The 71,659-nt window shown below is 46.7% G+C and overlaps 2 protein-coding genes and 1 pseudogene across 5 annotated transcripts; 2 read left to right on the plus strand and 1 right to left on the minus strand.

Annotated features, from left to right (window-relative positions):
* Window positions 1-17,638: 17,638 nt before the first annotated feature.
* LOC136511604 (uncharacterized) lies at window positions 17,639-29,769 on the plus strand. Of its 4 annotated transcripts, none has more exons than XM_066505646.1 (14): window positions 17,641-17,922; window positions 25,485-25,529; window positions 25,634-25,725; window positions 25,820-26,588; window positions 26,701-26,768; window positions 26,891-26,973; window positions 27,131-27,230; window positions 27,377-27,462; window positions 27,566-27,648; window positions 27,788-27,924; window positions 28,013-28,114; window positions 28,217-28,510; window positions 28,652-28,774; window positions 29,171-29,763. In XM_066505646.1, exons 1-14 carry the CDS (start codon window positions 17,859-17,861, stop codon window positions 29,558-29,560), a joined length of 2,436 nt encoding a protein of 811 aa, XP_066361743.1. In that variant the 5' UTR covers window positions 17,641-17,858; the 3' UTR covers window positions 29,561-29,763. The 4 variants fall into 4 exon arrangements, with proteins under 4 accessions (XP_066361746.1, XP_066361743.1, XP_066361744.1 ...); XM_066505647.1 differs by lacking the exon at window positions 17,641-17,922 and adding an exon at window positions 17,949-18,815 and having other exon boundaries at window positions 29,171-29,762; XM_066505648.1 differs by lacking the exon at window positions 17,641-17,922 and adding an exon at window positions 24,249-24,540 and having other exon boundaries at window positions 29,171-29,769.
* Window positions 22,364-23,822, minus strand: LOC136511605 (protein FAR1-RELATED SEQUENCE 5-like; annotated as a pseudogene).
* Window positions 29,770-30,183: 414 nt separating the features above from the next.
* LOC136511642 (protease Do-like 2, chloroplastic) lies at window positions 30,184-41,689 on the plus strand. The gene is made up of 21 exons (XM_066505688.1): window positions 30,184-30,476; window positions 30,622-30,738; window positions 31,358-31,411; window positions 32,035-32,108; window positions 32,572-32,635; window positions 32,872-32,916; window positions 35,430-35,537; window positions 35,871-35,948; window positions 36,572-36,638; window positions 36,782-36,840; window positions 37,885-37,984; window positions 38,323-38,402; window positions 39,128-39,184; window positions 39,332-39,435; window positions 40,132-40,219; window positions 40,310-40,395; window positions 40,483-40,507; window positions 40,609-40,680; window positions 40,766-40,816; window positions 40,900-40,960; window positions 41,052-41,689. Exons 1-21 carry the CDS (start codon window positions 30,303-30,305, stop codon window positions 41,294-41,296), a joined length of 1,809 nt encoding a protein of 602 aa, XP_066361785.1. The 5' UTR covers window positions 30,184-30,302; the 3' UTR covers window positions 41,297-41,689.
* Window positions 41,690-71,659: the final 29,970 nt, after the last annotated feature.

Genomic DNA, 71,659 nt, shown 5'->3' on the forward strand with positions numbered 1-71,659 from the left:
GATGCTCGATGATGGATACAAAAATTAACAATTTGAATACAACTTTCCTTCGCGGTACAGTTGCAAGTCAAACAAACTAAATCTTTTTCGTAACACATACATCAACTGCCAAGGATCATTATCAACAAATGACCCAAGGTCATCACTCAATCCAAAATTACAAACAAAACTTAAATCATTAAAGGTTACTATTTGCTTTTATGAATTAATTATTTAATTCAAAATTATGAAATAAATCAACTTATTCTAATTGAGCTCAAAATTTTAGTAAATGTTCATTACATGATAACTAAGTGGCAAAACAAATTTCATAATTTTTGGACAATTAAATAAGCCTAGAAAAATCATGGAAACCCATTTATTAATAAATTGAGCAATTTTTATCACATTCAAAAAGTACTGAAAAACATTATTTCATATTTTTATTAAATACTATACATCACAGAGAAGTCACCCAAAAATTTTCATAATTTTTGGAGCTATAAATAAATCTACACAAAAATAACAAAAACAGACACTATTCATTCAAATCTGAAAATAGAAAAATCCATTTTTGAACTACGCAGTCACTGACATGGTGACCCCACCTGTCATCTTCTACCTCGCGCTTTGACTACGGCGATGATGGCGCTGACTGGCGATATCTCGCCGCCGGTGAGTCCAACGGCGACGGCCGAGACTAGGCGCATCCATTTTGAGCACAAGCCTGACTAACTATGGACTGGACCGAGCACTACGTCGGCCATGGCTGCCACGACGGCGCGGCTACGCTATGCCAGCGAAATGAAGCCGAAAACGGTGAAACAGAGGGCATGGGAAGGTCCAGTAGCTCACCACGAACATGTTGGAACAAAGAACGGGATCGGATAAGCTTCGGTGACACGGGTCGACGTTGACAGCGGTCACGGCGGAGCGATCTTCGACGACGACGATGCTCCGGTAGCTGTGGTGGTCAAAATGAGAATTCAAAGGTTCATAGAGCACTACATCATTGAGGCAAAGCCGAAGCAAGACTCGGTAAGGGCAGAGGCTCACCGTAGCGCGCTAGCCACGGCGACGCGCACTCCACGGTGGTGCTGCCGGTCGTGAGGAAGAAAAGCACCGAACGGCGTTTCCCGATGATGGCAAGCGACCAGGGACTAGTTATTTAGGTGCGCAAGGATGAGACAGAGCTGGGACAAGCTTATCAGCGACGGTGAAGCACTACGGCATCGACACGAGCTCGCCGGAGTTATGGCCGTGGCGTCGGAAAAATAGAGCAAGAGAGCGGAGGCAAACGGCGACGACCAAGGCTAAGTAGAGCGGCTCAGAAGCGCAAGGAAGCTGCGCTGTGGCCTTCACCACGCCAGCGCGACGTCAAAGACGGCCACGACCGCGCCTGGAAGCAAACCGAAGATCGCCGGCCATGTAGCTAGGGCGGTGAGTACTGTTCACCGAATTTACAGATTTGCCATTCGGTTTCAAATTCAAATTACTCTCAAATTTGTATAGCAACTCAAAAATCTCCAAAAACAAAAGTTGTTCAAAATCAAAAGTTCTACAACTTTGCTTCTATAACCATCTCCTAATTCGGTCTAGATTTTGAAATGAACTTTTGAATTTGAATAGGGGATATTTAACGAATTACGCCTTTTTGAATTACTCAAAATTTTTCTAAACAACTTGAAAAACTCCAAAAACAAACTTTGCTTAACTAGTCAAGCTCTACACTTTTGCTTTAAGTCTCAACCCCAAAATATGCTTAGATTTTGAAATGGATTTTCAGGGTAGGGTCTAAATGTCGAAAAGCGGGGTTTTCTCGAAAACTTCAAAACCCAGACAAACTTTGAACTTGAGTCAAACAATACAATTCAACACTCATTACACAAATGTAAACTTGTTTTAGTAAATGCACATCAAAGTTTTCACCAAATGCCAAATGCTTTGCAATGCATATGATGACATGTCAAATTTTAATATTTAAACACCCGAGGTGTTACAGCAACACCCCGTCATCAAGCTCTGCCCCGCCACCTCCTGAGGAGTCAACTCCGATGGAGCAGAGCCCAGCAATGGCACCATCCCCATACCCCTTCAGGGTTGAGCAATGCCGCCGCCGCCTTCGCTTCCGCCTATGCTTCTGCTCACAGCGGAGCCCTCAGGATGCCACCAACGTTTCGCCCTCGACCTCTTCGCCACAACCTCGACCCCACACCCACGTTGACTCCTTAGAGAAGGACGAAGCGTGGGCCAGAGCAGACTTCTCCGAGCTTCGCGACCTTGAAGCCATGCGCCGCTTCATGGCCGCAAGCGACTACTGCTTCGGCTACTCTGACTCCGATGATGAAGGCACTTACGACCCCACTCGTGAGTGCTTCTATGTCGAGCTTGGGATGCCAAGAGCGGGCGATAAGGACGAAGGGGCAGGCAGTCGCTCCTCGCCCCACGAAGGGGTGGGTGATGCCACACCTCCACTCGTCGAGCCCCGGGCAGCGCGGAACGAGAACCCCGCCCCCGAGGAACTTCGACGCCTAGACCTGGAGCAGCTCCGCGAGCTTCAGGCCAAGGTCAAACAAGACCGACTCCTTCTGCAGCAGCTCCGAGACACTCTCGAGCAGGAGCAGCAAGGTCACGGTGATGGTGGAGGAGCCCGGCGAAGGGCTCGCGATGTCCACCACCACATCAACGACAACGAAGGGGGTGAGCAACCCCCAATCTTCAATCGCGCTAGCCAGAACATCGCGGCGGCGGCGATGCTAGTCCAAACGATGCTCGAGCCCTCTACCATGGAGGGGCGATAGGTCCACAGTGAGCTTCGGGATCTCCTCGAGACCGCCGTGGTACAGCAGGCCAAAAGTTCCACCTCTCGATGACGTGGGGGCGCTTCGGAACCACCCGTAGCATCGCCTCGGCAGAATAGAGAGGCCTCAGTTCGTCTCGAGCCCACTCGGGCGCCGATAGCCAACAGGGCCCCCTCGGTGCACGACCAACTCGGTGGCCGGTGCGAGGCGCAAGGCGACCACGATGTGGTCAGCAGGCGACGGCGCCACTGACAATGATGGGCTAGCCCAAGGCTACCACCCGCACCAAGGCGGTCGCTACGATAGTGGGGAGGACCGTAGTCCTTCTCCTGGGCCACCCGGCCCTCGAGTCTTTAGTAGGGCCATCTGCGGTGCGCACTTCCCTAGCCCGGTTTCGGCAACCGGCCAACCTCGTGAAGTACAGCGGCGAGACTAACCCAGAGCTGTGGTTGGCCGATTACTGCCTGGCTTGTCAGCTAGGCGGTGTGAACGATGACCTGCTCATCATCCGCAACCTCCCCTTGTTCCTGTCAGACTCGGCGCGAGCCTGGCTCGAACACCTCCCTCCCTCGCAGATTCACAATTGGCGTGACTTGGTCAAGGTCTTTGTCGAGAATTTCCAGGGCACATACGTGCACCCCGGGAACTCCTGGGACCTCAAGAGTTGTCGCCAGAAGCTGGACGAGTCTCTCCGAGACTTCATCCGATGCTTCTCCAAGCAATGCACCGAGTTGCCCCGCGTCGGTGACTCGAAAATTGTCCAAGCATTCCTCTCCGGCACCTCCTGCCGAGACCTGGTCTGTGAGTTAGGCTGGAACATACCGACCATGGCGGCCGCACTCCTCGACATCACCACCAACTTTGCCTCGGGCGAAGAGGCTGTCGAGGCCATCTTCCCTGACAACGACGCTAAGGGGAAGCAGGGGGATGAGGCCCTCGGGGCCTCAGCCCCCCACCTCCCCAAGAAAAAGAGAAAGGGTCGCCAGGGGAAGCAGGAGGTCCTCGAGGCCGGTCTGGTCATAGCCGCAGATCGCAAGAATCCCCGAGGCCCTGCCAGAGGCCCTGGGCTCTTCGACGACATGCTCAAGAAGCCCTGCCCTTACCACCAAGGCCCCATGAAACACACCCTCGAAGAGTGCACCATGCTCTGGCATTACTACGCCAAGCTCGGGCTCCCCAGCAATGATGCCAAGAAGAGGGACGCCGGTGATAGGGACAACGACAAGGATGACGGGTTCCCCGAGGTGTACAATGCCTTCATGATCTTTGGCGGACCTTCAGCGTGCCTCACGGCATGCCAGCGAAAGAGGGAGCACCAGGAGGTCTTCTCGATGAAGGTGGCCACTCCCCGGTACCTCGACTGGTCTCGAGAGGCGATCACCTTTGATCGGGATGACCACCCCGATTATGTCCCAAACCCAGGGCAATACCCACTCGTCATCGACCCGATCATTGGCAACACCCAGCTCACCAAGGTGTTGATGGACGGAGGAAGTGGTCTCAACATCCTCTACGCCAACACCCTGGAACTCCTAGGGGCTCGACCGGTCATAGCTCCGAGGCGATGCCGTGCCCTTCCATGGCATCGTGCCGAGGAAGCACACGCGACCCCTCGGGTGCATTGACTTGCCCGTCTGCTTCAGCACCCCCCTCCAACTACCGCAAGGAGGTCCTCACCTTCGAGGTGGTTGGGTTCAAGGGGACCTACCACACCATCCTAGGGCGCCCGTGCTACACCAAATTCATGGCAATCCCCAACTACACCTACCTCAAGCTCAAGATGCCTGGCCCCAACGGCGTCATCACTGTCGAGTCCACGTACGAGCATGCATACGACTGCGACGTCGAATGCATCGAGTACGCCGAGGCTCTCATAGAGGCCGAGACCCTCATCGTCAACCTTGACCAACTTGGCAGCGAGGTGCCCGACTCCAAGCGTCGTGCTAGGACTTTCGAGCCCGCAGAAGCCGTCGAGCTGGTCCCGGTCGACCCCATCGGCTCCGATAACCGGGCGCTGAGGATCAGCGCCACCCTCGACAGCAAATAGGAAGCCGTGCTCGTCGACTTTCTCTGCGCGAATGCTGATGTATTCACGTGGAGTCCCTTAGACATGCCAGGCATACCAAGGGAGGTCGTCGAGCACGCCTTGGACATTTAGGCCGGCTCCAGACCGGTGAGGCAGCGCCTGCGCCGATTCAATGAGGAGAAGCGCAGGGCCATCAGCGAGGAGGTGCAGAAGCTTTTGGCGGCCGAATTCATCAAGGAAGTGTCCCATCCATAGTGGTTAGCTAATCCTGTATTAGTTAAGAAGAAAAATGGAATCTCCTCGTCGGAGGGGGCGACGACGGACATCCGAATGCCTTCGATCGGCTCGTCCGGTGTCATCTCGAACAGGCGCTGCCGCCGAGCCATCAGCGATAGTACCCTCCAGCGGTGGAAGGCCGCCATGACCACAGCCGTCGTGAGGCCATGGCCGCGCAGCCTCTCCAGCGCCTCCAGAAGCGGCCGCAGCTTGGGCTGATCAGCTATCGGGACGCCGTACCTCCACTTCTCTAGCTGGCTCTCCACGATCCACTCGGTGTAGGGGGAAGTCTGCCATCATCGTTGCGGAGGTAGAACCAACTATTGTACCAGCGATGATTGGTCGACGTGAGCTGGGCTGGGATGTAGAGGAGCTACCGGTCTTGGTGCACTTGGAGAGTGCAGCCGCCGGCCCTCATCGCCTTCTGCGTGCTCGTCGTAACCATCAGCTTGGTGGTGAGCCCCGCCTGAAAGAGGTGGAGCCACAGCTCCCAGTGGGGGGCAATGCCTAGGTACCCCTCGCAGACGGCGATGAAGATGGCCACCTGTGCAATGGAGTTGGGGTTGAAGTTGTAGAGCTCCACGTCGTAGTAGTGCGGGAGCGCTCGCATGAACCGGTCCACCGGCAGGCCGAGACTGCGCTCGTGGAAGGCCACGAAGCTCACAATGTAGCCATCATGTGGCCTCGGCTCTGGCTCGCTCCCCAGAGCAATCCACTCTAGCCTACTGGGGTCAGTGACCGGGCGGAGGAGACCATCATCGACAAGCAACTGTAGCTCTGCCGCGGACACGTCGGACGGACCCTAAGGGTTCGCCTGAATGACAATAGCACCGCCGGCCATGGGTGCGGTGGAGAATGCAGCTATGGTGGTAAGGCAAGCTCTCGCTATCCCTCTCTCTTTCTCGCGCCTTTCCTCTCCCTTCTCCCTTCTTCTCCCCGACGCTCTCTCCCTCTGTTCTTAGCAACCGTTCGAGGGCAGAAAAGGCAAATACAGGCAAGGTACGGAGGAGAGGGGCGAGGCTCATCATGTATTTATGCGGGAAGGGGGTGAAACGGACGGGCGACAAAACCGGGGAAGTTTCCCTCAGATCTGGCACAATTAATCCGGATCCGATTAAACTGCCCACGCGCCCACCTTTCCCTTATTAATCGCACGCACAGTAACGTCCCATCCGCTGACATCGCGTCGCATCCGACCACAGCGACAGCAGGCGCCGTTCCGTCTCCCCGAGAAATCGCCTCAAAAGGCGCGCCTGCAGATTGTCAGCCGATGGGAAGGGAATATTCTCCACCCGATTCCTTTCAGGCTAAGGAACTAGGCGCCAAGCCCGTTACGGTCTAGGGGTTCGAAGGCTGGGCCCCTGAGGGTCTCAACAGCCGCCCCAGGACAACAGAGTCTGGGATGACTATGGGTGAGCCCGTACATGGCTGAGGCCCAAGCAAGCGACTGCTTGGGATGTCCTAAGTCGTGTCCGAGACAGGAAGGGAGGTCTCTAAATGGGATCCCATCGTAGGGAGGCATCGAGCCCCCGGGGCCAATCAAACGGCCCTAGGACCCACTAGAGAAGCCCTCTGGTACTTTTGGAGTGCGTTTCTGGACCACCAGCCGATCCCTATCGAATGGGGCACGGGCCTCCACTCGGACTTACCCGATAACAGCTCACCGGAGGTGTCACTGCTCGCACCCACCGAGGGTAGCTTGGCATACTCCACCCCTCCTTCCAAACGAAAAGGATGCGTGAGGGCCGCATAAAAAGACAGGGAAAACTCCTGATCGCCCTCTTGCTCCGCGCAGAGGCTCGGGGGCTCTTCCTGCAGTCAAGCCGAGACTAGTGACCCGAACTCGCACTCGAAGGCTCGGCAAAACCCCTCCTTCCGAATGAAAAGGATGCGCGAGGGCCGTAAAAAAAAGATAGGGAAGCTCCTGATCGCCCTCTTGCTCTGGGCAAAAGCTCGAGGGCTCTTCCTACAAACCAACCTGATTCCTTTCAGACTAGGGAACTGGGCACTGAGCCCATTACGGTCTAGGGGTTCGAAGGCTGGACCCCTGAGGGTCTCGACAGCCGCCCTAGGACAACAGAGTCAGGGATGACTATGGGTGAGCCCGTACATGGCCGAGGCCTAAGCAAGCGACTGCTTGGGATGTCCTAAGTCGTGTCTGAGACCGGCAGGGAGGTCTCTAAATGGGATTCCATCGTAGGGAGGCATCGAGCCCCCAGGGCCAATCGAACGGCCCTAGGACCCACTAGAGAAGCCCTCTGGTACTTTTGGAGTGCGTCTCTGGACCACCAGCCGACCCCTATCGAATGGGGCACGGGCCTCCACTCGGACTTACCCGATAATAGCTCACCGGAGGTGTCACTGCTCGCACCCACCGAGGGTAGCTTGGCATACTCCACCCCTCCTTCCGAACGAAAAGGATGCGTGAGGGCCGCATAAAAAGACAGGGAAACTCCTAATCGCCCTCTTGCTCCGCGTAGAGGCTCGGGGGCTCTTCCTGCAACCAAGCCAAGACCCAGCGACCCGAACTCGCACTCAGGGGCTCGGCAAACGTGATAAAACTCCTCACTCAATAGGGAAAAAGCCCCTGGAGGAGTAAATCCACTCCTCTAAGGCCTCGGGGGCTACACCCGGTGGGTGCGCTCACGCGCACCCACCGGAACCTCGAGTATAAAACACAATCCCGACGGGAGCTGCTGCGAGCCAAGTCTCGACAAAGCCTCAGGGAGAGTGCTCACACTCCCCCCGAGGCTTGGGGGCTACTGTCGGATACCATAAAAAGGGGTACCCTAAGCAAGAACCAAAAAAATTGCTTAGACCTTGCAAATATCGAAGCCAAGTGACAACCACGAGGCCTTGGCCGATTCTCCGATTCGCCCGAGGCCCCACGCCGCACAACCTCGGACGAGGTGCCGACTTTCCGCCTCGCCTGAGACCCCCTCACCCAAGGCCCCCTCGCCCGAGGCCCCGCGCCACGAGGCCTCGGACAAGGTACCGATTCTCCGACTCACCTAAGGCCGGCTCGGCAAACGACCCCACCACCATCGCCTCGACCGACTTCTCCAACAGGACGTCACGTCCAACCAACGTGTCCAACCACTCCCGCTACGTCAGCCGCACGTCGGCGCAGTACAGCGGAGTGGCCGACGGGATGGGAGTCACATCGCACCATGCAGTCCGGGACAAGACGAGGCAGGGGTTACCGACCGCTGTGCTCAGCACTGTGCTCCCTGCTGACACCCATGCTGCACTGTGCTACCTAACCCCTGCTCCGAGGACAGCGCGGCGTGGAGAGTCATGTCCGGGTCCCTGTAGCCTCGGAATCAGCATAAAAGACCAACTGCTCCCTCCGAGCCTCGGCTACCCGCCTCGACACTCCTGTAGCCTCAGGACTCGCGCCCACCGAGCCCCCCACGATGGTCCAGCCTCTGCACCGACTGGGCCTCGGCTCTCTATGTTGTCAGCACTCTGGGACCGGTACGTCGTCTGCAGTACGCACCATACCCTGCGCCAAGCTGCACCCACGTCACGCATAGGGCCAAGCTCCTGTATCCTCGGAGTCAGCACACCCGCACCACCGCGTCAGCCCGGCCTCGGCACTCCGCACCGGTCAAACATGCAGCAACCAGCACGCCTCCGGCAGGGGAAGACGCGCCTGCCACCACAGGAGCTCCCACGTTGCACAGGACCAGGCGTGACCGGCACGTCGCTCCAGTGCACCAAGGACAAGACCACTCCGTCAACCATACCGCCACAGTGACAAGCACAGGGCTCGGACATACCGCCTTCGTCCACAAAACGTCACGTAGAGAACGCATGTATCGCCCCTGTCCTCCCCTTCAACTATAAAAGGGGGTGACCGGGGCCGCTTCTAGGCATCGGAACCTCACTCACATACCCGCGCAAGCAACGCTCTATAACACACGCTCTTCCTCACTGCGAGAGATCAACATCTCAAGCAACTCACGCCGCTCCGCGCAGAGACCTGGGACTAGCTCCCTCTCTCGCCCTGCTTGTAAACCCCTACTACAAGCACCTCGGTGCAAGGAATACAAGATCGCTCTCTCAGACTGGACGTAGGGCACCTATTGCCTGAACCAGTATAAACCTTGTGTCTCTTTGCATCACCATCCGGGATTAGGGGCACACAGTTCATTTTCAGTAGTTGGTTGAGGACCCCCGGTCCAAAACACCGACACAAAGGTTCCAGATCAGTAAAGATATGTGTCATTGGGCTACTTCTATGTACATCTACCAAGCATGTATGAGCATGTGTACCTCTGGTTCACTGCAGAACTTGTAGAGCTAGGACAAAGATGACGAGCGCGATGAACGGAGCTCCTAGCTAGTGATGGCTTTGATACTATTTCGACCAGTGACAGAGCTACTAGGAAAGGAGAGTGGAGAAGAGGCAATGAGTGAGACGGGTCACACCAATGAGGCTGTGAGCGTGAGGGAAGGTTGTGTCTTGCAGACGGAGCAAAGAAGCTGTTCGCTTGCTCGTAAATGATCGTAAATTTCCAGCCAGAAATAGTGTTTTTCTTTCACACCAAACCAGCCAGCAGTAAATAATCCATGATACGATACGGCCTCCCGAACAGGCTGGGCCTGCTGCTAGCGCGCTCTATCGATCATGGCTGTCTTGCTACATTTCGTGGAAAGAATGGGAGGGAGAGAGACGTACCCGGCACTTGTTAAATTTTCAAACTAGTTTGTATACTACCGGCTTACGTACACAGGTACAGAGGTTTAGTATTATCTACTGGCCAACACGTATCAAACATTACCAAAGGTTTCAGATCAGTGAAGATATGCGCCATTGGGCTACTCCTATGTACATCTATCAAGCATGTATGAGCATGTGTACATCTGGTTCACTGAAGAACTTGTAGAGCTAGGACAAGATGACGAGTGCAACCAAGGGAGCTCCTAGCCAGCGATGGCTCCAACACTATTTCGACTAGCAATAGAGCTGTTAGGAAAGGAGAGTGGAGAAGAGGAAATGAGTGAAGATGGGTCACACCCGTGAGACTATGAGTGTGAGGGAAGGCTATCAGCCTGTTCGGCTGGGCCGGCTTGCTCGATCGTAAATTTCCAGCCGGAACAGTATTTTTCTCTCATATCAAACCAGCCAGCAGTACTTCTTTATAAACCAGCAACGATCCAGCCTAGCCAAACGAACAGGCCGATGATCGAGCACCCACTTTATTATTATTAGATTGGTTAACTTTACTTGTTGCCTTGAATGTCACGTATGAAAGGGACAAGTCATGCCGCGACCACGTCGGCCATGATGATAAAGCAGCTGCAGCAACTCATGCCGACGCAGACACAGCAGCAGCAGCAACAACAACAAATGTGGCAGTACCATATCTCGCAATACCAACCGAGGCCGGACGCTACGCCTTCCCCGATGTCGGCGTCGGTGGCGGCAGCGTGGCACGACATTTCGAAATTTTGTGAAGATTTTGTATTTTTTTGAAATTTGTGAAGAATTTGACATATATTTCTTTGATGTCTGGAATCCATAGAAATAATTTATATTTTTTTTGAAAAATTGACATATATTTGTGTTATTCCTAACTTATATCACTCTGTCCAATAAATTACACTGAAGAAATCATTGTAAATATTGTAATAAGACTGTGTAAATATAGCTAGAAGACGGTGTAAGTGTATGGGAAAAATTTAATTGACAGGAGAGACCAAAACAACTGAATGTCACCTCGACATATCCAAATAAAAGCGGAGGGAGTACTCTACAATATCCATTCCATCTTTCTTTTTTTAGCTTTGAAGATGACAACAATTTTGATAATCAATGAAACATATACTGACGTAGAAGGTCGCTTTATTCGCAATTAATGTAAATGCATATCTTTTTCTTGGAAAGACAACAATTAATGTAAATGCGCATCTCTTTTTCATAAGCTTCATCGGCAAGGCAAGCCAGGAAGAACATCTGTATTTAGTTACTTATTAAACTTTGACAAGTTTCTAGAAAGTTTTGTCAAGATTTATGACATCAAATTAGTATTATTAGATATACCATAGAATATATTTTCATAATATGCTCATTTTATGTCATAGATGTTGTTATTCTTTCTTATAAAAAGTTAATCAAATTTAAAATAGTTTGACTTGCATGGATTTTAGAAATTAATTTATTTAGAATAGGAGGGAGCAGCAATTTTATCTTAGCATCTTGTTTCCAATATACTCTTTTTATAAATGTGCTGTCAATATACTACTAACATTAATTTGGTCTGTCGCGTATGTAGAAAAGGGCAAGCAGGCACCTTTTGGTTATCTGAATATATATCCTCCTTGCCTCACCTTATTGGAACAACGACAAGACAGGCGATTGGATCTCGATATTATTAATTACTAATCTTTATATATACCTTGCGTTGCCTCAGCAATAAACTGCATTATATATATTCCATGACTAGTACTACCTCCTCCATCCCAGAAAAAACACAATGTTATAACAGTTTTCACTCAATCCTCCTTATTAAGTTGATCAAATTAATTTGCATAAAAAATATACCAATATTTAACATACTCTAGCTAGTATGCACCATTAGTACCTATCATAGAGTGTATTTTCATGGTATATCTATTTGAAGTCATAAACAATGTTGGTATTTTTTTTAAAAAAATTATTAGACAAGGTTAAGATAGTTTGATTTGAACCTGCCCTAGAATTAGGTTCTTATGGAACGCAGGGAGAGTATTTGGTAAGACACTCCTATATATACACACAAAATAAAGAACAAATAAAGGTCACTGAAGAAATAAAACTGATCCCTGGTTGCAATCTGTGAGCCGTCGAAATCAGGGACGAATATTTCCTTATTTTTTGCTTAAGTAAGGGTGTGTTTAGTTGGGGTGGTGAAAATTTTTGGGTGTCACATCGGATGTGTCGGAAGGATGTCGGGAGGGGTTTTTTGATACTAATAAAAAAACAAATTACAGAACCCATCAGGAAACTGCGAGACGAATCTAATGATACTAATTAATCGGTCATTAGCACATGTTGGTTACTGTAGCACTTAAGACTTTTCATGGACTAATTAGGCTTAAAAGATTCGTCTCGCGATTTTGCCGAGAACTGTGCAATTAGTTTTTTTTTCGTCTACATTTAGTACTACATGCATGCGTCCAAACATGCTCTTTGACGGTAGAAGGCAAAAATTTTTGGAAACTAAACCGGGCCTAACAGAAAAAGACCAAATAAAGACGCTGTGGTGCATGTGAATGTGATGGATTAGCGCTAGCTGCATGCATCTGATGCTGCCTCCTTGTGCCTCCCAGGTTCATAATAGGCTCATAGCCGTAGCCTAGCTGCGCGCGCATACAGGGGATTTAAATGCGTGGAATTTGACCACACGTGGCCACAGGCTAGGCTAGGCTGCCACACCTGTCACGTCCACAGCGCGGTGCGGCAAGACTAGCAATAATGGTAATGTGGCTGGCGAGAGCACTGTCGCGCTATTCTCTATGGTGCGTCACTGCCGCGCCAAGATCGGTGGTGCGACAGAGCCTACCACGTCACCGGTTAGCGTCTCGGTCGTCGTCACGTCATCCTTCTCGCCGCACCACCATGCATGGCGCAGCCAGGGAAATAGGCGAGGCAAAAAGTGTTAGTTTTAGAAAAAAAATAAAACAGTGTTAGATTTAAAATTAGTTAACGAAAAATGTTAAAAATAAAAAAAAGAGGGGGGGGCAACAGCACAAGAAAGATGGCAATGGACCCCAATCTCGATTACCGTGAGGATTGGAGAACTCTGGCCTCGATTTTTTAACTCTGCTCCTTAATTTTCTAGTAAAGTCATTCTAGTTAGGATTTGTTTAGGACTATACGTAGAGCAGTTCAAAAAATAAAAGAGTAGAGTTTGTGGAGTTGCACTTATTTAGTTGAAAAACGTGGAGCAGAATAAAAAATCGTGAAATAGAACAGTCTCAAACAAGCCCTTAATTTTAGACGGATAAGAATTGATTTAGAGTGATTTTTAGTGAGGATTAAATAGGAAGCAAGGAGAAGCAAGTTTTTTTAGTGGCGGAGAAGAATAGAGAGTAGGTAAGAATTTTCCTAGAGTGATTTTAGTAGGGATTAAATAGGAAGCAACGAGCAACAATGTCGGTGCGAAAAATGATCAACAAGTAGATATTTATAGTTTTACCGTGCGTTGTGATCGGATGTGGTCTAGCACTCAATAACACAGGATTTATACTGGTTCAGGCAACGTACTCTACATCTAGTTTCAGTCGGTCGATGACTCTATTCCTGAGCCTAGGTGCTCGAAGTTTGCTGTGGGGTTACAAACGAGTAGGAATAATAAGGGGGGTGTTAAAAACCCGGTCGGACTCTAAACCGAGGGGCCGAGAGTGACGGAGGCTCTAACGTGCGCAAAGTATTGGAGCGTATGCCCTGTGTAGCTTTAGAGTTCTAGAGCTATTGAACTATTCAAGTTCTCGGGTCCTTGAGTGCTCGAATCGTCTAACTTCTCTTTTTGAGGAGAGCCAGAGAGCCAGAGTTAGAATAGCCAGATCCTTTTTAGGAGAGAGCTCATCCCCTTTTATAGTCGAAGGGGATGGGCTCTTACAAGTCAGAGAAATAGAGAGAATGTATACGTGTACTACCTAGTCTTGTTGCCTATGCTGTCGGGTACGAGACGGTCGTCGGTGTCCACAATACTGTTTATGTCTAGATGCATGTGGCAGGCTCTACCTTGTTCGCCTGGTATGGCAAATGTCGGCGCCTACAATACTGTTTGGGTTCTGAAACGCCCAGAAGGTTGCATAGTGTCTATCTGGCATGGCCTGGTGGCACCGTCCTGTAGGTGCGCAGGGTATGGCAGGGTACGGTCATCGGTATTGCGGTTTGACTTGAGCGCCTTACCTTATCTGCTCTGCCTGATCCCCATGCCCTCACCGAGCGGGTGTCCCCGATCGATCGTTCCTAGTTGGCCCCGACCGTGTCGGTCAGGGAAGATGTAGTTTGGTTTTGGTTAATTGATGAAACCCTAAGTGCTAATCTTGTTTATCAAGATGATTATGAGATAGGTAGCACTACTCCAAGTGATGAAGCAATGGCGAAGATCATGACAATGGTGATGGCATGGTGATGGTAAAATGCTTAAACTTGGAAAAGAAGAAAGAGTAAAACAAAAGGCTCAAGGCAAAGGTATAAAATGTAGGAGCCATTTTGTTTTGGTGATCAAGACACTTAGCGAGTGTGATCACATTTAGGATTGATAGCTGTACTATTAAGAGGGGTGAAACTCGTATCGGAATGCGGTTATCAAAGTGCCACTAGATGCTCTAACTCATTGCATATGCATTTAGGATCTAGTAGAGTGCTAACACCCTTGAAAATGTTTGTGAAAATACGCTAACACATGTGCACAAGGTGATACACTTGGTGGTTGACACATTTGATCAAGGGTGGTGAAGTTTAGGTGCAAGGGTAAGAAACTCCACCGGCGGAATATCCGCCCGTAGAGTGCGGACAGTCCGACGGTGCCACTGGCGCCCTAGACAGAAAAGTTGGAGGTCACTGCAAGTGACCGGATGCTGGCCTTGGCTAGACCGGTGCGTCCGGTCAGTGGCAGCAGAGGGTGCGCGCGTCGGTCTATTGACCGGACGCTAGGTCACTCAACGACCGGACGCTGATAGGCTACGTCTGGTCAAATTGACGGGTCTACACAGTACCTAGGGTATTACACCGGACGCTGGTCTGTGTCCGGTCAAGGTGGACCGGACGCGTCCGGTCAAAAAATATGCCTCGGGGAGCTTATTGGAAACGACCGGACGCTGGGGCTTCAGCGTCCGGTCAGTTTTGCCGGAGCGTCCGGTCAGCTTCGTAGCCGTTGAAATCTGACGAACAACGTTTGAAGCTAGTGACGCGTGGCGTCCATCGGGCGACCGAACGCTGAGGGCTAGCGTCCGGTCAAGTCTGACCGGAGCGTCCGGTCAGCCCATAGTGTGCCCAGTGAAGGGGTACAACGGCTCTATTTCGTGGGGGCTTCTATTTAAGCCCCATAGCCGGCTCAAGCTCACCCTCTTGCACATTTTTATTGACATAGCAACCTTGTGAGCTTAGCCAAAGTCCTCCCACTCATCTCCATCATTGATTCATCATCTTTGTGAGATTGGGAGAGAATCCAAGTGCATTGCTTGAGTGATTGCATCTAGAGGCACTTGGTATTCGTGTTGCGCTGCGGATTTCACTTGTTACTCTTGGTGGTTGCCACCACCTAGACGGCTCGGTGTAGCGGTGGAGGATCGGCACGAGTTGGTGATTGTTCGTGGCCATCTCCGGTGATTGTGAGGGGAGTTGTACCTTCCCCGATGGAGCGCCGAAAGGTAACTCTAGTAAATTGCTCGTGTCATTGAGTTACCTCACTTGTGGGTCGGTTCTTGCGGTGTCCAATCATGTGGACGAGGTTTGTGAAACACCTCTTAGCCGTCGAACCACCAAGTGTTGGTCGACACAACGGAGACATAGCGTGTTGGCAAGCACGTGAACCTTGGGAGAAAATCGATTGTCTCTTGTCTTTACATTCTCCCAGTGATTGGCTATATATTCTTCTTGTGATTGGTTCATCCCCTACACGTCGGTATAATCACCCTACTCACTTGTTTACATTCATGCAAACTAGTTGATACAAGCTCTTTAGTGTAATTAGAATTGAGAGCTTGCTTTATTATTTACATTCATCTAGTTGAGCTCTTTAGAGTAGTAAGTTTGAGAGCTCTTAGTGAGTAATTACATTGCAAGTTGTGTGCCTAAGTAATCATTGCAACTAGAATTGTTGGATAGGTGACTTGCAACCCTTGTAGAGCTAGAGCAAGTTTGTATTACGCTATTTGTCATACTAATCAAATTGCTCTAGTTGATTTGTAGATTTTTAAATAGGCTATTCACCCCCCCTTCTAGCCATATTAGGACCTTTCAGAAGAGCTACGAGCAGAGGCCCCGTGTATCCCCGGTCGAAAAAGGAGGTCGGAGTCGGACTATGTTCCCACCTTGGCCAGGCCTTCCGGTTGAGGACCGGATCGTTCTCTCGGCCTGTCATTAGGTATCTGGGCCGGCCCGGGAGGCGCGCGTTGTCGCTATGCCATCCGCTAGGCCAAGTTTTTGTTGGGAAGCGGACCCATTGGGGACCTAGGGTTTATGAACCCGACAAGCAGGGTTTTTTTAACTCTGAGTGTAGATGAAGAATGATTCTTGTTTGCTCTCCACCAGAATATATGCGCAATTTTACCGCTGAGGAGGAGTGATTCTTAGGGAGAATCAGCTCCAACGAGGTCTGTCAAATGCCCCTTTAGGGTATGTTTGATAGAACTCTACTCTCTTTTTCTTAGCTATAGCTTATTGATTTTTTGGTGGAGGTATGGTATGGAGAGAATTTGATTTTGGTAAAATTGATGAACATGGAGCAATGAGTAGCATGTTTTTACCTCCCAGATACCAGCGTAAATAGAGAAATGATTCTTGTGTGCTTTCCATCATAATCTATATGTAGTTTTGTTGTTTGGTTGATAAGGTGTGTTTCTAAGGGAGAATCAGCTCCTAAGATCTCTACCAAATAGTTGAAAGCCTCAAGTTTTGATTTTGGTAACTAAGTGATAACTAGCGGACTAATGTTTTCTAAGTTATGATTGAACTAGTGTTCACATGATAGTGATGGAGATGAAAATCAAGCCATATAAAGCAAGTGCTTACCCATGGAGAAAAGGAGATGAAAACAAGCCCAGAGGCAAAAGTATATGCTAGGGGTTTTCATTTCATCAGTCGAGATGCAATGGAGTGCATGGTCAGGTTAGAATATATAGTCGTACTGTTAAGAGGGGAACTCTAAAGCTAACATGGTTAATTAGTGTCGCTAGATGATGATTAACTTTCATATATTATAGACCTAGCAACGTGGTGAGAAAGTGAAAATGTTTTTCAATATCCTCTAAAAATGCTAACTTAAGGCTTTTTGTTCGGAAAAACAAATTGGAGTTGGCATGCTTACATAGAGGGAGAGAGGAGCTTATGTGCAATTGATTTGCATTCATTGGAACTCTCCAAAGAGCATCAGAGTGCTCACGGTGCTCCTCTGGAGAGATGCTCTAGAGAGGTTGTCACTTGGCTGAGTTATTGGGATAGCCATCGAAAGCTGTCACCGAAGAAAAGGTGGGCATTGCATTGTACCATCTGGTGCTCACCCGAATGAAAACACTAGAGCTTTGCTCAGTGAACAAAAATGGTCTCGTCCCTCTCAACTAATCATATAATGGAACCATTTCATCCATAAAATCAAGGATGAAACAATCCCATCCAAACACATCTTTAAACCAAACACATGTTAAATCATCATTTGAGGAGTTATTTAAATATTAATTGTTATTTATATCTTTTCACTCTTTTTGATAATTTCTATTCATCTTTGGCATGGGAGAAATTCAGCATCATAGAATAACAACACTTTTTTTATTTATTATTCAAACTCAAATGAGCCGACTCCATGACAGTTCACCCAAGCGGAGGGTCCATCTTGTCAGTATTCTCAGTCCGTAACCGCAACTCCTGCGCACCCGACCCGTTTAGCGCCTTCGTCTTCAGCAGACTCCCCCGCTACTCCCCGTCGCCTCCGCATCTCGGGGACCCCGCGCCTCGCCCGCGCATCCGGCGACCTCCCAGGAGCTGTAGCGGCCGCATGGGGCACTAGTACCGGCGCGGAGCCCATCACTTTCCGCCTACGCCGCTTCGGCCGGCAGCCATGGCGAACTACCTCGCGCAGTTCCAGACCATCAAGTCCACCTGCGACCGCATCGTCATCGCCGGTACCAACCTGCCGCCTCCCCTTTAAATTGCAAAAACCTAATTCTAGTCCCAAGGATCTGAACTGCGCTGCCGCGACTCACGCGTCGTTGCTGGGGCGCGATCTGGGTAGCTTGGTCCGCCTGATCTCGCTGCTGTGTGATCTGGAAGGATCCAAACGAGCCTAGATTCGTGCAGGAATGGTGTTACTGTGCCTTGTCTTTGTATTGTTGTGTAGCTGTATGTCCCGTAGGCGGAGCAACAGATCAAAAGAAGCATTCAAGGCGTGGATGGTGATGGCGGACCTCATGCTGCAATGCAAGGCGTGTTGCCAGCGCGCTCTGTCCATCACTTATTGGTTGGAGCTATAAATTATCCTAAGTTTGCAATTAGGTACTTGGCTATCAACTAGTACTCAACTAGTAAAACACCTATTAGTCCTTTTGTTTAGATACAAGAGAGCTAATTTTTAGCTAGCTCTCAAAATCTCTATAGTATTTTTAGGCTGAACAAATAATTTCTCAATCTCAAATTCAAAAAAAAAAAGAAGTGATCGAGAGAGAAAACATGGGCTAAAGTGATTTCAGCCCACTAACAATGCATCCTTTTTCTCCCATTCCAGCCTAAAAACCCAGTGGCCCAAAAACTCAAATCGGCCCAAACGTCCGAACCGGTCTTCCTGCCCTGCCCTCACGAAATTCTTCTTCCTCTTCCTGTGCGAGTGCGAGTGCTCTCTACCAGCGCCGCCGAACAACCCCAGACGGAGCCGCCCGGCCGCCGCATTCCTCGTGCGTTTCTGTTTGTCTCCCTCGCCCCCCTCTCGCTCTCCGACGACTGGTGGGCCGCCGCCGTCGCCGCCCTACGCTAGCTGCTGAGGCCTTCGCTGGTCTCTTCGCCGGCGACGAGCACCCACCAGGTATTCCCACCCCTTCTTTTGCATTCCTGCTGTGCGAAGCCGAGCATCCAAACCCTAACCTAAAGCTGTTTGGCTATCTGATGCATCCTAATTTCGAACTTTTTTGCAATAATTATATCGGGTGTCATGTGTACATCCATATCGCTTTGTTGTGTCTAAGGATGGCAGCGGATCGGGTTCGGGATGGATATCCACGGATTTTGGGTCCACGGGTTTCGGATTCGGTGTCTGGTTTTTGTCCACGGATTTTCGGGTTCGGATACCCAAAGCACTGCAGGTTTGGTGCGGATCCATGATTTCACCTGTGGAGCTCCATCGGGCCCCCGAAAATTCAGCCCAATAGAAGCCCAACTAGCAACCTAAGTATATAAGCGTGAACTCAAACCCTCAAGCCTCGGAACAAGATCCTCTGAAGTCGAGCAAAACGACTTGTCTCTGCAGTCACTGATCTAAACCATCCGATTTCTATCCAACCGTGAGTCAAGCAAACGAACCAATCTCACAGGCCTGTAACCAAACCCATATCAGCCCAATTGCTAGCGTCCACTGATTCGACTCCGCCGTCCTCTTCCTCCCGGACTCCCAGGTCTGAAGGGTCGGCGACTCGGCGTTCCCCTTCCCGCTCCCCTCGGAGGTCCTCGCCGGCGCTCCCCTCGGAGGTCCTCGCCAGCGCCTCCAGTTCCAGCACCACCAGGCAAACCGCCCCTTCCTATCCTCTCCTCCTCCCTCCGCCGCGGCCCCTCCAGCTGGTGGTTCTCCAACGGCAACACCCATGGAAGAGACAGCACCACCGCCACCACGAGCAGCAGGGCGACGAGGAGGAGGTGGTGGTCCGACCCCGACGGCAGCCAAGAAGACTACGGTTCCTCTTCTCTAGAGGAGGAATACTATTATGATTACGAGGATGACGCTGCGTTCCCCGGATTTGGTGGTGCCGGGGAGCTGTTCGACGAGCCCTGGTTCTCCAAGGTCTGCTACATACATATTGTATAGAATTTTTGTTCCTGTATTTTTTCCCCTTTCTTTCTGGTAGGCTCTGTCATTATGCCATCAATAATTTCAATTTTCTTTTTGAAAACATAACTTCAATTTTCTTGCGTGCTCTGGACAGTGAGTGTATAATGGGATTGGGATCATAGATCCTTTGCCAATCATTCTGAGTTACATTTAAGCAACAATATATTTCTTTTGCCTAGTATATCTAAACCAAATCTCTACTTATAATTCTCTAATTTGGAACTTAACTGATCACTACAATCAATTAGCCCAGACTCATCAGCTTCTGTTCCTGCTGCTTTTCATTTCATCACTAATTTAGCATGCATATCAGATCAGTACTGTAATAAAATCAATGAATGAATAACTGTGCTTCGTTGTTGTCGTAGTGACTGATCAATGGCCTGCTGCTTTCTATACTTGTGGCCTAGGTATTTAAGATGTACGGATTCCTGCTACCGGTGATGCTTGTGTCCATGTTTGCTGCAACGGGGACAAAGGCCTTTCTAATGGCCATGGCGTTCCCGCTCGGTCAGTCGGCCATATCATTTTTGCTTGACGCTGTATGGGGAAGGAGAAAAGGCAGTGGCGTTCCCGCAACCGCTGTTGGAGCTGATGATAACACCAAGAGCAGCAGCAGTGGAGATGGCTGGGGAGCCAGCAAAAGCAGTGGCGGATATGGAGGATGGGATGAGCTTCTGGACAACAACACTGCTGCTGCCCAGGAGGCGAAGAGGAGCAGCAACTCATTCTCAGCTGGCAACACTGGTTACAGCACGAAATCGCGGCCTTCAGCGACTGGGGAGGAAGATGCGGATTATGCTGCCGCTGCTGCCGGTCGTGGAAGAGTGGATCAGTGGACTGTAAAAGACTAGTGATGGAAGGATACTGTAATTGCTATCAGTTCTGTAAAGGGAATCCCTTCTGTAAATTGTTCAAGTGCTAGCAAACAATTTGTGACTATAGAAGACGTAAATATCGCCATTGTGTTGTAAATTGATTTGGAATGCTATTGTGAATGCAATGCACAAAAGATGTCACTCGTTACTGCAATTTCATATGTCTGCACAAAAGATGTTGCTGGTTACTGCAATTTCATCAAGATGCACAAAATGATGCATATTACTGGAAGCTCCATTTGGCTGATTACACTTAAACCACAAAACCAAAACTATCTGAACACCATCTGTCATTGCAGGACAAATGCAAAGGGGACATAATCTGTACTACTAGAATTCACCAATAACACCATCTGTCATTGCTCCCTGAAAAATAGAACAAAAATAATTCAACATAATGACCATGTATGATTCAGAGGAAAAATATATTACTTTGTAATATTACCGTCAATAGTTGAGAGAAACTATTGATGACTGTGTATGATTCAGAGATCTCTTCCTGAGGTAAAGATGGATGGTTCAGGCATGTATTTTGTAGTGTTGCGCCATCATCGACTGACACTTTTGTAGTCTGTTGCTCCTGATCAGATAGAAGAGAATCAAATAGTTAAATACAACTGAAACTTTTTGTAGCAAATACAGTTAGAGAGAATCTGATATATTTTGTGTTGTTAAATACCTTTGAACATTTTTCTTTTTTCTTGTCACAAACCTTCGAACTTTTTTTTTTCTTGTCACACACCTTTGTACTGTTTTCTTTTTTGTTACCTCCCTTTTTTGTACACTTGCGCTTCTTGTCAAGCCAAGTTCTTTTGCGCTTCGAGGTTTTTGTTTCCACCTCTTTTTTCTTTAGGCTTGCTGTACTCAACAATTCATTAGGCAAAGTAACATTGGTGGGAGCGATGATGGGATCCATAGGGCTTGTAACACCATGCATTTCTTCTTCAACTTGCTTGCTGAGCATATCCAGTGTGTTGTTTACTAATAAGGTGCATTTTGGATGGCTGGCAGCTCGATATGCCAAATTGAGAAATTTGCGAGCCATATCTTTGTAGCGAAGCATATCATCTAATTTTGGATTCTCTATTATGTCTCGGCCTTTGTTGTCCTGTACTGCTCCACTGCGTGCTTCCCGTGTCCATCTCTTCAGTACATATTGTGTGGGAAGTGATTTGATATTCATCAAATCAAGGACTTTTAAAGCATGGCCACATAGTATTCCGATTCTATTGAATTGCCCACAGCTGCATGTACTGATCTGTTCTAATGGATCACCAATAACTTTGTACTCCTTCTCAAATGTAAAATTTTCATCTAGACTCCCAATTGCTACAAGATATTCATTTGTGCCTTCTAATGTTCTGGTGCATGCTACCATTGACCTCTCATACTCACCTTGAAAAGCTTCAAAAATATGTGGTGTGTACAGCTTGCTAGCTTGGATTAACATAGGTGTCCTCATTTTGATTCTAGGAAATTTTTTTCTTGATTCAAATTCAGATTGCAGTTCTTTCTTTCTTTTATATTTCACAACCCTTTCAAAATGCTTAAAAAATCGGATTATATCAAAATCAGATTTGAAATGTCGCTTCAGGTCACTATTTAGACTCTCACTGAGTTGTGTACTTCTCATCCCTAATGTGAACACATCCTTCATGTAACATTCGGCCCATTTTTCTCTTACCTTGTATATACTATCCAACCAAGTTTGCTTTTTCGCCTTTGACCTCATGATGTTAAATGCATCTTCAAATGTTGCTTCATCTTCATACTCATACATACACGCACTAAAATCAGAGAGAATACTTGGTTCTTTATTGTTGTCTTCTACTTCCTGTTTGGGAGATGCATCTGATTCCTCATCATCCGGTTCAGCTAGATGCTTGACAGCATTCTGCATAATGTGAAAAGTGCACAGACCATGCCATGCTTCTAAAAAAACTTCCTTAACTGCTTTTCCCATTGCATAATCTTGATCGGTATATATTGTTTTAGGTTGCTTACCATTATGGGCCCTCAGGAAGGTCTCAAATAGCCACTTGAAGGATTCAAATGTCTCGTCATACATGAGAACAGCACAAAAAACCACTGTTTCTCTAAAATGGTTGAACCCAACAAATACGCCAAAAGGCCTACTCTCCTTGTTTGTACCAAAGGTAGTATCAAAACTGACAACATCACCAAAATATGCATAGTCAGTGAGCATTTTAGCATCAACCCAGAATATGTTTGCAATCTGTTCTCCCCGATCCATCTGCAGTGCATATTGAAATGATGGGTTCTCGGCAATTTTTTCCTGAAAATACATAAGCATGCTTCCTGCTTGACCATATGCCATCTCCCGTTGCCGCTTGCCCCGTAAATAGTTCTTGTGGTCTTGAAGAGTGTAACTGAGATTAACTGAGCCACCAACTTGGATGCAAGCCAACTCATGAGCAGCTTTGGGCCCAATTCCTGCGTCGTCAGCCGTCTCAATTTCAAAACCTTGTAACTCTGAAATTTTCCTTTGAGACGCCATCAAGTGTGAGGTTTGTGGCAGCTGAAGGGTATGATTGTGTTCCAAAAACAGATCAGTCACTTTATAATTTCCCTTATTCTTGTCCATTATAAGTCCCATACGAACTTGACAGTTGGTCCTAGTTTCAGCTCTTGGACACTTTGTTAGATGATCTCTTTTATCTGGCTTTCTCTGACCTTCATTTGCACAAACAAATCTGCAGGAACTAACCTTCCCATCTAACTTTCTTTTGTTTGTGTACATTTTCCTCACCTCAAAGCCTTTGCGACCCCCATAGCTAATCCAAAACATCCAAGCCTCATCTATAGTACTGAACTCCATGCCAACTTGAGGTAAAAGATTAGGAAGCATGCCATCCCTACAAGAAAACAGATAAAGATGACATGATATTAGGTGGCAAACTGAACAACTACAATCTATCCCTAAATTAGTTGGACCACAAAAAAAAACAATCATGACGTTACACACCTATTTTCTTCCATGTTAAATATGCAAATTTTGTTTTCATTCAAGCAAGTTGATGTTCCCTTCAAGCTTCCATATCAGATCTCCTTCAATCTATCATTCCAGCAAAATCCAGTGAGGGAGGACAAAAAAAATCAAATTAGAACAACACATCACAGCAAGGGATGACGTGAGTGCATAAGTCCACCTGCTTACTGATCGAGAACACCACAGCAGCAGCAGTCCGATCCCGGCGCCCGCCCTTTCCTTTCTCGCGCCAAAAACGCAGTCCCGGCGGCAAAGTATCGAGTAACCACGCCGGAAGCAAAATACAGCTGCTCTGTTGTACAGTTTTTTTTTTTCTTTTTTTGAGTGGACGCGGCTCTGTTGTTTGGGCCGAAGCCCAGCTAGCTGAGGGAGGCAGCACTTATGCTCTGGCCACCGTTACCGTTAGATATGAATGAACGTCTAGATCTTCAGCAACCGTAGAGAGAAGTCACATGGCCAACTGCAGAGGATCTCATTCCCAAGCCTCAGCCGTCATCCGCATCCCCCAAGCACCCGATGGGCGATTGATTGGGCGACGGCGGCCGCGGCTCGTCCGCTTCCCCGCTCGACGCGGCGGCTCGCCCTGTGCCCCAGTCTCTCTCTCACCCTCTTTGTTTCTCACTCTCGGTCACGGTCGCGAAGTGCCCCAGTCGCCGGGTCCCTCACGACCCTCGGCCCTTAGCGGCGGGCGGCCTCCTCGGCCCTGCTCCCGTGTCCGCCAGCTGCCGGCAGCCGGTCCCGCCGGGCACACAGCGCTCGCAAGCAGGGGCGGCCCGCCGGCGCACGCAGCTTGTGGGGAGGCGTCGAGGCGAGCACGCAGGTACGGCGGCGCATCCGATCTGTGAACTGTATTGAACTTGGATTGCTTCTCTAGTTCTACCTGTGAGGTGTTGCTCGTGGACTGTTTGGACTGTACTCTGTGAACTTGGCTGTAATCTGTGAACTTAGATTGTTTGGACTGTAATGTGTGAACTTGTATTGTTTGGGCTGTAATTTGTGAACTTGGATTGTTCATGGCTACATCTTGTTTAAATAATATTTTTGGATTTTGGATAATCCGATGGGTTTCGGGTATCCGCGGGTTTCGGTTTCGGTGATAGATTTTCACCTGAATTAGTGTCCGGGGCGGGTTCGGGTTTCGGTTTTGGGTGTCCAGAGACTCCACCCGATCCGAACCCGCCCCGTTGCCATCCTTAGTTGTGTCCGCCCCTGCCCATGGACTGATGATTCAAAAGTTTATAAACATAACCCAATTGGCACAAAATTTAATCCGTTGCTCAGGTCTACACACGTATGTGATTATTATTTTTTTTAAAAAAATATATTTTTACATTTACTATCATGACCAATTTTACATGATTATATGAATTTCTTTCCTGTTGTAAGCATAACACCCCGTTTGTTGGAGCTCCGACCAGCTCTTGTTTCAGCTTCTCTGTGCACTTCACTGTAGCAAGGAACTGTTTTTATCTCTATTCTTAAAATGAACTAGTAATTGTGAAGCCAGTATTTTGGTTTTGGTGGCTCTGACTCCTCCGTGCACAGGCCCTAAGTATCCTACATGCCCATTCCTGGGCTTAGCCTTATGAAGACTCACCATAGTTATTCAGTAGTCAGCCTCCCTCTTGGTCCATTCCTATGTCCAACACTGTTCTGGCTAGCCCCTCAGCAAATGATGCCTTCTTCTCCTTTCGGTATCTGATTCTGATCAAACTGGTTAATTTGATAGAGAATATCAGTAACCTCTTGTTGCCCAATTTGCAGGTCCAATTGAGTCTTCGTCAGGACCACTTAGAGCAATCATGGCGGGTAAGGGCCTTTTTTTTCCGAGTCTCATACCTGTGCTCTGTGAAGAATGAACTCTGCTACTGCAACAATGTATGCTGATTGTTTGCTCTTGGTGCTTGTTCCAGGGAAATCAGAGCAGAAGTCTCGGAAAGAGAGGCGGAAAGAGGCGAGATCAGAGAAGCACAAGCTGCGGTTTCTCTCTTGGGTTGAGCATCAGGTGAGTTTACCAAGTCCCTGGAGAGGAAGACTGCAATAACTTATTTTGCCTTCTTGACTGTCTTAATTCTGATGCACAAAATTCATCGAGTTAGGGTGGCAAAAAGAAGAAGCCAGCAATGCCAGTAGTAGAGCCAAGTCCAGTTGAGGGTAAGAAGCCAAAGAAAGAGCCTGATGGCATGAAGAAGAAGAAGAGAAAGAGGGAAGCAGAGGGTAAGCAGAAGCCCAAGTCCAACTTCCAGGAATATCTTGAGATGGAGATGGGTGGAGCTGTGAGCATGGAGGAGGATCTAGAGATGGAGAGGAAGTTTGCGAAAAAGCTCAAGGTGAAGAAAGGAAAGTTGGGAGGTCCGGATGATGGTATGGATGAACTTTTTGCTGACCTTGGATTTGGTGGCGACTTTGGTTCAGATGATGAAACAAAAGCATATGATTGGAATGTGGCGGATGACACTAATTTAGACAAGAAAAAAGGTAAAAAGAAAAATAAGAAGGCGAAGAAGGATGACACAGAGATGGAGGAACAAGATGACATTGGTGAAGAGAATGGTCGGAAAAAGAAGAAGAAGAAGAAAATGAAGAAGGATGTTACGGAGACGGAGGAACTGGTTGATGTAGGTGAAGAGAACGGTCATAAAAGGAAAAAGAAGAAGATGAAGGATGACTTAGAGATGGACGAACCAGATGATGAAGGTGTTGACATGGATGAAGAGAATGATGGAGCAGTTCTGGAATCTGAGGATGGAGAGCCTAATGTGGTTGAACTGCCCACAGAATCAAAAGGGAAGTATGTACCTCCGAGTTTGCGTAATGCTTCCAATTCAGAATCAGAAGAAATTGCCCAGATGCGTCGCAGAGTAAGAGGTTTGAACCTAAATTCTATCTTTTATTTACTTGATTGATTTGCATCATGTATTTATCGTTTTTAGTTTGCAAGTGTATTTCCGTGTATGACCTAATGTTTGCTATGCATCAGGACTTCTGAACAGACTTTCAGAGTCAAACGTGGAGTCCATTACTCAGGAAATTGCCACGCTTTTTCGAGTACAACCCTATACTACAATATTTCTTCTGATATTTTCTACCGTTTGTCTTTCAGATTTTTTTGGGGGTCTTGATTAACCATGGGGCACTGTTTTCTGGTTTTGTTGTTTTATCTACCACAGTCTGTTCCACGAAGTGTTGGCTCTCAGATAATTGGGGATGAAGTTTTGGCTAGTTGTTCCCGAGGACCTCGTGGCAATGAGCAGTTAAGGATTTCCCATCAATCAGATAAATATTTTCTTTAGATTGATTAAGCGCTTAGCATATTTGTTCCATGGACCACATTTTTGTATGATAGCTCAGTCTTGTCAGAATTTGATATAGTTTACTACTGCAAAAATAATGCTTTGTTGTTTTTGCAGATATGCTGCTGTGTTTGCAGCCTTTGTTGCAGGCATGGCATGCTTGGTTGGTATTGACTTCAGTGCCAAGATCCTTTCCTCTATTGCTAAGTCATTTGAGGTATCACTCTTCTTATTACTAAGATAAAAATATGACTTATTATGTTCTCTATATCTGCTTACCTTGAGGATTCTTGAATTCTTTCGTGTGGTGATCCTAATGGATTTTTTTATTGAGCTGATACTATTTGTGTTCTCTTGTGGCAGGACGAGTACTCAAAAGAAGATGGTCTATCTCTGAGAAATCTTACCTTACTCTTCTGCTATTTGTGCATATTTGGTGTCATCTCAAGGTTTGTGGTTCGAGTGGAACAACATAATATGTTTTTGTAAAGCCACATCAAACATAAATTCTCATAATATTGATTAGTGCATCCTGTTGTCCGATATTAACAGCGATCTTGTGTATGATCTTCTGTCGATTCTGAGCAAGCGCTTGACAGAGCTGGATGTCTCTACGGTGTTGACCATCCTACAGTGTATGGTGTTACATCACATTTCAATAGTAACTCAACTGAAACATTTAACCACCATAATAGCTATTCATGTATAGAGCACCGTACCCTCTTTTTCTGTCTCTGAGTGAAGCTGGGAACATGCTTTCATCTAAATGGGCAGGCTGTGGAATGAAGCTGCGGGGAGATGATCCAGGTGCTATGAAAGATTTTGTCCTTAGTATTCAGAACTCTGTGAATCAGCTTAAATTGCACTCTGGTGTTCGAGAAGATGGGAAGACTGATATACGGAGCAGAAGAGTTAGTTATCTTGTTCAATGCACCTATTTAAGCATCACTTTCCACCTAGGTTTCAAATTTGTCTGAATGGTTTTAACTTACTGCTCAGATGGAATTTATGCTCGAGACCATATGTGACATTAAGAACAATAAGAAAAGGCCTAAAGAGGATCCTTCACACCATACCCGAATAAAAAAGTGGCTTCAAAAGGTTTGAACCAGTATGACTTGCCGATCATCTGTGTTATGAATTGTGATTTCATATTGCACTTAAGACTTATCTTATTTTTATTCCTTTTTTACGTACTGACAGCTTAAGGCAGAAGATGTCCTCTTGCGTGGGTTAACATGGAGTAGGCTTTTGGACCCTGATAAGAAAGGGCAATGGTGGTTGTCTGGGGATGTTCCATCCACAGTAGCTAATATCGAAGATGTTGCAGCTGTTATAAGCAAGGACGTTGCAGAGACACAAAAACTTCTTCAGCTTGCAGCTGCTCAGCGGATGAACACTGACATACGAAGAGCAATCTTTTGTATTATAATGAGTGCCGAAGACTATGTAGATGCTTTTGAGAAGCTCTTGAGGCTGGGCCTTTCTGGGAAGCAGGCATGCATCAATGTTCCCGAAGATTAGTTGTTGTTCATGTATTTGACACTATTATTGGCATCAATGTTCCTGAAGATTAGTTGTTGTTCATGTATTTGACACTATTATTGATGTATGCCTTTTCCTGTGTTTGATATGCAGGACCGAGAAATTATAAGGGTCATTGTTGACTGTTGTCTGCATGAGAAGATGTTCAATAAGTACTACACAGTCCTTGCTTCCAAGCTATGCAACCATGAGAAAAATCACAAGTTCAGCTTGCAGGTATATTGTTGTATTTATCATGTTTGCTATTTGTATTAAAGCTTGTTTGGCTCAGAAATTACTTCTTCTCAAGTGGCTTATGTAGATTTATTTTACGTGTATCCATTTTTAGGCCATCCCTTTCTTAAATGAATGAATTTGGTATGAATCGACATTCTATTATGACAGTCCTAGACTTCGGTGAATCTGAACTTGTGTTTTCATGTATTTCATATTGCTATATTGGTATGATTCTAATAACACATTAGCATTGCCAGATGGTAGCTTACATGTATTAATTCGGATTTGGAAAGAATCTCGTCTAGCTGTTACCTGTAGTGCTTGCAGCCTTGCTTTCAGCATAGGTGGTGATCGAAGTGTCTCTCTTCCTAATTATTTGTTCTCTGCTTTGTTCAGTGCTGCATCTGGGACCATTTTAAGGAGCTAGATAAAATGGAGCCAAGTCGGTCCATGAACCTTGCGAAACTAGTTGCAGAGATGCTGTCGAACTTCACGCTCTCCCTCGCAACTCTGAAGGTTGTTAACCTGGCCAACCCAGTGGAGATGACTCCAGCAAGGATCTCACATTTCCAGATGCTGTTTGAGACCTTACTACAGAAAGATGACGCACGGGTGTGGAATGTCTTTACTCGCGTCGCTGGTCTTCCAGAGCTCGAGATATTGAGGGATGGCATTGTGCTGTTCATCAAGCAGCATGTGATCGCTGAGGACACCGGGAAGGACTTGGCTAGCAAATTCAAGATTGCAAAGAAGGCGCTTGACAATACTGCTGGAGTTCTGATGTAACTCTTGTCTTTGTGCGCCATTCTGGACAGAGTTTAGTCCTCTGTTCTCGTTTTTGCTTGTTCATTCAGAGTTCAGAGAAACAAAGGATAATCCATTTCTGTAATGCATGCTAGAAACTAGAGAAAAGTTTTGGTAGAATTGATGCCTTGGTTATTAGAAGTTTAGAACGCTTCTCCAAGATCCATACGGTTTGAACAGTTTCATCACTTAAGCCGTTTAGCTCCTCTACCAAAGTTGAGTCTCTATCACATCGTATGTTTGGACACACGCATAGAGTATTAAATATAGACTAAAAAAATAACTAATTGTACAGATTGCGACTACTTTGTGAGACGGAATTTTTAAGTCTAATTAGTCTATGATTTGACAATATGATACTACAGTAAATATATGCGAATGACAGATTAATTAGGCTTAACAAATTCGTCTCGTGGATTACTGAAGACTTGTGTAATTTATTTTATTATTACTATCTAAACATTTCCATATGACATCTCAATTTTAACCCCTGAATTTAAACACCAGCTTAACCTGTTTCCTATTACAGCAACACGCCGTCTAGAGCAGAGATACGAATGTCACGTGGTGCGCACGTGAGGCCCCTCCTCCCCAACCGAAAGCCCAAAGTGTATAGAGAGAGGATAAGGAGCTCGCTGCTCAGTCCGCAGTCCGCACTCCGCAGGGGAGGGAAACACCCAAATCAAACCCCCGCGCGTTGCCAGCCGCAGCCGAAGCAGCAGCAATGGCGTGCGTCGCCGCGCTCTTGGCCTCCCCGGCGCTCCTCCCCTTCCCCTCCACCGCCTCGTCCACGGCCTCTGCCTCCTGCTCGTGCCGCCTCCGCCTCTGCCCCGCCGTCGTCGCGCGCGCGCCGCGCCAGCAGCCGCGGGGCCGGCGCGCGCTCCGGCGCTTCGACGAGGTGAGTGCGTTGCGTCTCACTACTTTGTCCATGGCTCTTGCCCGACGCGCGCGGTGCGACTGCCAGTTGGGCTTCTCACTCTGTAAGGTGCGGTGCCGACTGAAACTTTGCTGCTGTGGGGGTGGTGGGGTGCCCGTGCGCGCAGGTGGAGGGGGTGTCGAAGAAGCGGCGCGGCATCGGAGGCGGTAGCGGCGCTGGGGGGTCGCAGCCGTCGTCGTCGCGCAGGGACAGGGGGCTTGCTGTCGATTCCAAGGAGTCGCAGGTCCGAGGCGCATGCATTTTTCTCTGTTTGGTTTACACTACACAGGTTGCACAGTGCATGCTATAGAGAACTGAGTACATCTTAACAGCTGTAGTTCCAAATTGAATGAGGGTGCCAATTAGCTTTTTTTACATGATGGAGTAGAATCTATCCCAGCCTCTGCATCCAGAGTAGAATCAATGGCAATTAGAATGAGGATGAATATTTCACTTCATTGCTGCTTCCATGTCAACATGCTTACTGTTGTTTGGCTGGGTGCTTTGGGTTACCCTATACATTGTCGTATGTGTGGATTGTATGCTGTGGGTGGGGTGTCGTCTGTTTAAACTATTAATTGCACTTAGCCATTTTGGATTTCAGTCAGTTTGCACTTTCTTTTTGTAAGTTCACTGCCTCAGTTATAAACCATGCTTCAGTCTGAATGAATCTCTTATGATGGTTTCATACTGTTTCATCATCTTATGCATGTGCCCATGCACCTGTGAATGCTAATAAACACACCCATCGTCATCCATGTACATTTCTTCTTCCTTTTCACTGCAATCCCATGTATGCTTGATTAAATGTTGCCCCAAAATCTTACAAACCTTCTCTTATGCTAACTGTGCCGTTACATCAGGTTGCTGACTTTGATGATCTTGAAGAGGACAAATTCCTTAATGCTGTCGTCAAGGTAGGCTTCAAGAATACATGTCCCTGGCTATTGATGATGCTTACTTTTCCAGTAGCCTATGTTTCATCAAGATATATTTATGTGTGTGCTAAGTACTGCTTTGTCATATTCGTATTGTAACTGCCTTTTCAGTATAGTATGTCAAGCACAGTGCTCTAGTTTGCTCAAAGATCTTGTTCTGTCGAGTAAGACACTCTTGACAAAAGAACCAAGAGAGGATTCAATTCATTGGTCATGCTAGGAGCCTGGATGCTTTGGAAGGAGAGAAATGATATTGTGTTCAATGGTGCCTCGCCTAGGATTGAGCGGGTGCTTCTCCTTGCACAAGAAGAAGCCGCTCTCTGGAGGTTGGCAGGCGCTAAAGGCATTAGTGAACTGGTCGCTACTCGACCTAGGGTTTAGCAGCGCCTGTTGAGGGAGGTCGTCTTTTTTACAGTTTTAACTGGCGCGTATGTAATCTAGAGACGGTGTGTGTGTGCTGTTGTATGGCTATATAAGCCTTTTATCCCCTTTCTTAACGCAATGATACGCAGCTCTCCTGCGTATTCCAGAAAAAAAAAGACTTTGCTTTGTTTTGTGATTAGTTATGTCCTTTTCACCTGAAGTAGTTTCTCTCCTGTTAGGTCTACTGCACTCATATCGCACCTGATTATGGTCTTCCTTGGCAGAAGCAAAGGCAACATTCAAGTAGTGGGAGGTAAGTGTTGATATAACATGTGTGTATCTGTTACAATTGTTAATTTTACTTCTTCCATGTAGAATTTCATCTGATGTGCATTTCTAGGTGGGTGTGGATGTATGCTGGCGTGGAATATAAATTATCATGATGCAATTAGTGATTTCATAATTTTGTAGAGATTAAGTTGCAGCATTTCCTTTCTTGTACTGATTAGACCACTTGAGACTAAGGCTGTAAACATAATGATGTTTGTTTCGTTGTGATAGGCATCCAGCTTTAGTTGTCAACATGCTAGGGCTTTTGTGATCACATTAGTTGACTTTGGTACCTTTGTTTATCTTATGACAGATATTCTTACCTTACATGTTTTGAAATTTATGCATATCTTTTGGATGAGGCCACTCATTTTGAAGATTACGATTTTCACATGTCTTGAACTTAGAAGCTCTTTGTGCATCTTACAAGACATGTCCTTTTACAGTGCTTTTATGATTGGGGATGGAAAACTCTTGACAAATGCACATTGCGTTGAGCACGACACCCAGGTGATTATTCGACTGGACAGCTTTATCTCTTCATGTTTTTGTTTTACTTTAGTTTGTCACTTGCTTTTTTTCTGTTACTATTTTTTTGATTTAAAATTTTGAGGTACTAGCAGTTGAAGATGAACTAATTAAAATTTCTGATGAGGCGCTGATACCGATGTACCATTAGTTTTTCTATGGATAAGAGTTTTGGTATGCCAGTTAATTTGTTAAGGTAAGGCTGCTTCTCGTTGCAGGTCAAAGTAAAGAGAAGGGGAGATGATAAAAAGTATATTGCCAAGGTAAATCACCTATAGCAATGCTGCTTTCAAGATTTGTCAAAATATCTTTTTTTCTTGAGTGCGCAATCAAAATGTTTATGCAATGAACATTGCAATTCTCTTGAAGTAAAGTAACTATCAGTTTATTGTGAATCTGAATTATCCGAAACAAGATTTGTGCTTATGAGTTTTGAAATCCTGGATCCCTGAGTCAGTCTTCTATTCATTTTACAACAACAACAACAACAACAACAAAGCATTTAAGTCCCAAACTAGTTGGGGTAGGTTAGAGTTGAAACCCAGCAGAAGCAATCAAGGTTCAGGCACGTGAATAGCTGTTTTCCAAGCACTCCTATCTAAGGCTAAATCTTTAGGTATATTCCATCCTTTCAAGTCTCATTTTATTGTCTCTACCCAAGTCAACTTCGGTCTTCCTCTGCCTCTCTTCACGTTACTATCCTGGCTTAGGATTTCACTACGTACCGGTGCCTCTGGAGGTCTCCGTTGGACATGTCCAAACCATCTCAACCGGTGTTGGACAAGCTTTTCTTCAATTAGTGCTACCCCTAATCTATCATGTATATCATCGTTCTGAACTCGATCCCTTCTTGTATGACCGCAAATCCAACGCAACATACGCATTTCCGCGACACTTATCTGTTGAACATGCCATCTTTTCGTAGGCCAACATTCTGCACCATACAACATAGCAGGTCTAATCACCGTCCTATAAAACTTGCCTTTTAGCTTCTGTGGTACCCTTTTGTCACATAGGACACCAGATGCTTGGCACCACTTCATCCACCCTGCTTTGATTTTATGGCTAACATTTTCATCAATATCCCCGTCTCTCTGTAGCATTGATCCTAAATATCGAAAGGTATCCTTCCTAGGCACTACTTGACCTTCCAAACTAATATTTTCTTCCTCCCGAGTAGTAGTGCCGAAGTCACATCTCATATACTCAGTTTTAGTTCTACTGAGTCTAAAACCTTTGGACTCCAAAGTCTCCCGCCATAACTCCAGTTTCTGATTCACTCCTGTCCGGCTTTCATCAAATAGCACTACATCGTCCGCGAAAAGCATACACCAGGGATGTCCCCTTGTATATCCCTTGTGACCTCATCCATCACTAAGGCAAACAGATAATGGCTCAAAGCTTACCCTTGATGTAGTCCTATCCTAATCGGGAAGTCATCCGTGTCTCCATCACTTGTTCGAACATTAGTCACAACATTGTTGTACATGTCCTTAATGAGCCCGACGTACTTCGTTGGGACTTTATGTTTCTCCAAAGCCCACCACATAATATTCCTTGGTATTTTATCATAAGCCTTCTCCAAATCAATAAAAACCATGTGTAGGTCCTTTTTCTTCTCCCTATACCGCTCCATAACTTGTCTTATTAAGAAAATGGCTTCCATAGTTGACCTTCCGGACATAAAACCAAATTGGTTCATAAAGACCCGCGTTATTGCTCTCAAGCGATGCTCGATAACTCTCTCCCATAGCTTCATAGTATGGCTCATCAACTTAATTCCCCGGTAATTAGTACAACTTTGAATATTCCCTTTATTCTTGTAGATCGGTACCAATATACTTCTCCTCTACTCGTCAGGCATCTTGTTCGATCGAAAAATATGGTTGAACAACTTGGTTAGCCATACTATAGCTATTTCCCCGAGGCATCTCCGCACCTCGATTGGGATACTATCCGGTCTCATCGCCTTACCTCCTTTCATCCTTTTCAACGCCTCTCTGACCTCAGATTCTTAGAATCTCCGCACAAAGCGCCTATTGGTGTCATCAAAAGAGTCATCCAACTGAAAGGTTGTGTCCATATTCTCACCATTGAACAATTTGTCAAAATACTCTTGCCATCGATATCGGATCTCATCCTCCTTCACCAAAAGATGCTCCCTTTCATCCTTAATGTACTTAACTTGGTTGAAGTCCCTTGTCTTTCTCTTACGAACCCTAGCCATCATATAAATGTCCTTCTCTCCTTCCTTCGTACTCAAATGTTGGTAAAGATCCTCGTACGCTCTACCCTTTGCCACACTTACAACTCGCTTTGCAGTCTTCTTTGCCACTTTGTACTTCTCTATGTTGTCCACACTCCTGTCATGGTACAAGCGTCTATAGCATTCTTTCTTCTCCTTAATAGCCCTTTGGACTTCCTCGTTCCACCACCAAGTATCTTTAGCCTCGCCTCCACTTCCTTTGGTTACTCCACACACCTCTTTTGTTCATTTTTTTACAACTAATATCCATTGCAAGCCAACTTAGCTTTTCAACCATATTCCACTGTACTGGTGGGACTGGACTATTGGAAGCTCCACCATTGGGACTTGGGAATTATTAAAAGAACCATAATCGTAATTATTTTTCTAATTTTCAATATTACTCTTTTGAGACCAACATTAAAAGTTACCACATATGCTTAGTAATCTTTTGAGCAAGGTATTTGACTATTTTATTTAATTTTATAAAACTAGACTTTGTAAGAAGTCAACTGACAAAGTGATTTACAGGTTTTAGCTAGGGGTACCGAATGCGACCTTGCATTGCTATCTGTTGAGAATGAAGAGTTCTGGAGAGGAACAGAGGCACTTCATTTTGGTCGCTTGCCATGCCTTCAGGTAACCAATTATCGTCATGATGTGTTTACTGGGCCTTTAATTATCCGTGTAATGTGAATATTGGGTTTTTTTTCCTCTCTGGCTAGTCACCGCAAGTACAGTTGAATGCTTAAAACTATAGTTGAGGCAACTTTTTGGTAACTTGCAACTGTAACATGTAGTGCTTGTTAATAGCACATGAACACCATAAAAGTTTCTGTCAGAGCTGAAGTCATTCTTTGCTCCTGCAAATGAGATAAACATTTACCATATTGTTTCTAGTTATATATGAAAAAGTACTTCACATTTACTTCATGCTGTATAACATTGCTCTTATGTTCAAACTTATGACAGGATTCAGTAACTGTTGTGGGGTATCCTCTTGGTGGAGACACTATATCTGTAACAAAAGGCGTTGTATCACGCATTGAGGTGCTATATCTTGGATGCTTCAATTCTCTGTATCTGTCTTTTTCATTTGACTCTTGCCTCAACGAGGAGAAAAGCAATGATATTTCTTGCATGCAGTAGCTGTATCATTTCTCAAAATGTTACACCTGATTCCATGCTCCTTTTTAGTTGTCCAGTGCATGTTGGTAGGATTAAGCACAAATTATGCTATGCTTCATTGATTCCTGACTTCCTGTGATCAGTTCTGACTTCTGAGTTCATTTGTTTGGGAGACTGGTCCATCGTTTTTCATTCTCCAGTCATATACTACTGTCTTCTTCTATATCGGGTTAGGTGTAGCCATAATCATCTTGGTCTTCAATTCTCAAATAGTTACTATTTTCCAAAAACAATAAAATAAAAAAGTGACTAGTTGTCAAATGACTTATTTTTTCTGCGTTGAACTTGTATGCGGAAACATAGCCCAAATACAACATTGCTTTGGATACATTCAGAAAGCGAAGCACTGTTCTGAAAATGCTTCTGCTGGGTTTCAACTCTAGCCTACCCCAACTTGTTTGGGACTTAAAGGCTTTGTTGTTGTTGTTGTTGTATATATTCAACCGAATGATTTAACTTACACTGTTTCCTTTGGAATAGCCCAGGTCACTCCATATGCACATGGGACATCAGATCTTCTTGGCATTCAAATTGACGCAGCCATAAATCCTGGTTTGTCCTTTGCATCCGCCTTAAAAAAGGCTCACTAGTCTGCTATTTGCTATACGATGATATTTAGAGCATTGACATATCTTCGTCCTTACCAGAATTCCTGGAAATGATGAGCTGATTTGTTGTCCTGGTCTTTTGTTCAGGAAACAGTGGGGGACCAGCCTTTAATGAACAAGGGGAGTGCATTGGTGTGGCATTTCAGGTACTTTTACTCGGTCACATTACTGGTACCTGGACAGGTGACTTGTGGTTTTGGGCATAATTGATGGACAACCCAGTATATCTGAACAGATTAAAAACATATTTAGGTAGATTTATATTTTAAAATCAAATAGCTATTCAACTTTCAGAAACAGGCATAGTTCTGGATTTTGATATGCTCTGGTAATGATCACTCTATATAAAACTTGAATTGGTATTTACCTTGCTTATGGATCAGAATCACATGCGTTCATTTTTCATTGTCTTCTTTGAGGGTACTTTTATGCTTTTGATCAGGGTATGCAAAGTATTGCTTCCACCAGTTACAAATACTTGCCACTTTGACAGTTTTATTTATTCACAAATACTTTCCACTCCACATTTTAGCAATATTTCCCATTTACTACTTTTTAAGTATTTCCTCTCACTTCACCATCAAGAAGTGGGTGCATGACAAACTATTTAACGAAGTTTGCCATATGCTAACAGAAAAAAAAACTCACCTGCAAAAGTTTGCCCCCACAGTATAATTTGCTCCCCACAAATACTTTCCACTCCACATTTTAGCAATATTTCCCATTTACTACTTTTTAAGTATTTCCTCTCACTTCACCATCAAGAAGTGGGTGCATGACAAACTATTTAACGAAGTTTGCCATATGCTAACAGAAAAAAAAACTCACCTGCAAAAGTTTGCCCCCACAGTATAATTTGCTCCCCCGGGAGTTGAACCCAGGACCTGGGGACCTGGGGTGCTACTTGAGCCCTGCTAACCAGTCAGGTAGCAGGCTCTTTCGCATATGTTCACAGAAGATAGTAATTATATATGAAAGGCACTTTTTTGCGAGGGTAGTTATAAAATACACTTCAATCATGTTAGAGAAAAGTAACGATTGCAATGGTGATCAGTGTTTGATCAAAGATTCAGAGATGACAAGTATTTGTGAACGAAGGTAGTAGCACTAAGCATGATGATGCACAGATAGGTAGACTTATGAAAGAGGATGCAAGTGTTTTTTTCTTTCTCATTATGTGTTTTGTTTAGGTGTACAGGTCAGATGAAGCTGAAAATATTGGATATGTTATTCCAACTACAGTTGTATCCCATTTCTTAAATGACTATCAGAAAAATGGAAAGTACACAGGTAAAATATTCTTTGTTTTAAAGATAAGCAAGCAAAAACGGTGTCTACTTTACCTAGTTAGCTACAGATATCGACATATTCCCTTTTCTTTAATAAGTTGGTTTGTACATTGAACCAGACATTTCAAATAGATGCTACCTTTGCACTATATAAAGTCAGAATTAGCAACTTCCCTTGAAGAAAAAAATTATTCATTAAACATGTTATAGTTAGTTCCTAATTATATGAATATCGAGTGTGCATTACTTAGTAAAACCGTATTCCAGTACACTAACTTTGTGAGATGTCTAACCCTACTATGTTGAAGTTGTGCTCAATGTTTCCAAAAAAATATGTAGGATTTCCTTGTTTGGGTGTCTTACTTCAGAAATTGGAAAATCCGGCATTGCGTGAAAGCTTAAAAGTACCTTCAAGCGAGGTAGGCTACCTGTATCTTATGAACTAACTTGTAAATATTGAACTATATATTTTCAAGTGTACTCTGATGCACACACAAGCACAGTTCTAGATGGTTTAGCCGCTCTTTCCCTGTTGAGAACTGTGTAATCTATGGTTGCACTGATCATCTTGCATACTGTGTAGGTGCTCTTGTACTTCCACATTTGATAAGCATGATATTGTTGAGAGTGGTTTGAGTTATCACACACCATGAAATATCCTATATTGCAATAAAATTAAAAAGAAAAGCAGATAAAGAGATAAATTATGCTTGAATTCTTGGATATATTCAGATTTTTTGACTGAGTGTAGGTGGCTCTTTTTCTTGTGACGTGGACCTCAGTTATCCTTAGATTAGTCTAATAATATTTAAGGAAGATTTCACTTGGAAGAAAATAAAGAATATTTGTGGAAGATTTGCTATCATCTTTGAATCATTCATCCTGGTGGCAGATCCCTTGATGGACTTAATTGAGGTTGCCTTGATCAGCACTTAAATGCACCTTGTTGTTTTTGAGTTAGTTACATTAGGTGGGATTACTACTTGGTAGTTATGGTTTCTGGCTGAGAGTACCTTGCATATCCATACAGTGTTCTAAAAGTTGTTATTTTAAAATTATTTAGAAAAAAAATTGTCCTCTAAATACTAATAGTCAGTTAGTCCAGTGTGTCCCTATGACATGCCATCTTGCTTTTCTCTTGAAGGGTGTTCTTGTTCGTCGGGTTGAGCCTACTGCTCCAGCAAGCAGTGTTTTGCGAAAGGTAACATTCACTAATTTGATCCAGTTCACAGATTTGAATGCCTTCAGTTTTCCTTGTTTTTTATTGAAATGGATCTTTCTGGGTTAATGATTGTCCAAACTGTATTTGCTTCGTCTGTTTAAGCTTATCAGTTTGTTTTGTCTCCAGGGAGATGTAATTGTTAGCTTTGATGGTATCGCAGTAGGATGTGAAGCAACAGTACTGTTTCGGTCCACAGAACGGATTGCTTTCCGCTATCTCACAAGCCAAAAGTAAGTTTTGTACTCCCTCCATTCCAAATTATAAGTCGCTTTGACTTTTTTGGTACATCCATTTTGCTATGGATCTAGATATAATAATATGTCTAGATACATAGCAAAATGGATGAACCAAAAAAGTCAAAGCGACTTATAATTTGGAACGGAGGGAGTAGCTTATTCCTGATAGCTTTCATTCTTTTCATAATTTGTTGATGTTATCTTTTGCAGAAAACATTGCTTTTCCCTATGTTTCGTAAACATGTTTTATATGCGGCTGAGCCTTCCAATAATGACAATTTTATGTTGTCCAAAGTTTTGTATTTCACTTCGGTTCATCTTCCAGTAACAGTAATGATTGGATATTGTATCAACATGTGATTAGGTGTTATATGCGAATCAGGTGCTTTGGGTATGGATGGGTAAAATTTCTTGTTCAGTCACCCACTGTGTAAGCCTCAATCCACCATGTGGATTGGGGTGGACAAGCCCTTATGTGGAATCCCTTTTAACGCTATAAGCCTCCTCTGGATATGAATACATTGTTACAAACTTGATCCATCTAAATCATCCTTGCTTTATTTCCAATGCAATGTGTATGTTCTATATATTCTGATATTCTGTTGCATCTTTATTTAAAATCTATGGAGCTACATTTTTTCCTACACTAGAGCATGTGTTGCAGTAAAATTTGATGGTTTCATTATTCAGGTATGCAGGTGATATTGCTCAGCTAGGAATCATTCGTGATGGAAATTCCATGAAAGTCCAAACTATTTTGCAGCCAAGAAAACATTTGGTGAAATACTGAAAACCCTCATCTTACCAAAAACTTGAAATGCAAAGTTCACCGGTGCACTTTTAACAAGAATCTGAATTCTTAATTAAGGTGCCGTTTCATGTCGAGGGTGGCCAGCCTTCTTATCTGATAGTTGCCGGCCTTGTCTTCACACCTTTAACAGAACCATTTATAGAGTAAGTAATCAGTGGACTTCCCCTTTTAGGACTAGTGATATCATGAAGCTTTTACTTACTAAATCATAAATTTCTGTTCATGTACAGGGAGGAGTGTGAAGATACATTAGGGGTAATTTCACCATTAGCATGCTAATCTTGCTTGCAGCTTACTTTTGTCCTGAGGCATGCATTTTCTTATTGTTAGTGTTGTCATCTTATCTTCATATACAGTTGAAATTGTTAGCAAAAGCACGTTACTCTCTAGCAACCTTTGAGGGCGAGCAAATTGTTATCATCTCACAGGTATGCTTTATTTTGTGGCTAGTTCAGTCGACTAATTTTGTGGTTTGCTATGCTATTATGCTCTTGATTAACTACTGCCATCTAGGTTTTGGCGCACGAGGTCAACATCGGATACGAGCACATGGGCAATCAACAAGTAAACCTCTTCTACCTTTTGGTTGTCTTTCTTATGCTTGTGAATTGGAACTTACGGGTTACATTGACCAATAATGTTACCAGGTCATGAAACTAAACGGAACCACAATAAAGAATATCCATCACCTTGCTCATCTTGTGGACAGTAAGTACTGACTGCCTAATGTTCAATGAATTCCTGACACCTTCAGATTCTTTTCCTTCTCACCTTATCATGGTTTGACTCAAATGTGTAGCTTGTAAAGATAAGTTCCTGACGTTCGAATTCGAAGACGACTTCCTTGTTGTTTTGCATCGAGAAGAAGCGGCTGCTGCATCATCAGACATTCTCAAGGAACATGCCATACCGTCTATACGGTCATCTGATCTATCAGAACCATATGTAGAAACAAAGAATGACATACAAAAAACAAGCGAAGATTTTGGTGAAAGTCCTGTCACAAACTTTGAAATGGGAATCGATTGTCTCTTGTGGGCATGATCATTCTTTTTTAATGGATGAGCTACTGAGCATGAGGTTTCAGTTAAATCTGCAGTAAGACCAGTGAAATGCAAGTATCTGCCGGCGAACACTGGCAGCAGGAGTACTCGGCAAAGCTGAGTCATGTTGTATGTTAGCATAGACAGAATTAAGAGTTATGTTGTACACTAGGAGCCATAGGATGATTTATTTATCATCATTTTTTAGGCAGTCAGGAATTGAGGGATTGTACAATTTGTCCATCAGCAATCCTGTAAACCTCCGGACTTGCAAATATGCAATAGATCGTCCAGAAATTTTGTTGGTTTACGCCTGCTCTCTTATTGATATTGCAGAACAAAGAATATCTATAGCACTTTATGTTGTTTCCTTAAGTTTTTGTAATTCATCGAGTTATGCTTTATATAGTTTATTATTCGGAGTTGCTAGAGCCGGGTGTCCAGAAGCTGAATTGCTTGGGCTTTCTTATGTTAGATTGATCTCATCCGACTTGATCCAACGATCGAGTCGGATCCCTTACGCGTCCTGATCAGGGGCGCTCAACTGACTCTTGGTCGGTGGGCCCCTATCACACAACGTCATAAAAGAGAAAGGTGGGGAGCGAGGTTGGCTAACGCCACTAACTCACTAACAAACCCTAGAAGGCCCCATCTGATCACGGGCGCGCTGCAGCGACGGAAAGCACCGCCGGCTGCGCCGTCGTCCTTTGAATTCCACTGCTCCACATTGCGTCGCCACTGTCATGGCGACTTTTTCCTCCTCTACCTCCTCTGTCAAGCCGAATGTATGTTTCTCTCTCTCTAGGTTTCACATCGATGAACTATATGATGTTTATGCCAAATTAGTGAAGTCAACCCGCTAGATCTACTCTAGTTGATCCTAAATTCTCTAACAATGGTATAAGAGCCAGGTTGGGGTATAGATCTAGATCGGGAAAGCAATTAGAAGGAGGTGATTCGAAGTTTTTAAATCATGAAACCCTATCCCTAACCCTAGAGACTCACCCGGACATAATCCGCCTCTGAGAATACCGTCGTCGCGCGGGAAGAAACCCCGAGATGCCGGCGCTCCATCACCGTCGTCGTGCAGGAGGTGATCCCAAGCCGAGTGCCGTGCGCGTGGGCTCAGAGCACCGCCTCAAGGCCGCTCAACGGCGACGCGCTCAGCCTTAGGCGGACACGTACGCCGGCGAGGGGGCTTGCAGCGGCACCACCACTTTTCTCCACCATTTTTTCTCCAGTCGCCACGGGCGGCTGCATCTCGCTCGGTGCGGGGCTAGAATAGAGGAGGTAGAGGAGGAAGAATGACTAGGGTTTCGGGGGAGCCGGCGTCTGGACGCCGTTTTGTTCCCGCGAGGATGACAGACGGTCGTCGGATGAAACGAACAGTTGAAATCGCTCGGGCTAGAAGTGGCCCAGGCGGGAAGACAGATTTCTGGCCTAGGTCCAGGTTGCGGCCTTGGCACGGGGGGCGAGCCACTCACGCTGGTGGGCCGCTGGCCATTTCTGTCGCTGGGCTGCGCGCGCAAGGCCTCTGGGCCGAGCAAGCTTCGGGTCGAATGCACAGTAACTTTAGAATTTGTTTTATATTTTTAGGAGCTTTTGTTTGATAATTCTACGTTGAGTTTGAAGTTCAATCTTTGCTTAAATTTCGAACCAACGAGAGAATTTGTTCAGAGAGTAGTTAAGTACATAGAAATGCTTCTCATAATATTAATTTTAAGATTATTTTTCATGTTTCCGCTGCAATGATGTTGATTATCTTCTAATTAAATTCGAACCAATGGGAGAATTTAATTTTGAAGAGTAGTTATACGTTTTTCAAGTTAAGAACAATATTATAAGTTTATTCATGAGTTTTTTCCATGCATTAATTCTATTTTTGCCCAACGGTGATGTGGAATTAATGTAGAAGAATATTGTATTTATGATATTGCTATTTGTCGGTGTTTCGAGTAAACACCAATGAGTGAATTTGTGTTATTGCGCGTCTGGCCCGGATGGTATGCTAAAAAGACACAATGTTTATACTGGTTTGGGCAGAATGTCCCTACGTCCAGTTCATGGCTGCTGCTCGTGTTATTAGCACCGAAAAGTTCGTAGTAGGGGTTACAAACGGGCGAGAGAAGGATATGTCCCAAGTCTCTGATGGAAAGGTCGAATGGGCGCTGAGAGCTTGGTTGCTGCTTAGCTATGTGCTCAAGGCTCGAGACCGGTGATTTTGCTGTGATGTAGTGTGATGTGCGATGCAGTGAATCGATCCCCTTAGTGGGGGTGCCCTGCTTTCCCTTTTATAGGCCAAGGGAGAGCATGGATTACAGATGGGAGAAAATAGGAAAATGGGAGGCAAAGGAAGTTCTTCAAGGACACCGGGTCTTCCTTTTCCTCTGTGCGGGCTTCACTGATATGGCAGGTGGTGGCAGGGACAGCCCCACATCGGGCGTATGTCCACTGACCCTGACAGGGCCACACTACGCGTCTGTCCGCTTGACGATGCCATGTCCTAGCATTGTCAGTGGGTTGTCACGTCCCATCTCGCCCCGACGGGCGGCGTGGTGGACCAACGTGCTGATCAGTGGCCATACAGAGAGCAAGCAACACAGTGACCGCACGTCCGTTACTATGGGTGATGCGAGTTTCCTTCTAGACCGTAGTGGTTGTCATGAGCTTTCGTAAGGATGAAAGGTCCTAATGGCTAGAGGGGGGTGAATAGCATATTAAAAATTTCTACAACAACACTTAGCAAACCAGTTAGACAATTATGAGGCGAAGCAAGTGTTGCGCTAGCCTACTAAAAATGCAAGTCACCTACCACAATTCTAGTTTCTATAGTTTCTAACCACACAATGGCTACGTCACTATACTAAGTTAGGGTGCTCTCAAAGGCTAACTAAAGAGCCACACTAACCAAACTAACAAGCTCTCACAAGTAGCTACACTAAAGAGCTTGATAACTAGTTTGTGGTAATGTAAAGAGAGTGAGCAACAATGATAGGCATAGATAATGATTCATCAATTATATCACAAGTTAAGCCTACATCACAAGTCTCAACATGCTTGTTTTTATTTTGTTCGTTAAGCAAAGAGGAATGAGCTTTTTCAAGCTTCTTATGAGCCTTGCCAAGCTTCTCATGGGCTTCCTCTAGCCTCTCATGAGTTGCATTGAGCTCATCAAAGGCTTGCTTAAGGGCTTTTAATTCCTTACGTAAGCTTTTGCATTCCCTTCTCTTAATGCCAAAGTGTTCTTTAGCATCTTCTAGCATGTCAAATAGTTCATCCTTAGTAGGTTCATCATCATCACTATCACTTTCATTTTCATTTTCATTATCATGTTCCTCATCACTTTCATCATCACAAATTTATACCTTAGTGGCCTTAGCCATAAAGCATGATGGAGTGTCGAAGAGAGAAGACTTCTCATTGATAGCAATGCTTGCAAGTGCCTTCTTCTTGGTGGTCTTGTCATCATCACTATCATCATCATCACTTGAGGAAGCATCACTATCCCATGTGACCACATATGAGCCACCCTTCTTCTTCTTGAAGGTCATCTTGTCCTTCTTCTCTTTCTTTTCCTTCTTGTCCTTCTTCTTGTTCTTCTTGTCATCATCTTTGTCACTATTGTATGGGCATTGAGCAACAAGATGATCTTTGCTTCCACAATTGAAGCACCTTCTTGACTCTTCCTTGTTCTTGGATGAAGATTTCTTCCTTCTAGCATGATATCCTTTCTTCATCATAAACTTTCCAAATCTCTTGATAAAGAGAGTCATCTTCTCATCATCATCATCATCCCATGAGCCATCATCTTCACTTGATGTATCTTGCTTTGCCTTACCCTTGGATGATGTGGCCTTGAATGCCATGCTCTTCTTCTTCTCATCTTTCTTCTCCTTCTTTTCTTGCTTCTCATCATCATCTCTATATGTATCATCGGTCATTATATCTCCCAACACTTGGTTTGGTGTCATTGTGTCCAAACCACTCCTCACTAGAATAGTGACCAATATGCCAAATCTTGAAGGCGAACATCTCAAGAACTTGTGGGAGAAGTCCTTGTCCTTCACCTCTTCTCCAAGTGCTTTGAGATCATTGACAAGCACTTGAAGCCTATGGAACATCTCCGGCACACTCTCATCCTCCTTCATCTTGAAGCTTGCAAACTTCTCTTTGAGAATGTATGCCTTTGCACCCTTCATGGCTTGAGTGCCCTCAAATGATTCCTCCAATTTCTTCCATGCCTCATGAGCTCTCTCAATGTTCTTGATTTGCTCAAAAGTTCTCTCATCCAAAGCATCATGGATGGCACTAAGAGCAATGTCATTATTTTGGAGTAGCATTTCTTCGGCGACGGTGGTAGCCTCTTCATCTTCAATCTCAATCTTTGTCTCTACCACCTTCCTATTGATTGACTTGATATAAGTTGTCATCTTAGCTTTCTAATAGGGATAATTTGAGCCATCAAATTAGGGTGGCTTCTTGGTGTTGTTGATTTGAGCCATTTTTACACCGAAGATTGTTAAGCCTCAAATCACGGTGACCTCGGCTCCGATACCACTTGAAAGGTCCTAATGGCTAGAGGGGGGGGGGGTGAATAGCCTATAAAAAATTTCTACAACAATACTTAGCAAACCGGTTAGACAATTATGAGGCAAAGCAAGTGTTACGCTACTAAGTTAGTGTGCTCTCAAAGGCTAACTAAAGAGCCACACTAACCAAACTAACAAGTTCTCACAACTAGCTACACTAAAGAGCTTGATAACTAGTTTGCGGTAATGTAAAGAGAGTGAGCAAGATGGTTATACCGTCGAGTCGAGGAGTGAACCAATCAATCACAAGAATGAATACCAATGAAGACCAATCACCTCAGAATCAAATGATGACATAATGATTTTTTTACCGAGGTTCACTTGCTTGCTGGCAAGATAGTCCTCGTTGTGGCGATTCACTCACTTGGAGGTTCACACGCTAATTGGCATCACATGCCAAACCGTCAATAGGGTGCCGCACAACCAACACAAGATGAGGATTACACAAGCCACGAGCAATTCACTAGAGTACCTTTTGGCTCTCCATCGAGGAAAGGCCAAGAACCCCTCACAATCACCATGATCAGAGCCGGAGACAATCACCAACCTCCGCTCGACGATCCTCATTGCTCTAAGCCATCTAGGTGGCGGCAACCACCAAGAGTAACACATGAATCCCGTAGCGAAACACGAACACCAAGTGCCTCTAGATGCAAACACTCAAGCAATGCACTTGGATTCTCTCCCAATCTCACAAAGATATTGAATCTATGATGGAGATAAGTGGGAGGGCTTTGGCTAAGCTCACAAGGTTGCTATATCAATGCAAATGGCCAAAAGTGTGAGCTAGAGCCAACAGTGGGGATTAAATAGAAGCCCCCATGAAATAGAGCCGTTGTACCCCTTTACTGGGCACTACTCGGGTTCACCGAACACTCTGGTCAGATCGACCGGACGTAGGACCCCAGCGTCCGATCGCCCGATGCTTGCCACATGTCTATAGCTTCAAACGCTGATCGCCCGATCTCAATGGTCATTAGTACATTTAAGTAGTGACCGGATGCGTTGCTCAAAGTGACCGGACATAGGACCCCAGCGTTCGGTCATTTCCAGTAAGGTTCCATTCATGAAAAATCACGACCGGACGCGTCTGGTCATGCCCGACCGGACTCACCCAGCGTTCGGTCACTCAACGTCTCCTCTGTGCGCCGCCACGTTAGTGGGACCGGACGCACCCTGCCAGCGTTCGGTCACAAAGTGACCTAGTGTCCGGTCAAAGACCGACGCCAGCGTCTTCACTGCTTCCACTGACCAGACGCACCGGTCCAGTTGAGGCCAGCGTCCGGTGTACTTTGTGAAATCCTATCTTTTTGTATAGGACGCCAGTGAAGTTTCTTACCCTTACTCAAATGTGCCAACCACCAAGTGTATCACCTTGTGCACATGTGTTAGCATGTTTTCACAAATATTTTCAAGGGTGTTAGCACTCCACTAGATCATAAATGCATATGCAATGAGTTAGAGCATCTAGTGGCACTTTGATAACCACATTTTGATACGAGTTTCACCCCTCTTAATAGTACAACTATCGATCCTAAATGTGATCACACTCACTAAGTGTCTTGATCACCAAAAACAAATTGGCTCCTACCACTTATACCTTTGCCTTGAGCCTTTTGTTTTTCTCTTTCTTCTTTTCAAGTCCAAGCACTTGATCATCACCTTGGCATCACCATCATCATGTGAAAGCTCTAGTTTGGTTTTGGTTAATTGATGAAACCCTAAGTGCTAACCTAGTTTATTAAAGTGATTATGAGATAGGTAGCACTACTCCAAGTGATGAAGCAATGGAGAAGATCATGATGATGATGATGGCATGGTGATGATCAAATGCTTGAACTTGGAAAAGAAGAAAGAGAAAAACAAAAGGCTCAAGGCAAAGGTATAAATAGTAGGAGCCATTTTGTTTTGGTGATCAAGACACTTAGTGAGTGTGATCACATTTAGGTTAGATAGCCATACTATTAAGAGGGGTGAAACTCGTATTGAAATGCGGTTATCAAAGTGCCACTAGATGCTCTAACTCATTGCATATGCATTTAGGATCTAGTGGAGTGCTAACACCCTTGAAAACATTTGTGAAAATATGCTAACACATGTGCACAAGGTGATACACTTGGTGGTTGGCACATTTGAGCAAGGGTAAGATACTTCACCGGCGCCCTAGACAGAAAAGTTGGAGGTCACTTTAAGTGACCGAACGCTGGCCTCGGTTGGACTGGTGTGTCCGGTTAGTGGCAGCAGAGGTTGTGCGTTTTGGTCTTATGACTAGATGCTGGGTCACTTAGTGACCGAACGCTGGTAGGGTGCGTCCAGTCAGTGCTGACGTGGGACGCACAGAGGAGACGTTGTGTGACCGGACGCTGGGTGAGTCCGGTCGGGCATGACCGGACGCGTCCAGTTGTGAAATGTCGCGTTTGGAACCTTACTGGAAACGACCGGACGCTGAGATCCAACATCCGATCACTTTCTAACTGACGCATCCGGTCATTACTTGACCATTGAAATCGGGCGATCGGCGTTTGAAGCCGATGACACGTGGCGCACATCGCACGACCGGACGCTGAGGTCCAGCGTCCGTTCGACCCGTGTTCAGTGCAGTGAGGAGCCCAACGGCTCTATTTCGTGGGGGCTTCTATTTAAGCCCCATGGTCAGCTCAAGCTCACTCTCTTGGTCATTTGCATTGACATAGCAACCTTGTGAGCTTAGCCAAATCCCTCCCACTCATCTCCATCATTGATTCATCATCTTTCTGAGATTGGGAGAGAATCCAAGTGCATTGCTTGAGTGATTGCATCTAGAGGCACTTGGTATTCGTGTTTTGCTGCAGATTTTGCTTGTTGCTCTTGGTGGTTGCCACCACCTAGACGGCTTGGTGCAGCGGTGGAGGATTGGCACGAGTTGGTGATTGTTTGTGGCCATCTCCGATGATTGTGAGGGGATTTGTACCTTCCCTGGTGGAGCACCGAAAGGTAACTCTAGTGGATTGCTCGTGTCATTGAGTTACCTCACTGCTGGGTAGTGTCGGGGACCTAACACCGGGGCACCCCAGGAGGTGGAACCAATAACCATCGAGCATTAAAAACTTCTAGATGGACAAGGGCGCCGCTACGTTCCTTGCCTGAATGATGGGAGTTCTGTTTCACCTCGCCCGATGCCTTTGAGCCAGCTCCACCTCGCCCGAGGGCTAAGGGCTAGTCTCTGCCTCACCCAACACCTTTGGGCTAGCTCCGCCTTGCCCAAGGGCTGAGGGATAGACTCCGCCTCGCCCGACCCCCGAGGGACGGGCTCGGTCTCGCCCGAGGGATAAGGACTGGTTTCCGCCTCGCCCAACGTCCGAGGACAAACCTCGCCTCGCTCAATGTCCAAGGACTAGTTTCGTCTTGCCTAACAACCTCTCCCCATTCCCTCATGATGATAGGTACAGGGCAAGACAAGATGTTCGGGTCAACCACGACTTCAAGGACCATACCCTGCGCCCTGGTAGGAAAGGTACTGCCAGGGAATGATGGGATGGGTGCTTTAGACCCTTCTAGGCGTAGCAGAGCCTAAAAAGTATTGCAGGTGCGTGCTCTTTGCCCTGTAGAGTTGTAGGCGCCGCCTTCAGCTCTGGGACATGGAACCCGATGAAGATATACGACAACCACTACGGTCTAGGAAAGGACTTGCATCCTCCACAAATGACGGATGTGCGGTCACCACGTTATGATCACAGGGGAGCGGCGTCTGCTTCCCAGCCCCTCGGGTCCACCAGATCGGAAGAACTCGCTTCAGCCACCGCACACCCTCTCCAATTAGAAGACCTTGCCCACAGCGCTACTCTAGACCCCGACCCCGTGTCCCTCCGACAGTGACTCATAGGAACTAGAAGGCATGTGGAGCAAGGCTAGGCGAGGCTCATAAGTCAAAGCCACTGTACTACAGTCCATACCCTGCGAGGGGCAGTGCTCTGTAACCATCCTGATATTCTACAGAGGCATCGACAATATTATAGGCGCTTATCATCCTTTCGCACCCATCAGAATGGGCAACCAGGCTAGGTAGACGTGAGCCACAAGGCTAGGTAGTGTACGCACCCTAGCCCTCTCATTTGTAAAGCCGTCCCCTTCATCTATAAAAGGGGATGCGCTTCCTCCAACAAAGGGACCGACTTTTGACGGCACAACACACAACGCACACAGTCAAGCTGTGACCAAGCTCTTGGCCTCCTTTCGACCCTTCCATCAGAGACTTGGGACTAGTCCCTCTCTCGATTGTTTGTACCCCCTACTACGAACCGTTTTTTGGTGCTAATAACACGAGCAGTAGCAGACTGGACGTAGGGACATTCGGCCCAAACCAGTATAAACCTTGTGTCCTTTAGCGCACCATCCGAGCCTAACGCGCATCACTATAAATTTACTTGCCGGTGCTTGTACAAAACACCGACAGTTGGTGCGCCAGGTAGGGGCCTTTGCGCATTCCAAATCAGGCCTCGGATGGCCACCCACGCAATCAGCTAGGTCCTAGGCGCACACGTGCATTTCGACGACCTAGATTTCATCGTCACACTAGGAGGAGAGCTGGCGCTGGCCCACACGGCCATATAGTCTCTCCCTTCCATCAACCTCAGCCACCTGAGGCTTGAGGGCCAGCCGAGCGACTCCCTTGGACCCCAGTTATCCTAGGAGGCCCCGCGCAGCATCACCCTATTTCTGGATGGCCCCATACGAAGCGCCCCGACAGCGTTTCCATTCGGTCTCCGCAATGCCGCGGCGACCGCTGGCCACCTTCTGGCACTATGCATGGTTCAGCCGCCCACGGACAGCGAGTTCGTGGGGATAATTGAACCTGATACGGAGACTCTCCACAGGCTCCTCACGGAGGAGCCGGGATCGTTCTCTAGCTCATACTCCAGCAGGGGGAGCCACCACCCTTCTCGGGAATGCTTCATAGCGTAGACCCCCGAGGGGCACGTTGAAAGTGTCTCTGGGGAAGAGGCCACCCCGATAAGCAACCCTGGTGACAGGTCCAGGGAGGAGACGGCGGCCCCATCTCGCCTAAGGATGGAGCAGCTGAGGGCCCACAAGCTAGAGATTGATGAGGCCAGGCAAGGGCTCGTCCAGGAGTACGCGGACATCAATCGCGAGATTGAATGCCACATAGATGGGCGGCGCGCGCGCGCCACGGCCCGCACCGTACACCAAAGGATCCTCGCCGATGATGGGACCCTTCCTGACTTTGCTCGGGTGAGCCAAAACATCGCCGCAGCAATGGCCTTACTGCACGGCCTACCGGATGCCGTGACATCCGAGGATCGCCGCGCTCGCTGAGATATTCGCACGTTGCTCGAGCGTGCGGCGACGCAGCAGGTAGAAAGTTCATTGTCCCGACGACGCGAGCTCGACGCCAGCCAGCGTACACCCTCGGTGCGCCCCACCAAGGACGTGTCCATTCACCAGACACCGCCAGGCGGCAGGCAGCCCTCCACCGTCCCGGTGCATCAACGTCTTAGCCATGACTACGATGTGCGCAGCACCATCAACGCTCGTAGGCGCGCCCATGGCGACGCAGGAGAGGCAGCCCGCCATGGCTACCATCCCCGATGCGGCGGATGCTACGACAACGGTGAGGACCGAAGCTCGAGCCCTAGCCTGCTAGGCCCTCAGGCCTTCGGCCGACACATCCTCAACGCTGTGTTCCCTCTAAGGTACCGACCACCTACCAACATCCCTAAATATTCTGGGGAAACAAATCTTGAGCTTTGGCTCGAAGACTATCGGCTTGCATGTCAGGCCGGTGGTGCGAGTGATGACGATTTCATTATTCCCAATCTCCCACTGTTCTTGGCCGATTCGGCGTGAGCAAGGTTGGAGCACCTACCGTCCAACGCCATTCAAAGTTGGGCGGATCTGACGGAGATCTTCGTGGGGAACTTCCAGGGCACGTACAAACGCCCCGGAAACCCATGGGACCTCAAGAACTACCGCTAGAAGGCCGATGAAACCCTCCGTGGGTACATCTGGTGCTTCTCTCGGTAGTGTAACGAGCTCCCTAACATCGCCGATGCTGACATGATAGGAGCTTTCCTATTCGGGACAACCTGTGAGTCTTTGGTTCACAAGCTGGGGCGAAGGGGCTCGCGGACCACCAAGGAGCTCCTAGACATCACCACTAGCCACGCCTTAGGAGAGGAGGCGGTTGGAGCCATCTTTGACCGCTCCGATGGCAAGGCGAGGCGGGACGAGGACGCCGACCAAGGCACCTCTAACCGTCCCGCCAAAAGAAAAAACAAGAAGCAACGGCGTGACAGCTCACTCGTGGCCGCCATCGACCGTAAGGGTGGACGGAAGCCCGCGGAGGGCGCTCCGAACCACTTTGAGAAAATGCTCAAGGGGCCATGCCCAAACCACGCTTTCCCGGCCAAGCATCTATACAAGGATTGCGGCCTCATGCGCAAATACTAGTCCGAGGGCCTCAACAAAGGGGAGCAGGGGAAGGAACCTGCCCCCACCATAGACAATGCAGAGGAGAAGGACGATGCCTTCCCAATGCCGACTGGCGCCCTCATAATCTTTGGAGGATCAGCGGCCTACGACTCCAAGCGTCGCTAGAAGGTCGCGCGCCGCGAGGTCTATATGGCTAGACCGGCCACGCCTGCCTTCCTTCGGTGGTCAGAACCATCCGGATGCCATCCCACACCTAGGAAGGTACCCGCTTGTCGTCGACCTAATCGTCGGCCCAAAGTGGCTCACAAAAGTACTGATGGACGGAGGCAGCAGCCTCAACATCATGTATGCTAAAATGCTCGATGAGATGGGCATCGACTGAACGAACCTCCGCCCCATCCGAGCACCTTTCCACGGCGTCGTGCATGGTAGGCAAGCCGTACCGCTGGGGTAGATCGATCTGCCCATCACTTTCGGGGATCAGTTCAATTACAGGACTGAGACCCTTACCTTCGACGTGGTAGGGTTCCCCGGAACCTTCCACGCCATCCTCGGACATCCATGCTACGCGAAGTTCATGGCCGTTCCCAACTACACGTACCTCAAGCTAAAGATGCCGGGCCCCCGTGGGGTCATCACCATCAGCACCTCCTTCCGCCGTGCTTACGAGTGCGAAGTCGAATGCTATGGCCATGCCTCAGTAGCCGCCGCCTCCGAAGAGCTTGCCACCCTCAGGGAGGAGGTTGTTGAAGAAGCACCTGACGCAAAGAGGTCATCTGGATCATTCGAATCGGTGGAAGGGTCCAAGGAGGTCCTCGTGGACCCTAGCAGCTCCGAGGGCAAAAAAGTCTGCATCAGAACCGCGCTCACCTCCGAATAGGAAAGCGTGCTCATTGACTTCCTCCCTGATAACAAAGACATCTTTGCATGGAAACCCTCGGATATGCCAGGCATCCCAAGGGAGGTTGCCGAGCATACCCTAAAAATCCTCCCAGGCTCCAAGCCGGTGAAGCAACACCTGCGCCGCTTCGACAAGGAAAAATGCAGGGCCATCGGTGAAGAGATAGCAAGACTGTTAGCTGCTAGGTTCATCAGAGAAGTACACCACCTAGAGTGGTTAGCAAATCCCGTTCTTGTGCGAAAAAAGAGCAGGAAATGGAGGATGTGTGTCGATTACACAGGCCTCAACAAGGCGTGTCCAAAGGATCCATTTCCTTTACCACGAATAGACCAAATAGTTGATTCCACCTTAGGGTGCGAAACCCTCTGCTTCCTTGATGCATACTCCAGCTACCACCAGATCATGATGAAAGAGTCCGACCAGCTCGCAACATCTTTTATCACCCCCTTCGAATCGTTCTTCTACATTTCAATGCTGTTCGGTCTAAAGAACGCAGGGGCAACTTACCAGCGCTGTATGCTCAACTGCTTTGGGGACCTCATCGGGCGGATCGTTGAGGCCTATGTCGACGACGTCGTAGTTAAGTCCAAATGGGCCAACCACCTTGTCGCCGACCTCAAACGAACCTTTGCGAAACTCTAGGTAAATAGCATCAAACTCAATCCCGAAAAATCTGTTTTTGGGGTCCCGAGGGGCATGCTGCTCGGCTTCATTGTCTCCGAGCACGGCATTGAAGCCAACCCAGAGAAGATATCGGCCATCACAAGGATGGGCCCGATCCAAAACATAAAGGGGGTTCAGCGGATCATAGGGTGCCTTGCTGCCCTCAGCCGATTCATTTTGCGCCTCGGCAAATGAGGACTCCCCCTTTATTGACTCCTGAAGAAATCCGACCGCTTCGAGTGGACAGCCGAGGCTCAGGAGGCGCTTGACATGGTTAAGCAATTTCTAACTAAACCCCCAGTCCTGGTCCCTCCAAGCAACGGAGAATCCCTCCTCCTATATATAGCGGCCACCACGCAAGTGGTTAGCGCCACCTTAGTAGTGGAATAGGAAGAAGAGGGGCATGCCTTCAAAGTACAATGCCCTGTATATTTCATCAGCGAAGTATTATCCGACTCCAAGACCCGCTACTCCCAAATCCAGAAACTCCTCTACACCATCCTCATCACCAAAAGGAAGCTACGCCACTACTTCGAGTCACACCCTATGACAGTCGTGATGTCATTCCCCCTTGGTGAAGTCATCCGCAGCCAGGATGCTATAGGAAGAATGGCAAAGTGGGCGCTCGAGCTAATGGATCAGGGCATTACTTATGCCTCCCGGACGGCAATCAAATCCCAAGTGCTAGCCAACTTCATCGCGGAGTGGACCGAAGTCCAGATGCCGCCAGCAGTCGTCGATCAAGAGTACTAGACAATGTACTTTGACGGATCGCTGATGAAAAAGGGCACCGGCACATGACTAGTCTTTGTATCACCCCTCAGGGTCCACATGAGGTACATGGTTCGGCTCCATTTCCCCTCATCAAACAATATCGCAGAATACGAAGCGCTCATCAACGGCCTACGAATCGCCATCGAGCTGGGCATCTGATGCCTCGACATCAGGGGCGACTCCCAGCTGGTCGTCAACCAGGTCATGAAGGAGTCAAGCTACCATGACACCAAGATGGAGGCATACTGCTAAGAAGTCCGATGGCTAGAGGACAGATTCGACGACCTTGAACTCAATCACATCCAAAGGCGTCTCAACGAAGCAGCCGACGCGCTCGTGAAAGCAGCATCCGGCCGAGAGCCAGTCCCGGTAGGTGTCTTCGCTAGCGATCAACACAAACCTTCGGTATGCTATGTGGGGTCGGAGCAGGCCGACGATGGCCCATCTAGTCTGACCCCAGGGGCCGACCCGCCAACTGCTTCGCCCGACCCCGAGGTCATGGAGCTTGAAGAGGACCCAGCAGCAGAGTCCGACCCTCCCGACGATTGGAGAACGCTTTACCTCGACTACCTCCTCCATGACACACTACCAGCAGACAAGACGGAAGCCCGATGGCTCGCACATCGCGCTAAGTCCTTCGTTCTTGTAGAAGGCGAACTCTACAAATGGAGCCATACGGGGATCCTACAGCTCTGTATCCCTAGTGAACAAGGAAAACTTCTACTGAGCGATATCCATGGTGGGGTCTGCGGTCACCATGCCACGCCAAGGACCTTGGTTAGGAACACATTCCAACATGGCTTCTACTGGCCCACCGCAGTAACCGACGCCGAGCAAATTATACGCACCTGTGAAGGGTGTCAGTACTACGCTTGGCAGACTCACCTCCTGGCCCAGGCACTCCAGATGATCCCCATCACATGGCCCTTTGTGGTCTAGGGGCTTGACCTGGTTGGGCCACTCAAAAAGGCACCCAGGGGCTTCACCCACCTGCTTGTCACCATAGACAAGTTTACTAAATGGATCAAAGCTTGATCGATCTCCACGATCAAATCTGAGTAAGCTGTGCTATTCTTCCTCGACATCATCCATCTCTTCGAAGTACCAAACTCCATCATCACAGACAATAGCACGCAGTTCACCGGCAGGAAATTCATTCGATTCTGCGATGAACAACACATCCGGATCGATTAGGCAGCCGTCGCGCACCCCCGGATGAACGGGCAGGTCGAGCGCGCAAACGGCATGCTCTTGCAAGGCCTTAAGCCTAGAATTTTCAACCGGTTGAACAAGTTCAGCGTGCGCTGGCTCGCTGAGCTTCCAGCCGTGCTCTAGAGCCTAAGGACAACTCCTAGCTAGGCCACCGGCTACACACCCTTCTTCATGGTCTACGGTTCTGAGGCCATTCTCCCAATGGACCTTGACTATGGAGCACCAAGAATCAGAGCATACGATGAACAGGGGGCTGAGGCATCCCACCAAGATGCCATGGACCAGCTAGATAAAGCCCGTGACATTGCCCTCCTCCATTCAACTAAGTACCAACAGGCGTTGCAACGGTACCATAGCCGATGGGTGTGGGACCGAGCCTTCAACGTCGGGGACCTCGTCCTCCGCCTTGTGCATAGCAACAAGGACCGCCACAAGCTCTCCCCGCCCTAGGAGGGGCCCTACGTCATCGTGGAAGTACTTCGCCCAGGCGCCTATAGGTTGAAAACCATCAATGGCGAGGTCTTCACCAACGCCTAGAACATTGAGCAGCTATGTCGTTTTTACCCTTAAATAAACACATGTTTCTTCTTATCAGTTTTTGTCTTTACAAAAACCCCGATCTTTAGTGACATCCGACCCCTGCAAATTGTGAGGGGCCGGACCTCACTCGGGTGCTGATACAAGTACAAGTACATTTATCTTGCAAACACTTCCTATATTATCTTTGAAAACTTTATCTATGTTTTCCGATCTTCTCGTAAACAAGTCCTAAGGACTAAGATTTTGGGAACAAATTCCGAGTACAACTGGTAGGACTGCGGGAGACCCACGCCCCAGCGGCTACAACCTCTTTGCTCACCAGCGTGATCAGAATTAATTCACCCACACTCCTAGTTTCTTACAACTTGGGCCACGAGAAGGGTTGGAGGGCACCGAAACCTCTTCTACAAGAAGAGAAAGCTAAAAAGCTGTTTGCCGTAACAAAAGATGAAAATTTGTTCATTTTTGCGCAAATTAACCACTTACAAAATGATTTCATCACGTAAAAGACTAGTGTACTCCCAAAATCCAAAGGACTGTTCACTCGGGGGCTTCCCCAAATTTATTCAGTTACAGTCTCTGCTTAGTTTTATTACATGTACTATTGCGGCCACCGTGCCACGCTCTCCATCGGCAACATCCGGGCATGTACATGGGCCAGTTCATCTACTATGACCGCCGCACCACGCTCTCCATTGGCAACATCCCACCGCGCCATGGGACCTTCGAAGGCACCATCATCTGCAACGTCGAACACCGCGTCGGTGAATGCGGTGCCCCTTCGCTGGGGTGTTTAGGGACTACGCCATCGTCATCAGCCACAACCCTGACAAAGGTGTTGGGGCAGAAAGCGCCTCCCGCTGAAGGAAGGCCACGACCAACGCCGACAAAATCGACAACGCTCATCGCCCTTCGGTGCCTTTTCTCCTCCGGCAGCGGCGACCCCTCCTCAGCACAGGCAAACCGCACCAACCCATCTACGTTGGATAACCTCCAGCTCGACATCACGCTCCAGAATCATGGGCGGACTTGTGAGTTCTTCTCTTCCTAACATTACCCTCTCTCACTTAGGAGCCGATGCATTCGATGAGAAGAAAGGAAAAGAGGTGGAGAGGCTGGCGGGGAGGTGGGGCGAGAACTCTTCCCCCCCTATTTAAAGAGGGGCTTGGCAGCTAAGGAAGGCGAAAGGTTCGGACAAAAAACTCTCTGCCTTCCCCTATTCAATACAAATGCGAAATCAGTGCTGACAGAAATCTGAGGTGACGCGCCGAAAATGACGGGACGCGCTCTGATCGACGGGACACCGCCTGGTAAGCTAGAATGTCACCCGGGCATGGCCCACCACTAATGTGCCCCAGACGCAAGAACCAGGGCACACTCACCTGCAGGCGACTCTCCACTTCCCCAGGCAGGACCAAGGATGACCCAACGATGGAACCTCCTTCCAGAGGGAGCCCAACGGGCCTCCTAGTTTGATCGGTCGCCCTAGGCAAAACAATGAATGACCGACCGACTGAAAGATAAGCACCCCTGTTTATTTACTTTGAGTGTTGAATTCTTTGCTGAGCTTCTAACCCCAGCAATGGCAGGGACACGGACATCGCTCGGGGGCTGCCGAGGGCGCATGTTTGTTTAAACACCCTCTTAGCCTGACGCCTCCTTATGCTTGGAAAACCAAAAGCACGGCGTGTGGGAATACAACGATGAGCACAACTGGATGAATCACCGGACCCTACGCTCTGTCGGCTACGGAGTCTTTTTGGTTCACCAGCATAATCGCGTTCACAGTTCCTCACACTACTTGCCTTAGCTCCCGCCTTCCTGAAAGGAGTTTGGAGGGGTCCACCTGTAGAGCCCCCCTTCAAGGGGGAAGCTGGCAGATCGCTTAAAAATCAATCGCAAAAACAAAAGTAGCAATACTTATACAGGTTACGCCGGCCTCGTCGGAAACATCGGACCCAAACATGGCTCGGATACGTCTGATAGGAGCTTTCACGACTCATACCACCAAGGTAACATTACCGACCCCTGCTTTCATTTTGATTAAACTATATATTAAATTCATATGTTGCATATGCAAATTCTTGCATCCAAATGCTTCGTGTCGCGTCACAAAGCGGTAGTTGCTTCATTCAATATGAGAGACGCCTGACCAGGGTTCGAAGGCCGGCCCACGAAGGGTTCGAGGCCACCTCATGTCAAACAGAGCCAGGGGAGGAAAACCAAAATGAGCCCCAGCGGCCTTGCCCGACCCCGTCCAGAAACAGACAGGGACATTTTGGCATTTCTCGTTTGATTCTAACCTCGAGCCAGACCCATAGAATCTCCATCGAGGAGAGGCCAACGGGCCGCCTGAGCCCAACAAACGGCTCGAGCATCTGCCGGGAGGCGGGTTCAGAAGTAGTGGAATGCCACATGAGGGCTCTACCGACCCCGTCAACGAATGATGGATCTGGATTCCACATGAACATACCCGTTAGCGAGCTCATTGAGCGCGACACTCGAGCCATTGAGGCAAGTGTCGTCAACTCAGCCCCTCCGGCCATGAAAACCGAGGACGAGGTAGCACGCGAAAACACGGCCGACCCCTAGCAGACCCTCAAGGGCTCGGGGGCTCGTACCACTCGATCCAAGATTGAAAGACCAAAGTTCGATGGCTAACCAACGAAGGGTCTTGGACCGCCTCTCATCGAACTAGAGCTAGGGGAGAAAACACGGATGAGCCTCAACGGCCTTTGCCCGACCCGCATTAAGCCGAATAGGGTCATCTCAACCTTCTTGTTCAATCTAGCCTCTAGCCGAGCCCATAGAAACCCCATTGAGGGGGAATCTGTTGGAAAGCGGGCAAAGGAGTAATGGAACACCCCTGAGGGCTTCGCCGATCACGCCGTGAAACAAACAGGATCGGATTTCGTCTGAACATCCCCGTTAGCGAGCTCATAGCGCACAGTCACATAGCGATCATCGAAGTCCTAGGTAAGAGGTACGAGTAAATATAAACATAAGTTTGCCTCCCTCGCTCTGGTCTCTAGTAACATCCGACCCCAGCAACTGCAAGGGGTCGGATCTCACTCGGGGGCTAATAAAGGTATGGGTACCTCCTTTCTCTTTTTGAAAAAACATTACATTAGATCTCCTCCTCGCATCAAGACTAGCGGCAAGATTCAGGGGAACAGACTGGCAAGATGGCGTTGTTGCCAGGGATCGAACCTGGGTCACTCGCGTGAGCCCATGCCCCGACAGCTACGGTAATTTTGCTCACCAGCACACTTAAAATTTCCTCCACAGAACTTTGGGCCCTATGGTCTTAACATATGCAAGGATCGATTGTCGAGATCTTTTCATCACAAAAAAGAGGAGAAGGTAAGATTAAACAAACGAAACGAGACATACGCAACCTTTTCCAGGACACAAAAGCACTAACACTGGTTCACATATTACAAATAAGTGTTTATCAAACCAATTCACTAAACTACTTCCACGAAGGGAGAACCTCTTCTTTCAGCTTTTCCGCCAGGTTCCGTGTAAGGGGAGCCACCACCTTCTCCATCTCATCTAGCTCAGCATCTTCATAGACAGGCGTGAAGCCTTGGCTCATCACCCCCAGGTTGATCTCCTGAGCATAATGGGAATGGGCGACAGTGAAGGCTTGGGTGATCCTGAGGCAAAAGGCGCTCTCCTCAAGCTAGCCCATGCGCGTCGTGATTCCAGCAGCACGGACCGTGAGGGAACCATCCCCCTCCTCTTGCGTCACCCGCAGGTCGTCACAGACCGCCAGGACAGCGGAAGATAGGTGATCATATTCATCACCTTCGACTTGAAGAAGCCCCTGTGCCTCGGCGAGATCAGCATGTAGACCGATAGAAACTTCCTCGGCATCCAGCCGTCGGGCCACCTCAACTCCAAGATCCGCCTAGCGTGCCTTGGCCTCCCAACGCGCTTCGTCGCGCTCTCGGATGGCCCGATTGACCACCACGACATCCTGGTTTGCCTTCTCCTGCAACATCGCGGATCTCTCCTCAGCCTTTAGCTTGAGGTCCCGCTCCATCTGTAGCTCTGCTAGGAGCTCGCCGGCCCTCTCACTAGCCACGACATTCTTCTGCAGCAACTCGTCTCACTCCTTTCGGAGCCTGGCGATCTCCTCCTCATCCAGCTTCGTCCTCACCGACAAATCCTCAAACATCGCATGGAACTCCTCCACATCACGACGCGCCTCGGCCACCCACCACTGGACAATAGCAAGCTGTGCGCTCACATCTCCTCGCAGCCGGGCCTCCTCGGTGAGGCTGTACCACCCAGTTTTAAAGACAAAACCAGATACACACTATATGTGAGCCCAGGAAGTCAAATCTCACATATAGCCACAAATAAGGGTAATATCAAAAGACAATACTTATTACATAACGTATTAGTAAAAGAAAAGTACCCTCAGAGTAAAGACAGCAGAAAGTTGACTCCGATCTTCTGGCGAAGACTCCAAATCCACAGAGACGACTAACTGGTTGACCACAAGCCTAACTCCTCCAAACCAGCAATCTGGTACCCATCCGGGATTTTTATCCAATGTATAGAAAAGTAAAACAAGCGTAAGTACATGTCGTACTTAACAATTATATCATGGGGTTCATGAGGCTCAAAAGGGCTGACACTGGTTTAACTATGATTAGCTTTAATAGATCATCTTTTTAGCAATTGGTTGGCAACAAGTTTATCCATAAGCCCATAAACTCATGATCAAGTAAACATGAATAATGTATAGCATAAACAATTAATTATTAACATCATCATCCATTAGTGATCATCTCTATTCCATAAGGGTCCAAGGCCGCTCGTGTCTATGAGCACGACTGCTATAACAGTTTTATACTCTGTAGAGTTTGTACACGTTCACTGTGAGTTGTGATTTACCCTTTCGCCCAAGGTAGCTATTCTCTTGACCCACTTCCAAGGAAGGTCGGCAGGGTTCACTATAAAGCCTTTCAAAGAATTCGTCTAACAAGTTAGGGCCGCCAGGCATATGTGGCCCATCTCCAGGAGTGGCAAGCGTGGGCATCGCAGCACGGTACACACTTCCCAGCAGCAAAGGAAACATACCCCATGCCTGAAAGGTAACCACTAACAAGCTAGAAAAGATCCTCATACTGAGCTAAAGCTAGAGCCATATGGCCCTCACAGCTGTACTGTAAGTCCTAGATGATCGCTTATAGATAAGTCCTTAGGGAGAGGAATCTGAAGCATATAAACACTCCAGCCCCCTGGTTCCATGTTACTAAAAAGTCATGTTTTAATGTTTATTGCATATACCATTAGTCAAGTTACAAGATCATGGTTTTGATTAAGCACTAGCAAAAACTATCCAATGCAATTACCCAAAGGTGTCAAGGAATCCAAGATATCAATTAGCTAGGGAATTTACTATAGTTGCCAAGGTAGACACATGCAATATGAATTAAGTGTTTAAATGTGAATAGGTAACAAGGATAGTCCCATGCTATACTTGCCTTACACACCGATCCTTCGGTAAGCTTTATTCTTCGATGTCTTTCTTCTTCTTCTTGATCACCACGTGTATCTCACCGACTAGACAATCGTAGAACACCACACAAACATCCATACACATACATGCATAGCATATAATTGCATCTATATCAGAACAGTACACCAATCATAGAAAAACTAAGTAAAAGAGATTGATATACGATTCTACGTATCACTACGATCACATAGTCGTGAGAGGCACGCTAATCGAAGCTACGGTTCAAAAGTTACAACTACCGAGAGATTTGCTTAATACGTGGAAAATAAACTATAGGCTTCATTTATGTTAACTATATGAATTCATATACAAAAGATATTTTATAAACAATATGGATTGAATCAAGTCAATCTTAGATTTAAATTATAAAACAAAAGTAAAACAAATCATATTTTATGTATAAAACCTAGTTGCATAATCTTAAATAAAGATATGATTTAAACTATGATTTTTGTGAAATAGTAATATAGTAAACATCATTACTAATACGTAGATCTCGACGTTATGAAACAAACGCAACTTGAACGGACTTTTTTGGAGTTTAAATAAATAAGTTATGATTTAACAAGTTTTACTTTAATTAAATAATAGATTAAATCTACTCATGAATTTCAAGTGTTGAAAACATGCCTAACAGTAGTATAAACACGTAGATAACGTAAATACGGTCCTAACGCAATTCAAACGGATCAAATCGGACTTAAAACGCAAAAGTTACGCATGAAATAAGATTCAGTGGCATTCCTGTAAATATTTGAACTGAAATTTGAATTAAAACAATTAAAAATCTGAGTTTAAATGTATTTTGGACTGGGCATACTATTTCTGGAATTTACAGGGTCCTAAACGAATAAAATCAGGGCGGATTTGTAATTATTTTGAACTAAATCGGACTGCGGGTTGATTCTACAAAAATAGGAGGGCTTTTCTGCAAAAGAGTGTGGCTGACTGGGGGTTTGACTCATGGCTTTTGACTGTGCTCCACGCGGCAGGACGTGATTGGCTCGGTGCACCACGAGGCGGTGGACGCGCTGACTTGGCGCGGTAGGCCGGGTCTACGGTCCGCGGTGGACCGGTTATGATCCAACCGGTATGGTTGGATCTGGGCCATCCCGTGCTGATCTGATGGCGGGTGAGTCCTACGCCGATGTACAGGATCGCCAGCGAGCACGCCATGGCCACCGACGAGGCTACCACGGCGGCGAGCCTCCGGTACGGTGGTTCCGGCCATCCCCAAGACAACCAAGCGCACCTAAATGATCTACGGAATCTTGCGAACACGATGGAGGCGCTACCGAGGCGAGGAGGGCGCTGGACCGTTGGTTCCACGGCGGCGCCATGGACGGCGGCTCTGATGCTCGCTGTTACAATGCTCTAAGGCGCTAAACTCGACAAGGAGGGGACGAGGGGGTTCAGTAGCTCACCGCGACTCGTACTAGGGTGGTTGTGTCGTCCGGGAAGTATCCGAGGTGGGTCGTCGATGGTGGCGGCGATCTAGAGAGAGAAGGAGGGCGCGGTGAGGGCGAATCCAATGAAATCGAGACCAAAACCGCGAAGTGGAGGTACCTACGGCTGATTCGAGTCACGGCGAATCTCACTGGCGCATCGACGACGAGGATTGGAGCACCGGAACAGCGGCTATGGGGCAGCGGTGGCGAGCTTCGTCAGGCAAACAGAGGAAAGGGCAGAGGGGAGGGCTCGGCTTGGGTTTTTATAGGCGGTGGGGCTGCGGTGCTGTAGATGGAAGGAGAGCAGGGCGCGGGTGAATTCGGTCGCTTGCCTTGTAGAAGTGACGGCACGGGTGACTTGCCATTTGGGCGTGCGCCATCAGCGGGGGAGAGAAAGGAAAGGGGCACGAGGAAGAAGGAAAGGGAAGGGGATGGCAGCGCTGATGTGCGGGGCCCGCTTGCAGCGAGAGGGAGAAATGACGCATGCGGGCGGCTGACGCGCGGGCGGCTGACGATGTGGGACCAGGAGCGCAGTGAGGGGGAGAGACAGCGCGTGCAGGCATGGGCCGAGCAGGCCACAGCAGTGCGCTGCCGAGCGCGTGCGGGCGAAGCTGGGGTGGGCCGCGGCTGAGCTGGGCCACGCGGCGAGTCGTGCAGAGTAGGCCAGCGCGGGAGGAAAGGAAGAAAGGCTGGGCGCTGGAAAAGGAGAAGGGAGGGGAGTGCGGCTGGGCCGCCAGCAGTGGGCCGAGGCCGGGAAGAGCAGGCCGGCGCATGAGGGAGGAAAGAAGGAGTGCGCCTAGGCCGATCAGCCGGCTAGTAGGCCAAGTGGAGGAGGGAAAGGGAGAAAAGGGCCGGGCCAAATCTAGAGCTAGGCTGAGAATGAAGGAAGGAAGGGAATTTTCAAAATAAATTTCTTTTCCTATTTTGTTTTCAAAGCCAATTCAATTGTAAACCAAATGCAAATTCAAATAGAGTTTTGAACATACTCTTCATCTTAAATATAAATTAGAAATTTTGTAAGTTTCCAAAAATAAATTTTACAACTTTTGAAATACTTTTATTCTCTAATTTTCTTTTCTTTCTTTTCTTTTATTTCAAAGCCATTTTCAATTTCATTTCAAAAGCATTTTAACCATTTTGACTTTTCAATTAAAACCACTCAACCAATAAAATTAAATGCAATAGCATGTATGCATCAAACATATTTCTACCTTATAATGTATTTTAAATTAATGAAAAATTTTATTTTCCTATATTTCATGTGCACAAAATTCATAAATAAATCATTTTAACTCTACTTTAAAAGAGACAATTTTTAGGGTGTTACAATTCTACCCCTTAAGATGAATCTCGTCCTCGAGATTCGGAAGACGTCGACTAAGAGATGGGAATACTCTGTCCTTGGATTCTTCTTTACTTCCTCGTGTAGTTCCATCATCTTGATAAAGATCCACTTTACTTTGCATAACTGTTGCCTTTACTCCAAGTAATTTGCCTAACTAATTCCAAAACTTTGACAGGTACCTTGAACAACTCTTAAGTAACCCTAATCACTAGGCTATAATTCTCTTTCCTCATATGTTCACCTTTCAACAAAGCTTCCTTATCTTCTTGGTCCAAAAGATGATCTACCACTAATCTCCAAGACATTAATGATCCTGGTGAAGTTGCTTGAACTGGGAATACAACTCTTAATCCTTGGTGTTACTCGAACCTTCTTAGCACAATTCGCCGTTGCTAAGGGCATTGGCCATGACTTCGCTTCTCGAAGTGATAGCACTTTTCCAAGTCATAATTAATCTCATTCCAATGAGGTTATCACTAGCTCAAAGACTAACTTGGTGAAGATGTCCTATATACTCTTGTGATCCTCCTAGATATCACTTTTACTTTCAAGAAGAGGGTACTTCCATGCATCGCAATGGATAACTCCAGATAACAGGTTAGTTTCACTCACGCTTATAAGGACACATCCTACACCTTCACAAGATGCATTATTGTAGATACAAAGCTCTTATCCTGATCTGACAAAGCTAATACCTAGATTTTACGTTAACCTCTTCTTGGATTAAACACTTGCGTGAGGTCTCTTTATCCCAACTAACTTAAAAGCTTTTCTAGTAGATCTACCAAAATTCTTGATGATCTTGGATAAACCTTTCTTGGACTTATAACCAAGCCTCATTGACACTCTGAGTTCCTCTTGCATCTTTGGGTACCACCACGCTTCCGCTGCGCACTCTGATTTCTGCTGTGCAAACTCGAACGTATGATACTTCATCTTACCAATTCTTCGACTTGGCTACCCCCCTTAAGATAAGGTAAAGTAGGGGATACCAAGTATAGTTTGCATCCTCTTGTGATTGAAGTATACTGTTGTTCAGGATTTCCTTAGTTTTTTTTATCGTCCAAAATCAGAGATATGAACCGATAAAGATAGGCTGTTCTAAAGACAAGATAGGGAAAATGGAAGAAAACCGTAACCCAACTTTTTATTTCATTAATCCTTATACCTTAAACCTATAAACTAAATGAAATTGCGGGAACACCCAACAAAATCATTGCAATCATTACAAAGATGCAAAACAAGCATAACATAATGACAAATCAACAAAGCACTTAAAAATGCATAACTCATTCATCGACTCACTTGCGATACTATCGTTTTTATTACATAAGGGGCACAAATTCCTAATTCTTAAAAATAGCATGATTACAAGGACATCTCTCGCATGGGAGTTACATGTCATCCACTACATCAATTTCATCATGGGCTTCCTTTGTATTGTGTGTCACCATCACTTGCTGGTGGTAGTCCTATATTGACCTAACTCTGGCTACCTCCATGGCATAATTGTTGATCCTTCTGTGGGCAAGATTTAACATAATGTCCTTCATGCTGGCAATGGTAACATCTTCTCTTAGCTGGATCTTTAGTGATGTCATACTCCACAGAATTGTTGCTTAGAGTATTATCAGCTTGTTGATTCCGTAAGTTCATCTTTGTTTGACTAGACCGCTTTTTAGCTCACTTGATCTTTTGGGGTTGAAACTCCGTGTAGGTGATTGTCCACCCATCTATGCATACCTCATGTGGAAAGACTGGAGTAACCTTAGCTTGAGAAACTTCTAATTCTTTAGAGTCTGAGTTTAACTGACTAGGGATTTGAGCTAGATGTGATGATGTAATAGAACCCAAATGTTGATTGCTTTCATGTTCTGACTCTGGTGAGACCTCCTTTCTCTTCTTATCCACATTGTCCTTAGGTATAGGCTAAATACCTTCATACTCAATTCTTTCTCCTGACGGTGCAGTTAGAAGCACTGAACGCTAGGCATACTTGATCACTCCTTTACAAGCAGATAGCCATCCTATTCCAAGAATGACATCAATGTCCACTAACTCTAATACAATAAGGTTTGCTTCAAATTTTAATCCTTTGATGTTAAGACTAACTCTTGGGCATTTGTGGTTTGCCTTCATTTCTCCTTCTAGGGTCTTAACTATCACTGGTCTCCTCATTGGAAGCATAGCTATCTTATGTTCCTTTACGTATGCGCTGGAGATAAACGAATGTGAAGCCCTAGGGTCAATCAGCACTATGGCAGAAGCTGAGTTTACTTGAATGATACCATACACAACCTCCTTTGCTCCATAAGCGGTAGTCATATCCACATTATTCAATCTTCCTTGGATGTAGTTTCTCTTTGTTTTACTTCCTTGCTCCTGTTTCTTCTGGACTTTCTGTTCTTGCTTCTGCTGTGGGTGATCATGGCATTCATGTGCAATATCTTCATTGGACTTCATATTCTTCCAAGCTTCTACTACTTGTCTCTTCACTGGTCCCTTTGGTATGTTGGTTTGACCTTGTGGCAAACACTGTTGAAAACTCTAGGGTTGAGTCACTCCTTCTAGTGCTTGTTGTTGCATAGCTACAAGCTTCTCCTTGTTGGATGCAGTCAAGGACAACGTAGCTTGGTCCTCCTGACCTTTGATACCGGTGGTCTCCTCATTATGATCCATCTATATAGACAAAGAGAGAGGATTGAGAACAGAGACAGTTTTCATAACAGACAGAGGCTGAAGTGAGCATAAATTTTAGCAAATAACAAGGTTGGAGAGAAAATAAGAACTAAGCAAAGATGAAAGCATGCTAAGACGTCCAGTTATATCTAGGCTTGCGTCCTACAGTCAGCATTGCTTTGATACCATTTTGTAGCACCCGGTTTTAAAGACAAAACCAGATACACACTATATGTGAGCCCAGGAAGTCAAATCTCACATATAGCCACAAATAAGGGTAATATCAAAAGACAATACTTATTACATAATGTATTAGTAAAAGAAAAGTACCCTCAGAGTAAAGACAGCGGAAAGTTGACTCTGATCTTCTAGCGAAGACTCCAAATCCATAGGGACGACTGACTGGTTGACCACAAGCCTAACTCCTCCAAACCAGCAATCTGGTACCCATCCGGGATTTTTATCCAATTTATAGAAAAGTAAAACAAGCGTAAGTACATGTCGTACTTAACAATTATATCATGGGGTTCATGAGGCTCAAAAGGGCTGACACTGGTTTAACTACGATTAGCTTTAATAGATCATCTTTTTAGCAATTGGTTGGCAACAAGTTTATCCATAAGCCCATAAACTCATGATCAAGTAAACATGAATAATGTATAGCATAAACGATTAATTATTAACATCATCATCCATTAGTGATCATCTCTATTCCATAAGGGTCCAAGGCTGCTCGTGTCCGTGAGCATGGCTGTTATAACAATTTTATACTCTGCAGAGTTTGTACACGTTTACTCTGAGTTGTGATTTACCCTTTCGCCCGAGGTAGCTATTCTCTTGACCCACTTCCAAGGAAGGTCGACAGGGTTCATTATAAAGCCTTTCAAAGAATTCGTCTAACAAGTTAGGGCCACCAGGCATATGTGGCCCATCTCCAGGAGTGGCAAGCGTGGGCATCGCAGCACGGTACACACTTCCTAGCAGCAAAGGAAACATACCTCGTGCCTGAAAGGTAACCACTAACAAGCTAGAAAAGATCCTCATACTGAGCTAAAGCCAGAGCCATATGGCCCTCACAGCTGTACTGTAAGTCTCGGATGATCGCTTACAGATAAGTCCTTAGGGAGAGGAATCTGAAGCATATAAACACTCCAGCCCCCTGGTTCCATGTTACTGAAAAGTCATGTTTTAATGTTTATTGCATATACCATTAGTCAAGTTACAAGATCATGGTTTTGATTAAGCACTAGCAAAAACTATCCAATGCAATTACCCAAAGGTGTCAAGGAATCTAGGATATCAATTAGCTAGGGAATTTACTACAGTTGCCAAGGTAGACACATGCAATATGAATTAAGTGTTTAAATGTGAATAGGTAACAAGGATAGTCCTATGCTATACTTTCCTTACACACCGATCCTTCGGTAAGCTTTATTCTTCGATGTCTTTCTTCTTCTTCTTGATCACCACGTGTATCTCACCGACTGGACAATCGTAGAACACCACACAAACATCCATACACATACATGCATAGCATACAATTGCATCTATATCAGAACAGTACACTAATCATAGAAAAATTAAGTAAAAGAGATTGATATACGATTCTACGTATCACTACGATCACACAGTCGCGAGAGGCACGCTAATCGAAGCTACGGTTCAAAAGTTACAACTACCGAGAGATTTGCTTAATACGTGGAAAATAAACTATAGGCTTCATTTATGTTAACTATATGAATTCATATACAAAAGATATTTTATAAACAATATGGATTGAATCAAGTCAATCTTAGATTTAAATTATAAAACAAAAGTAAAACAAATCATATTTTATGTATAAAACCTAGTTGCATAATCTTTAATCAAGATATGATTTAAACTATGATTTTTATGAAATAGTAATATAGTAAACATCATTACTAATACGTAGATCTCGATGTTATGAAACAAACGCAACTTGAACAGACTTTTTCGGAGTTTAAATAAATAAGTTACGATTTAACAAGTTTTACTTTAATTAAATAATAGATTAAATCTACTCATGAATTTCAAGTGTTGAAAACATGCCTAAAAGTAGTATAAAGATGTAGATAACGTAAATACGGTCCTAACGCAATTCGAACGGATCAAATCGGACTTAAAACGCAAAAGTTACGCATGAAATAAGATTCAGTGGCATTCCTGTAAATATTTGAACTCAAATTTGAATTAAAACAATTAAAAATCTGAATTTAAATGTATTTTGGACTGGGCATACTATTTCTAGAATTTACAGGGTCCTAAACGAATAAAATCAGGGCGGATTTGTAATTATTTTGAACTAAATCGGACTGCGGGTTGATTCTACAAAAATAGGAGGGCTTTTCTGCAAAAGAGTGCGGCTGACTGGGGGTTTGACTCGTGGCTGTTGACTGTGCGCCACGCGGCAGGACGTGATTGGCTCGGTGCACCACGAGGCGGTGGACGCGCTGACTTGGCGCGGTAGGCCGGGTCTACGGTCCGCGGTGGATCGGTTATGATCCAACCAGTATGGTTGGATCTAGGCCGTCTCATGCCGATCTGATGGCGGGTGAGTCCTACGTGCGGTAGGCTGTGTGTACGGTCCATGGTGGATCGGTTATGATCCAACCGGTATGGTTGGATCTGGGCCATCCCGTGCTGATATGATGGCGGGTGAGTCCTGCGCCGATGTACAGGATCACCGGCGAGCACGCCATGGCCGCCGACGAGGCTACCACGGCGGCGAGCCTCTGGTACGGTGGTTCCGGCCATCCCCAAGACAACCAAGTGCACCTAAACGATCTACAGAATCTTGCGAACACGATGGAGGCGCTACCGAGGTGAGGAGGGCGCTGGACCATTGGTTCCATGGTGGCGCCATGGACGGAGGCTCTGATGCTCGCTGTTACGACGCTCCAAGGCGCTAAACTCGACAAGGAGGGGACGAGGGGGTTCAGGAGCTCACCGCGACTCGTACTAGGGTGGTCGTGTCATCCGAGAAGTATCCGAGGTGGGTCGTCGATGGCGGTGGCGATCTAGAGAGAGAAGGAGGGCGCGGTGAGGGCGAATCCGATGAAATTGAGACCAAAACCGCGAAGTGGAGGTACCTACGGCTGATTCGAGTCACGGCGAATCTCACTGGCGCATCGGCGACAAGGATTGGAGCACCGGAACAACGGCTATGGGGCGGTGGTGGTGAGCTTCGTCAGGCGAACAGAGGAAAGGGCAGAGGGGAGGGCTCGGCTTGGGTTTTTATAGGCGGCGGGGCTGCGGTGCTGTAGATGGAAGGAGAGCAGGGCGCGGGTGAATTCGGTTGCTTGCCTTGTAGAAGTGACGGCGCGGGTGACTTGCTGTTCGGGCGTGCGCCATTGGCAGGGGAGAGAAAGGAAAGGGGCGCGAGGAAGAAGGAAAGGGAAGGGGACGGCGGCGCTGACGTGCGGGGCCCACTTCCAGCGAGAGGGAGAAATGACGCGTGCGGGCGGCTGACGCGCGGGCGTCTGACGGCATGGGGCCAGGAGCGCAGTGAGGGGGAGAGACAGCGCGTGCAGGCATGGGCCGAGCAGGCCACAGCAGTGTGCTGCCGAGCGCGTGCGGGCGAAGCCGGGGCGGGCCACGGCTGAGCTGGGCCACGCAGCGAGTCGTGCGGAGTAGGCCAGCGCGGGAGGAAAGGAAGAAAGGCTAGGCGCTGGAAAAGGAGAAGGGAGGGGAGTGCGGCTGGGCCGCCAGCAGCGGGCCGAGGCTGGGAAGAGCAGGCCAGCGCGTGAGGGAGGAAAGAAGGAGTGCGCCTGGGCCGATCAGCCGGCCAGCAGGCCAAGTGGAGGAGGGAAAGGGAGAAAAGGGCCGGGCCAAATCTAGAGCTGGGCTGAGAATGAAGGAAGGAAGGGAATTTTCAAAATAAATTTATTTTCCTATTTTGTTTTCAAAGCCAATTCAATTGTAAACAAAATGCAAATTCAAATAGAGTTTTGAACATACTCTTCATCTTAAATATAAATGAGAAATTTTGGTAAGTTTCCAAAAATAAATTTTACAACTTTTGAAATACTTTTATTCTCTAATTTTCTTTTCTTTCTTTTCTTTTATTTCAAAGCCATTTTCAATTTCATTTCAAAAGCATTTTAACCATTTTGACTTTTCAATTAAAACCACTCAACCAATAAAATTAAATGCAATAGCATGTATGCATCAAACATATTTGTACCTTATAATGTATTTTAAATTAATGAAAAATTTTATTTTCCTATA

Source organism: Miscanthus floridulus, chromosome 16 (assembly GCF_019320115.1).
Source record: "Miscanthus floridulus cultivar M001 chromosome 16, ASM1932011v1, whole genome shotgun sequence".
Lineage (NCBI taxonomy): Eukaryota > Viridiplantae > Streptophyta > Magnoliopsida > Poales > Poaceae > Miscanthus > Miscanthus floridulus.

Coding starts and splice junctions, on each gene's coding strand:
- LOC136511604 (XM_066505646.1), top strand. CDS start 17,859: ATGGCGAACTACCTCGCGCAGTTCCAGACCATCAAGTCCACCTGCGAC. Junction 17,923..25,484: donor CGACCGCATCGTCATCGCCG/GTACCAACCTGC, acceptor CCCAATTTGCAG/GTCCAATTGAGTCTTCGTCA. Junction 27,231..27,376: donor CTATTGCTAAGTCATTTGAG/GTATCACTCTTC, acceptor CTCTTGTGGCAG/GACGAGTACTCAAAAGAAGA.
- LOC136511642 (XM_066505688.1), top strand. CDS start 30,303: ATGGCGTGCGTCGCCGCGCTCTTGGCCTCCCCGGCGCTCCTCCCCTTC. Junction 36,841..37,884: donor GCATTGGTGTGGCATTTCAG/GTACTTTTACTC, acceptor TGTTTTGTTTAG/GTGTACAGGTCAGATGAAGC. Junction 40,220..40,309: donor TGCAGCCAAGAAAACATTTG/GTGAAATACTGA, acceptor TTCTTAATTAAG/GTGCCGTTTCATGTCGAGGG.